The sequence below is a fragment of the Zingiber officinale genome, chromosome 4B, assembly GCF_018446385.1.
Source record: "Zingiber officinale cultivar Zhangliang chromosome 4B, Zo_v1.1, whole genome shotgun sequence".
Classification (NCBI taxonomy): domain Eukaryota; kingdom Viridiplantae; phylum Streptophyta; class Magnoliopsida; order Zingiberales; family Zingiberaceae; genus Zingiber; species Zingiber officinale.
In genome coordinates this window covers 125232071-125302767 of record NC_055993.1, presented here as the reverse complement: position 1 = coordinate 125302767, position 70697 = coordinate 125232071, and the positions used below count along the sequence as shown (strand labels likewise).

At 40.7% G+C, this 70697-nt stretch overlaps 6 protein-coding genes and 2 pseudogenes across 14 annotated transcripts in view; 2 read left to right on the top strand and 6 right to left on the bottom strand.

The window, feature by feature from the left end:
* Positions 1 to 5556, top strand: part of LOC121976482 — a 7964-nt pseudogene extending 2408 nt beyond the window's left edge.
* A 2474-nt stretch (positions 5557 to 8030) lies between these two features.
* LOC121976481 (beta-fructofuranosidase 1-like) lies at positions 8031 to 10617 on the bottom strand. The gene is made up of 6 exons (XM_042528655.1): positions 10191 to 10617; positions 10067 to 10075; positions 9103 to 9968; positions 8659 to 9038; positions 8497 to 8584; positions 8031 to 8400 (listed from the first exon to the last, which is right to left on the bottom strand). Exons 1-6 carry the CDS (start codon positions 10501 to 10503, stop codon positions 8164 to 8166), a joined length of 1893 nt encoding a protein of 630 aa, XP_042384589.1. The 5' UTR covers positions 10504 to 10617; the 3' UTR covers positions 8031 to 8163.
* Positions 10618 to 36485: 25868 nt separating this feature from the next.
* LOC121978644 lies at positions 36486 to 41671 on the bottom strand (annotated as a pseudogene).
* Positions 41672 to 42449: 778 nt separating this feature from the next.
* On the bottom strand, positions 42450 to 47767 carry LOC121976480 (probable pectate lyase 8). Its single transcript, XM_042528654.1, has 7 exons — positions 47539 to 47767; positions 47258 to 47347; positions 46701 to 46766; positions 43650 to 44292; positions 43471 to 43574; positions 43241 to 43379; positions 42450 to 43157 (listed from the first exon to the last, which is right to left on the bottom strand). Exons 1-7 carry the CDS (start codon positions 47643 to 47645, stop codon positions 42936 to 42938), a joined length of 1371 nt encoding a protein of 456 aa, XP_042384588.1. The 5' UTR covers positions 47646 to 47767; the 3' UTR covers positions 42450 to 42935.
* Positions 47768 to 49604: 1837 nt separating this feature from the next.
* Positions 49605 to 54597, bottom strand: LOC121976479. Of its 9 annotated transcripts, none has more exons than XR_006110640.1 (4): positions 54297 to 54597; positions 51364 to 53277; positions 50340 to 50761; positions 49605 to 49662 (listed from the first exon to the last, which is right to left on the bottom strand). XR_006110640.1 is itself a non-coding variant. In XM_042528652.1 (4 exons), the coding sequence occupies exon 2, from the start codon at positions 53120 to 53122 to the stop codon at positions 51380 to 51382; it is 1743 nt and encodes a 580-aa protein (XP_042384586.1). In that variant the 5' UTR covers positions 53123 to 53277; positions 54297 to 54597; the 3' UTR covers positions 49605 to 49662; positions 49844 to 49851; positions 51364 to 51379. The 9 variants fall into 9 exon arrangements, 4 of the variants coding, with proteins under 4 accessions (XP_042384586.1, XP_042384584.1, XP_042384583.1 ...); XR_006110642.1 differs by having other exon boundaries at positions 50340 to 50587; XR_006110643.1 differs by lacking the exon at positions 50340 to 50761 and adding an exon at positions 49785 to 49930.
* A 516-nt stretch (positions 54598 to 55113) lies between these two features.
* LOC121976477 lies at positions 55114 to 58110 on the top strand. Its single transcript, XM_042528648.1, has 9 exons — positions 55114 to 55279; positions 55374 to 55454; positions 55599 to 55688; positions 55801 to 55967; positions 56641 to 56710; positions 57260 to 57339; positions 57431 to 57493; positions 57685 to 57761; positions 57838 to 58110. The coding sequence occupies exons 1-9, from the start codon at positions 55199 to 55201 to the stop codon at positions 57936 to 57938; spliced, it is 810 nt and encodes a 269-aa protein (XP_042384582.1). The 5' UTR covers positions 55114 to 55198; the 3' UTR covers positions 57939 to 58110.
* Positions 58111 to 58323: 213 nt separating this feature from the next.
* On the bottom strand, positions 58324 to 59709 carry LOC121976476 (1-aminocyclopropane-1-carboxylate oxidase homolog 1-like). The gene is made up of 2 exons (XM_042528647.1): positions 58800 to 59709; positions 58324 to 58722 (listed from the first exon to the last, which is right to left on the bottom strand). Exons 1-2 carry the CDS (start codon positions 59664 to 59666, stop codon positions 58474 to 58476), a joined length of 1116 nt encoding a protein of 371 aa, XP_042384581.1. The 5' UTR covers positions 59667 to 59709; the 3' UTR covers positions 58324 to 58473.
* A 10809-nt stretch (positions 59710 to 70518) lies between these two features.
* Positions 70519 to 70697, bottom strand: part of LOC121976475 (1-aminocyclopropane-1-carboxylate oxidase homolog 1-like) — a 1450-nt gene continuing 1271 nt past the window's right edge. The window contains exon 2 of the mRNA XM_042528646.1: positions 70519 to 70697. This exon is cut by the window's right edge and continues 310 nt beyond it. The gene's annotated coding sequence lies outside the window, so the exon portion shown is untranslated.

Genomic DNA, 70697 nt, shown 5'->3' with positions numbered 1-70697 from the left:
ATTCGATACATGTTGTGCTCAAGGGAAATGAATGATGATTATTGTTCATGAATAAAGATAAAGTTTTCTAATTTGCTAAAAATGTGTCATTGCATAAACCTAAGTAGATTTTCCTGGATTCAACTCTTTTGAGTAATTCAGTTTATTCTTCTATATTCTATTTTTGAAAAACAATGGATTGAAATTTTACAGGAGGAAGAATTCTCTAATTTACTTTTTTATCTGCTACAACTCCGAAGTTTGGCTGTAGGTTTTTATTGCTGCATACTAATTTAATTTTACTGATGCAGGCTGAGATTGAAAAGGTCAAGAAAAGAAGGGAAAGCACAACATGAAGAAATGGTTTGGCCAAATTCTCAATTTTCTATGAATATACTTATCTGAATCTTTGTAAATGTTTTCCTTATGATAGTTCAGTTAAGTCTTCTCATACTTTCTTTGTAAAATCCTGCAGACGATGTTGGGAAGAAAGAGAGACCGAGCTGAGTTTCTAGATTGGGAGAAGAAAGAAGAAGAGGTGACTATATTTTCAACTTGCCACATTTTTTCTACTCTTGATTTTGTAGTCTTTCATGATATTCTTTTTTATCTTCTATTAATTTTGTTCTACTGTGTTGTTTCACTTTCATCAAAGCAAAGTTAGATCCGAGATTAGATTGTAGAAGGGCGTGCAAAACCCATTGACATACTTACAAAGACCCTTAGCGGTTCAGAAAAATTTGATTTTGGTCTAAATGAATCGTACGTTGTATTTAAGGTATTTAGCTCTCAATTCTCAACCCCTTCTTGATAAAGCTCTAACTTAAAATTCGCTAATGCTAATATTTACATTTAGATTAGGTTTCTTGAGTACTCACTAACATTGAGAATTGTTGATTGTCATAACAGTTACCTCTTAATGTGTGTGTGTGTTTTTTTTTTTACTTTTGAATTGATTATTCATGGATGTTAAACATTGTAACTGCAGGGGCTTACCCTGAAGGAATTGGAAGAATTTTGTGATGACATTAAAATGCATTTGGATTTGGATAAAACACCACCAATTCAAATCAGATATTGGGAGGTGAAGTCCTTGCTTTTAGATCTTTCGTGGTGCTTACAACTTGAATTTTTGTACATTCCATTGTACTGCCTTCTCTCCCTTTCTCTCACATGGAGAAGAAAGTTTATTCTTGATTTGCCTTTTAAAATTAGTCATTTCCATAATTTCATATATTTTTTATAGGCATTATTGGCTATACATTTTAAAATTAGCTGATTTAGGAAGCAAAATATTATTTAAATAAATTTGGATGAATGAAAGATGAGGGATGTCTAATGTAATGCAAATATTATCAAATAAACTCGCCTATGATCAATTTATGTTATAAAAAGGGAATTATGTTTTGTGAACAATTTTAAGATTTCAGATTGTGTAGTTGGTCCATTGTGAACTTTTCCCTTTTTTTCCTAGTGTAGTTGATTCCTAATGTAGTTGATATCTTGTGGGTTCTTGATACTGAACAGGCGTTGATGGTAGTTTGCAACTGGGAACTTGTAGAAGCTCAGAAAAGAGATGCAATTGATTGAGCTAGAGTACGTGGTGAGCAAGCACCTCTGCTAGTTCTTGTAGAAGAAAGGGGTTTACACTCGAGTTTCGAGGCTGATGTGAAGGATCTATTAAAAGGGAAACAGTCCAAGGAGTTGGAGTTGATGCAACAAAGAATTAAGTCACAGATGCGCTCAGGCACTGCCAAGGTTGTCAAGTATTGGAAGGCTATTCTGAAACACCTCCAAAAATACAAGGCAAAGGTATGCTACCTATCTAGTACAATAATTACATGCTTTGAATGATCGGAATCATCGACTCTATATATATGGCCTCCTTTGTTCTTCTAGAGTTGAATCAACTTCATAATTTGACGTTAACCTTTATGCCTCTGCTATTTCCCTTCATGTTGGTCTTTTAATATACTTATCCTGAATCTATGTCTCCTGCTAGTTACTATTGCAGCTGAACTGAAATCTTTGCTAGCTCTTTGTACCCATGTTGGACTTTGGCACTATTACTTCGACGCCAACCAAGGTTTAAAATCTCGACCCGTATCAAGGTTTCAGTCCTATACCGGAATGATACGGTTTTAGTATCGTGCTGTGCCGATAGGGTTTCAATATATATATATATATATATATATATATATATATATATATGGTGGTAAAAGGCGAATACGCTCGCCCCCAACGCCCCCGCCAACCCGTCCTAAGGCCAACACGAAGGAGGTAAATCACGGACGACTACTAGTCTTTGGAATAATGACTAGCACATAAGGGAGACATTTACTTCGGCTTTGCCGAGATTCAAACCCCAGACCTCATGGTGGTAACACCTGATGTGCTAGCCACTAGATCATCCTGAGGGGACACAATATATATATATATATATAGGCTTGGTTGTTGTTGTATTAATTGTATGTAACTTGTCAGTATACATTTCTCAAAACTTCTAAAATAAAAAATAGCTAATATAAAGTATTTTGTAGACGCAAATATCAGACATTCATATCAACAAATATGTGTTACGATCAGGAACTAAGAATTCTAAATGTAGAGAGCTGAATATGTTAATATTTATAGTTCCAAATCTTACTTATAAGATACAAAAAATTATTATCTATAATAATTATATAAATTAACATAAAATCATAATTTATATTTAATAATTATATAAATTATTTATTTATTAATTTATATAATATATAATTATAGTTCATAAATATTCTAAAGTGTATATATATAGCTTATATTGAATTATAAAATCAAATTTATTTAAAAAATTTATATATTTATTAAAAAATAACAATTATTTTTTTAGAATTATTTATAAAATTTTAAAATAATTTTAAATATTTTTATAAAATTTTAAAATTATTTTAAATATTTTTATAAAATTTTAATCTATTTTTAATTTATAAAAATAATTTAAAGTTTATTTTAAAAATTATTTTTAATTATATAGCTATATATTATATAAATTATCTATTTTTATTTTAGTTTTTTTATATTTTTAATAAAAATATGCATTATAATTATATTAATTAATTAACGATTTATTTAATTAATTATTAATTTTTATAATATATAACTATAATAATTAATTAGAAATAGATATTATATATATAATATAATGATTTTAATTAAAACATTTTATAAAACCTTTTTCCTCATTCTCGCTATTCCGTCGCCTTCGCCTTGCCGCCGCCTTTGCCTCGCCGCCTAGCCATTGCTGCAAGGCTCGCTCAATTACTCCACGGCGGTTGCGGGGTTCACGCGATGAGTCCTCCGTCACTGCGGTGCTCGCGCAACGAGTATACCACGACTGAGGGGCTCGCGCGACGAGTTCGCCGCATCTGTAGAGCTCACGCGACGCCTCCTTTGCGGCCGCAGGGCTTGGGTGACGCCTCTGAGGTCGACCATGGGCTTCGAAACCTTTTGAACGCCGGTGTCGGGCGGAACGGTAAGTTTCGTCCGTTCCACCCGTTCCGCTTGGCACGGGACGAAATTTATATCCTTACGCCAACACTTCATGTGGACACTTGCACATCTATTGGTTATGCGCAAAAAATACTCATTTCCCTGTCTATGTAACTTAGCTTATTGGTATAGGTGTCATTCATACTTCCCCATAGGTTGACGCAGTTGATACCTAAGTGTGTTTGCTCTAATAGGTCTTGAGATCAATTTTTAGCCGGTGCAAAATGCCTCGTTGGGTGTCTGATCTCCCCCATGCAAAGGCCCACTGCGCTAAGACAAAATATCCCCCGTAATTTACCTGCATGTATCTTATCATGGAACCAACGATACTGAATCGCTTGGAGTGAACGATATCATCCTTTTGCTCTAATATTTGGCCTTATTTTTTTAAAGTAGGGATAGGTGTCCTCGAATAGCAAAGGATAATTGGGACCATGACAGATGTGCCTTTGTCTCATTACTTTTCATTTCAATGGTAAAGAATGTGGCAAACACACATTTAAATAAAACATATGTCTTCCATTATGCATCTGGTTATATTATTTAAAATTAAAATTTTAGGATTTATGCAATCTAAACCTATACTGTGCATTTTAAAGTTTTTCTCTCGATCTATTGTTTCTATTAAGATGAAATTAGCTCTTTTAATTCTTGGCATTATAGCTCAAACGCTATATGCAGGCTACTCTTAGAGAAATCCATGCCTCACTTCTCCAAAAGCATCTACAAGAACATGAAGATGCAAAAGCAGAAGAGGAAGAGTTGCAGGATCCAGAGGGTAAATAACTTGGGAATTTAATTAACTTAGTTATCTGAACTTGTTTGAGTCCTATACTTATGCTGTAAGTTATTATTATTATTATTTTCTAGATTACAAGCATTATTCTCGTGAGAATGTAATCGAGGAAGCTGATGAACCCGAAGAAGCAGGTTCATTCTCACCTTGACTCTTGCAAGGTGATGAAGACAATGATGCAACTGATCTTGAAGAAGACTGGGCTAAACTGGTAATGTGCCTCTCCTGCTGTTGGGCAACTTGTACTGTACATGCCATGGAACAAGCCTAGAATTCTTCTCAACTTTTTGTTTTTATTCTTGATATTCCATGTTCAATCGTATTGAGTTGGGCACTCCCGGCTTTTTGATTAATTCGTGTTTGGTTTGGCTGATTTGGAAGGACGAATTGCACATATCAACCAGTCAATTGGGATCAGTGATGGATTTTTGCTTATTCTGACAACCAATTTATTTGACTCTCTCCTTGTTGCATTACTTTCTGAATTGGGAGGCTTTTCAGAGTATGCTTAATTTAGTATCTCATCTCTTGCAGGAGCGGAAACGCAAAGTTGTAGCAATGGAGCAGCGAATGAGGACTCAGGAAGCAATACTGCAGAGATGTCGAGCACACCCGAAGACATTGTGGAACTTGAAGTCACGAGAGCGATGGGACCTATGGAAGAAGGTGATGCAGTTTTCGGTGCTGACTCTGAAGTAACTCTGGATTCATTGGTATTAGTTTACTCTCTTTTCTTCGTGTGAAACTACATGTTCTATTGTGCTGTGACTTTTATTTCATCAATAACCACTTTATGTGAAATACATTTTGTTTTAGAAGCGTCATCTATGGATCATTTTGAAGAACATTGCTTATGGATTGAAAAAAAAGGGATCTAACAAGTGAAAGTTTTAAAGGACTTATTTTTTGCTATTGGGTTTTTATTTTTTTTCAGGTGTATTGGCGGCATGACAAATACCTGTCGCGAAAACCGAAGTATTCGAATTGTGTTTTTAATGGATCTGAGCGGAACAAATACAATCCAACTCATTATGATCACGACGATCCTCCTAATATTGTCAAGAGATACAAGTTCCACATATTTTACCCTGATCTTGTTGATAAGTCGAGAAGGATAACAACAGTGATGAAACTTGCATTATGATTCCATGCTGGGCCACCCTACGAGGATATTGTGAGTAGCAATTTATCAAGCTTCTAACAATATGTTAATGAAAATATCAAATGCCAACATTGAGTGCCAACACTGATCCCTCTCTAATGAAGAATTCCAAATTTAGTCTTATTCTAAAATATCCAATCCAAGCCTCTTTGCTCTTTCCACCTATTGTATTGAAATATCCTTGTGTAGTCATATCGGATCATTTTGCCAAGTAGCTTGATATAGGAATAATTTACCTCCTCCGTGTTGGTCCTGGGACGGATTGACAGGGGCGCTGGGGACAAGCGTATTCGTCTTTTTGCCATCTTGATACAGGAATGATATGTTACTCAACTCTCGTTGTGCGACTGTACGTGACTCTTTGTAGCAGTACTCCATCATTTTTTTCTACTGTAATAGCGTCATGTTAGAATTAAAAAAAAACCCTAAATCCTTCGTCTCCCTCACCCTCTTAAAAATCTAAACATTTTTGAATAACTCCCTCATTTTCCTCAATGCATTCTCACCTCCTAGAGTCGTTGATCAACGTCTTTGCCAATCAACTCCCTTGGTGTTGCATAGCCTCGACGAGCCTGTTTGTTGTCGTTCATTTGCAGTGTGTTCCCCTATATATATGCTCTAAACATCTTCTTACTCCATCTAAATGCTACAGTTTTAGAGTTTATACAGTGTTGTAGCAGTTACAAAACCGTAGCTACTACAATGCTCTTAGACTAGAATATTGTAGCAGCTACGGAATCGTAGCTGCTACAAAGCGGTAGTCACATTGTAGAAGTTATGATACCCTAGCTGTTACTATATCTATTTGCAATGTTGTTAGAAAAAATTATTTTGGAAAGAATTATTAGATCCGATTTTAAATTTTTAAATTGCAATGTTTAAGCAATATCTATAATTTATTGTTGGATATTAGAACCTAAATGGACCAATATCGGTTTTGTGGAAAAATCGGAATGCCATCAATAGATAGAAGTCATAATTGACTTCAAAATTGAAATCTACGTTTCGCGTAGATAAATTTAGACTATTAATTTGCTCAAAATCGATTAAAGGTGAATGAGAAATTAATTGTTTAAAGTCGGCCCAAATAAACATTAATTACTCATTAATAATATATAAGGAAATGCATGGGAGAATAGTCCCACATCGGAAATTTTCGATGTGCATTCTTTGCTTATTAATGATGCTGTGTTAATGGAGTTAATTCAGAAAAAGACCAGGTGCTCTCTTCTCAGGTCCGCCACGTACGCATCGTCGCGAGGAGCATTGAGGAGCTTAAATTTATGCTCCAAATGACATTGCAGTGCTTACGTGGCACTCGGGTGACGTGTCAGACTCGTATCTGACATGGCAATGCCTATGTGGCATCCACGTGGCCAAGAAGAGATGACTGGACTGTTGATTGGGGCAAACGGATGGCTACTGTTGATCAAAGAGGTGTGATGGATCGCCGGTGATGCGATCTGGAGCGTTGGATCGCGAAGAGTCATGATCTGACCACTTGGGATGAGACTTGATTTGAAGCATTAGATCGAATGGATCAGTAGATTCAGATCCGATGGCTGATGACAATAGGCGAGATTTGAGGGTCACAACTCTTCAGATCTGATGGATGAGATTAAAGTGGGATATGTGAAAGGTTATAACTCTTCAGAATGGACGATCCAGATCGATCCAGCCCAAAGAACACATCCACTCACCCAAAAGGCATTCAACCTCTTCATTTGGTATAAATAGAACCCTCCAGATGCTGGAAAATTCATTCGAATCATCGAATTCATCTATTCTACTCTCTCTTGAGCATTCATCTCATCTTGTGCATAAAGAGTCCAAATAGCCTACGAGAAGGTTCGCTGGTGTCGGAATTCGGAGTGCTACGATTCCGAGACGTTCGTCGTTGTATCTTGGGAACGAATTGCTACTATCTGTTAGCACCGTAGCGGAGCAATATCATTTACGGAGATAGTGTCGAACACTAGCCTCGACGATCAATATCAATTTGCGCACTCCGAGAGATACCGGGTCCAACATTTATAACAATTGAAATTGTTATAATTAACCAATACACTTTTACATAGGTTAATTTTAACGCAAAATGTTCTATCATACTTTTGATTCACTTTTAGTGAATGAGATTAATAGATTGAAAATTGGTCAATTTCTTGCATCTGTGGCCGTTTTTCTAATCTTTGAATTTATTGGTACCGCCTAGAATCAATTTTGGCCAAGTTTAGCATGAATAACATTTATAGTTTTTCCTCCTTTTGAATTTATTGGAACCACCTCCAATCAAACTTTGCCAAGTTTAGTATGAATATCATTTATAAGCTATTCAGCGAAATATTTTGATGCTCAAAAAGAGTTTTTATCGTATGGTGGGTGAGGCGGTTTGATTTAACCATTTCAAATAAGAATATCTGAACTAGGAAATTTTTAATTATAAAGGACGGGTCTAGGTATTTGCCCTAACTACAATTCAACTATTAAATGGTTGCTAATATGCTTGTATTGTTCGACAGGTTTTTCACATTGAAAGGTAGAAAATATGAAATGACATATTGGTAGTTAAGTATCTCAAATTATCTTCACAATACCATTAATTACATTTTACATCCCTTAATAGAAATTTAAGAATGAATAAATACACCTTGCTTGACCAAATTATGTAATTATCTTTTGTTCACTCTCTTTAATTCTAGGTGAAGATGGAGCGGAGCTTGGTGGCCGTCGAGTGATCTCCGTCGTTGAACGGCCTGATGGAGGCGGAGTCCATCTGCCAGACCTTGACTGACTTGCAGGTGACGTCCCCGGCGGTGGCATTGTTGAAGAGGAAGATCTGCGTCTGCCCGTAGATGGCCCTCGTCGGGTACACCCTCGATGTGATGCACCTCCGCCCTCCTTGCGCAAAGCTCTCCACGATCGAATGATCCACCTGTCAAAATTTATCATCCATCCTCTTAATTACTTGAAACAATTTTTGATAAAGTTTTCCACTGTAATTAGTTTAGTTAGCTAGATCTCTCAGTACCATTATCCTTAGCGATAAGGTTTCACCATCAAGCACCGGAACCAAGCTTCCGTACACTCTCTTCGCCAGATCACCGGCCAACGACGACCTAAACGAAGGTAATTTACACCCATGAAATCCATTTAAATTCATTAACAGTTTAATTATATATATAGTTCATGCCTGAGCTCATCTTGGCAGAAATGGGTGGTGATGCCGCCGTCGGTTCTCCTCCCAACGTAGAAATACACCGCGGTCTGCTCCAGACGGTCCCGGTCGGCCAGCACGAGCAAACCGAACGGGCCGAGCGCGCCCCGGCCGGCGGCTCCACCGCTCGTGCTGCAGTTGTATCCGACATCGGCCAGTGCAGATTTGTTCACCGTGAACTCCGCGACGATGTCCAAAGTGGCTGCTCCGACGTCCAAGGGCACGACGGAGCCGGCGGCGAGGGTGACGTTGGCGAACTCTTTTCCGGCGATCCTCAGCCTCTCGACCTCCTCCACCGGCCACTGGAGGAGGTTGCTGCCGGTCTTCTGGTCGAACACTACGGTTCTTGGAATGGCCTGCGGATTCAAGCAAATTGAGGAATCGTCCATAAAATCGACCAGAAGGGGACAAAATTGGCACCTGGAGGGACGCCCAGCCCTTGGCCACGTCGGCCCGCTCGCTGTCGGTCTCACCGACCCAACCCCACAGGACTCGCCGCCGCTTCGCCGGGTCGAAGAATGTCTTCGACGCGTAGAACTTGCCGTAGTCGTACCGCAGCCCGATACCGACGTCGGCCGCCGGCTCATCTGGCTCCCATGAGTTTCGCGACGCGTCGTACCTCCCGATCGCGTAGTAGTCGTGCTTGTCGTCGTCCAGGCTGGCCTTGAGCACGTGCTTCACGTCGGGACCTGCCGGCGCCGACGTGTCCAGCCCCGTCGCCGATTCCGTCGCCACCGGGTAGAAGTCCACGCACTCCCACATCCCCGTGCCCGCCACCTCGTGCAGCGCGCCGGGGAGCAGCTCGTACTTTAAGAAGTCAACCGTCCGGTAGACCAGCACGATCCCCGCGTGCCGCCGCGTGTCATTCTTGGATCCAATGGCGACGTGCCACGCGTCTCCCACGAACCAGGCGGTGGTGGGGTCCCGGAAGTCCTTCGCCTGGACCTCCGGCGGCGGGACGAGAACCGGGTTCTCCCCATGCTTGGCCCACGACAGCAAGAGCGGGTCGGTGGGGTCCGCCGGGAAAGCGAGGTTCTGGACTTGGACCGACTCGGCGGTCGAGCCGGTGTAGAGCACGGCGAGGCGGCCGTCGGGGAGGAGTGTGGCGGACCCGGTCCACACGCCATTGGCGTCGTACCAGCGATCGGGAACCATGGTGACGGGCAAGTAGAGCCAGTGGACGAGGTCGTGGGAGACAGCGTGCCCCCACGTTATGTTCCCCCACACGGCGGAGTCGGGGTTGTACTGGTAGAACAGGTGATACCATCCCTCGTAGTAAACAGGCGCTGTAAGATTTTACTTTAATTTCAAAATCACGATCGAGGAATTACTATTTAAACCGGACGAATCTAGCATTTTCAAACACTACACTGTTCTAACTCACCGTTAGGATCTGAGTCGAGCATTTCATATCGCACGCAGCACATGCACAACGATTCACCGTCAGCGAAAAAAGAAAACAGAGGAAAGAAAGAAAGAAAGAAAGAAAGAGAGGGAGAGAGGGAGACCATTCATCCAATTCTTCTCTGGTTGGAAATGGAAGGAGGTGCGTTGCCAGAGGAACATGTTGTTGGTCCACGGATACGACGACTCGGAGAACAGCCTCGAGCCGGTGGACTTCTCCGAGACGCCGGCAGCGGGGCCACGGGAGACCGGGAGGTTTTGAGCTTTCCCCGGCTCGACGCCATTGGTGTTTCGGGAGGAGAGGAGGCAGAGGAGGAGCACGGCGGAGGCTCCGGCGACGGAGAGACACCGGAGGAGCTTCTTCTTGGAGGAGGGAGAGGGGCGGTGGAGGAGAGGAGGATAAGAGGAGTAGTCCATGGCGGTGGTGGATCGATTGAGTGTGGTTGAATAATGAATGCTGCTGTTGTATGGGGTGAATTATAAAGTAGGAAAGGAGGAGGAAGGGAAACTGAGAAGGGACGGAAGAAAGGGACCGATACTAAATATGATGATGGTGCATTAATAGGTGGTAATTAAAAAAAAACGAGGGAGGAAGAGAGAAACAAAAAAACGAAGATTGATTGTCTGATTGATACCTGCCATGTGGGCCCTCCCTCAGGAGTAACACTTCTCTATATATATCTTGATAGTTCAGATGTAATTAGACTTTGGTTTTAATTAATCTCAACTAAACTTGAATGTGGTCATGCCCGGCAATCAACTTTTCAAATCTTTAATCTCTTTAGATGAAAATGTATTACAATACGCTATAGTTAAGATTTGAAATCATGTCCCAATTGGGGCAAAAAAGACGAATATATTCGCTCCTAGCGCTCTTGTCAATTCGTCCTAGAGTTAACACGAAGAAGGTAAATCACGGGCGGCTACTAGCATTTGGAATAGTGACTAGCACATAAGGGAGGTATTTATCTCGGCTTTGTCGAGATTCGAACTCCAGACCTCATTATGGTAACACCTCATGCACTAGCCACTAGACCCATCCGAGGGGACTTGAAATCATGTCCAAGGACTTTATCTTTGTGTAAAGATGATGATGGTAGAAGTTGTTTTGAATTATGGTTGATGTGGGATATATCTAGAAGGCTTAGAGGAAATTAGGGAAAGGAGGAGGGGCAATTTAATCTTTTCACATATGGAGGGTTTTGGGGTTTTATGGGGGTGCTGGTTGCTTTCGCTGCCAGGAGGAAGATGCAATGGGTGGCCGCCTTTGTTGCCTTCGACGTCGACCAAGTTCGATGGCGGCAGCCCCTTGCCCTCATGTCGCTGCCTCACGCACGCCGACGCCATCTCATGCGTCGGCGTTGTCTTCTCCGTAACATACACACGCGGTCGCCACTCCCCTCCTTCTCCTCCTCACGCTGCCTTCCTCACACAACCCACCATTCAGCGCCACCTCTGTCCTTCCTCTTCTCTCTCTCAGTCTCTCTCTCTCTCTCTATCTCTCTCACACAGCCGCCTCCCGCCATCGCCGGCATAGACGCACGCCGCCAGAGCCCTCATTTTCTCCCTCACTCACGCTGCCATGCGCCGACAAACCTCTCTCCCTCTCCTCTCGCCGACAGTCTCAGCGAGCAGCCCACGCGTCGGCAACACTCTCTCCCTCTCCATATCGACGCCCCAGCACTGCCTCTCTTTGCTCTACAGTCCTGGCTAGCAGCCGTCAGCCACAGATGTCGCTGCCAGATCTGATCAGCCAGCAACCCTATCGTCAGATTTGACTTGTTGGCGCCCTTACCTCTAGATTCAATGTGGATCAATGTTTGCGTAGTCCGTGTTCCGACGATCTAGCAGTCCACTCGGTCATTCTGATCTAGTCCATCTCGGCCCACGTGCTGTTGTCATATTTCGGCTTTTGTGCCATTATTGTACCTTAGCCTATGTGTTGCTATTATCTCCTGGCCTGTGTGTCGATGTCATAGCTCGACCTGTGTACCGAGGTCGCATCGAGTTTCGTGCCACCGCGTCTAGCTCCTCGTCGTTAGATTCAGCTCTCTAGCATGCTCATAGTCATCTGCTCTTCTGGGTCACAACAACTTGAGCAACGTCCCACTTGAGGGCGCCCCCTCGGGTCAGGGTACATTCTCTATACTCACTCTACATTCATTTCATTATTATGTGTCTTAATCTGTTACTTATATATTTGTTGGATCTACCTCGAGCATCGGGGTACTAGGGACCGGGGCAACCTAGTCACTGGCTACAGGTAGCGTTGACCAGAGAATTTTTGACGACTTGGTCAACATAGAAGTGATCTCACGATATCCCCTCTCCTGGACATCGTAATTCGGTCAACATTTCATCCACCTCACCCGGTGGTCCGTCTAACTCAGATTCTGGACAGGATCAATTTGTCGCCGTCTGTGGGAATCTTCTCCTCCTGTTCTGGAACGTGAAGATGGATAACATCGGGAGGTTCTCTGCTATTATCACAGTCCCGGAGGATCCTGATGAACATACTATCTTCTCCTCTCGTTCCACGGGTATTCGGGAGTCGAGGGATTGAATTGGAGCTTTAGCTGACCGACAAGTTAGTTTTTCCATTATATTTTTTCCTTGACTCCATGGGTATTCGGGAGTCAAGAGACTGAGAAAAACCCTCAGCTGGTTGGCACGACTCCTCGATCAGGTACATTATGGGTTCTATTCCTTTTTTATAGTTATAGGATCTACTATAGTTCTTGATAAAAGAGTAAGATCCTAGTCCCTTGATAAAAAACTAGGATCCTAGATCTTTGATTGGACACTAGGGGCACAACTCCCTGATTAGACATTAGGGGCACAACTCTCCGATCAGACAATAGGGACACAACCTCCCGATCAGTGACTTGCAGTACAACTTCTCGATCAAGATTTAGAAGTCTTGCTCTTTGATTACAGGCTAGAGGTCTTAATTTCTGATCAGGGATTAGGGGCCCAACTCCCCGGTCAGGTGTGTTATAGGCTCTACACCCTTCATTATAAGGCTCTGCATCCTTTTACTACTACAGGCTCTACACTCTTCACTATAGGGCTCTGCATCCTTTTACTGCTACAGACTCTGCACCCTTCACCATGGGGCTCTACATCCTTTTACTGCTACAAGCTCTGCACCCTTCACAATGGGGATCTGCATCCTCTTACTATTATATACTCTACATCCTCCACTTGTTTTGCATCCTCTTACATCTACACGCTTTGCTCCCTTCACTCACGGTGCTCTGCTTCCTTCTATTGCTATGGACTCTGCTCCCTTATATTACCATGGGTTTCACTCCCTTTAATGATCAAGGTTCAGATTGTTATCTTCTCCCCTCACTCCATAGGCATTCGGGAGTTGAGGGACCGAGACAAATCCTTAGTCGGTAGACAACACTCCGCGATCAAATATGATAAAGGCTCTCCTCCCTCATATTGCTACGGGCTCCGCTTCTATAGAATTCAAGGCTTCACCTCCCCCATTTAGGGTCGAGCTATCACCACTGGTCTCGGACTAGAGTGTCACCACCGGTCTCGGAGAGTATCGCTAACGATTTCTCGGTCAGGCCTCCAGATCACTTCCTGGTCAGGCCTCCAGAGTCTCACCCCAGTGTGAGTTATAAGCGAGCATGTTCTCGTGCCCAACAACCTCCCGGTCGGGCTCCAGACTCACGTCCCAGTGCGAGTTATAAGTGAACATGCTTCACGCCCCAGACTCACGTCCCAGTGCGAATTATAAACGAGCATGCTCTCGCGACCAACGACCTCCCAGTCGACCTCCAGACTCTCGCCCCAGCGCGAGTTATAAATGTGCATGCTCTCACGCTTCTAGACTCTCGCCCCAGCGCGAGTTATAAGTGAGCATGCTCTCACGCCTCCAGACTCGCCCTACCACGAGTTATAAGTGAGCATATTCTTATGCCTCCAGACTCTCATCCCAGTGCGAGTTATAAGCGAGCATGCTCTCACGACCAACGACCTCCCAGTCGGGCTCCAGACTCTTGCCCGAGTGCGAGTTATAAGCGAGCATGCTCTGTCCGACCAACGACTTCCCAGTCGGGCTTCAGACTCTCGTCCTAGTGCGAGTTATAAGTGAGCATGTTCTCATAACCAACGGCCTCTCGGTCATGCTCTCACGATCAATTACTAGTTGGACGGGTTACTCCCTAATCAGGGACTCGCCTTACTCGCCACTCTGCTCGGTTCTCACTGCTCTCGCCTTACACGCCGCTTTGCCCGACACTCACCATTCGCATTTTCGTTCACCGTTGTTGCTCGGTCGGCACTCACTACTCACTCGCCGCTTTGTCTGACACTCATCACACTTGTTTCGCTTGTCGCTCTGCCCGACATTCTCTCTCTATTACCCGATCGACATTTTTTCGGTTGCTCGGTCACGGTTACTGCCGCTCGGTCGATATTTTCTTAGTCGCACCCTCGACATAGCTTACTCATCGTCGTTCAACCCGCTCGGTATTCTCTCTCTATTGCCCGATCGATATTTTTCGGTTGCCCGATCACGGTTACTGCCGCTTGGTCGACATTTTCTAAGTCTCACGCTTGACACTGATCGCCCATCCTCTTTCGACCCGCTCGACATTCTCCCTATTGCCCCCAAACTCTCGCCCCAATATGAATTATAAGCGAGCACGCTCTCATAACCAACGACCTCTCGGTCAGCCTCCAGACTCTCGTCCCAGCGCGAGTTATAAGTGTGCATGCTCTCACGCTTCCAGACTCTCGCCCCAACGCAAGTTATAAGTGAGCATGCTCTTACGCTTCCAGACTCTCGCTCCAGTGCGAGTTATAAGTGAGCATGCTCTCACGCCCCCAGACTCTCGCCCCAGTGCGAGTTATAAGCGAGCATGCTCTCGCGACTAACGACCTCCCGGCCGTGCTCCAGACTCTCGCCCCAGTGCGAGTTATAAGCGAGCATGCTCTCGCGACTAACGACCTCCCGGCCGTGCTCCAGACTCTCGCCCCAGTGCAAGTTATAAGCGAGCATGCTCTCGCGACCAACGACCTCCCGGTCGTGCTCCAGACTCTCGCCCCAGTGCAAGTTATAAGCGAGCATGCTCTTGCGACCAACGACCTCCCGGTCATGCTCTCACGATCAATTACTAGTTGGACGGGTTACTCCCTAGTTAGGGACTCGCCTTACTCGCTGCTTTGCTTGGTTTTCATTGCTCTCACTTTACATGCCGCTTTACCTGACACTCACCATTCGCGTTTTCGCTCACCGTTGTTGCTCGGTCGGCACTCACTGCTCACTCGCCGCTTTGCCCGACACTCATCACACTTGCTTCGCCCGTCGCTTTGCCCGACATTCTCTCTCTATTGCCCGATCGACATTTTTTCGGTCGCCCGATCACGGTTACTGTCGCTCAGTCAACATTTTCCCGGTCGCGCCCTCGACATCGCTTGCTCATCGTTGTTCAACTCGCTCGACATTCTCTCTCTATTGCCCGATCGACATTTTTCGGTTGCCCAGTCACAATTACTATCGCTTGGTGGACATTTTCTCGGTCGCGCGCTTGACACCGATCGCCCATCCTCTTTCAACTTGCTCGACATTCTCCCTATTACATGGTCAGTAATTTTCGATCGCCCTATCGTGGTTTCTTGTTGCTTGGTCGACATTTTCTCGGTCGTGATTTCCTGTTGCTTGATTGGCATTTTCTTGGTCGCGCCCTCGACATTGCTTGCTCGTCGTCGTTCCACACGCTCGGCATTCTCCTTATTGCCTGGTTGGCATTTTTCTGGTCACCCAGTCGCGATTTCCTATCGCTCGATCGACATTTTCTTGGTCACGCCTGTTAGGATCCTTCGTACGGCTAGAGAGGGGGGTGTGAATAGCCGACCCCAATCTTTCGCGTTTCTTCCTACGATTAGGTTAGTTGCAGCGGAAATACAAGGAAGAAACTAAGAAGAAGAAAGCAAACCTCAAACGCAAGGATGTAACGAGGTTCGGAGATGAACTCCTACTCCTCGGCGTGTCCGTGAGGTGGACGAGCCCTATCAATCCGTCGGTGGATGAGCCCCCGGAAAACCGGCTAATACAATATACTCCTTGTGGGTGGAGAAACCTTGCCACAAACGTTTGCAACAGCAGACTAGAATACAAGGAATACAAGTAGAAAGACAAGAACAATGTATAAACACTAACTCGCCTTCTCGTCGACTGCCTGTGAAGCAACAACTTCTCGGACAACAGCAGCAGCTGACCGACGAAGCTCACGTAAGCTGAGAGCTCAACAAAGCTCGATCGCAAGCAGAAGAAGAAGGAAGAAGTAGAAGAAGTTTCCCTGTAGAAGCTCTCACCCCTTTATACCAAGAAACAGCGAAGAAACTAGCCGTTGCGTCGCAACGTTAGAACCTCGATCGGCCGGACCGATCAGTAACATCCTGATCGGTCCGGCACAATCGGGAAGAAGCCTATGCTTGTTTCGTTCCTCGATCGGTCCATGGACCGATCAGAACTCCGATCGGTCATTGAAGATCAGACTCTGATCGGTCTACGGACCGATCAGAACCTCCCGATCGGCCCTACGGACCGATCAGCTTCTTTCTCCGCCGCCATCGATCTCCTTCGATCGGTCTCCGCATCGATCGATAACCATCGAGCATATCGATCGTCACCGATCGGTCACCGACCGATCGATGAGCTATATCATTGGATCGGTCTGCACCGATCCAAACTTTTCAGCCCTAAACCTAAGGCTTCCACACCAACATCCGGTCAACCTTGACTGTTGGTACATCATGCCTAGCATCCGGCCACCCTTGACCGCTAGCACTCCCCGCTAAGTGTCCGGTCAATCCCTTTGACCCACTTAGACTTTTCCACACCGATGTCCGATCATCCCCGATCCATCTGGATTTTCCTCTTCGTGTCAAGTATCCGATCACTCTCTTGACCTACTTGGACTTTCCAACACCAAGTCCGATCATCCCTGATCCATCTGGATTTTCCCTTGCCCGGCTTCACTCACCGGACTTTCCACCGGCTTCACTCACCAGATTTCCACGCCTACATCCCACTAGGACTTTCCACACTGCCTAACATCCCAGTGACTTTCCCACTGCCTAACATCACTCACCAGGACTTTCCAATTGCCTAACATCCCAGTTAGGACTTTCCCTCGTGCCAAGCTCCCTGCTTGGACTTCTCCGTGCCAAGTCTCCATACTTGGACTTTTCTCGTGCCAAGTCTCCACACTTGGCCTTTTCGCTTGCCAAGCTCCCCCCTTCGACTTCTCCGTTCCTAGTCTCCATCCTTGGACTTTTCGCGTGCCAAGCTCCCTGCTTGGACTTTTCCGTGCCAAGTCTCTTTCGTGCCAAGCTCCCTGCTTGGACTTTTCCCGAATCAGGTCAACCAGGTCAACCTTGACCTAAGGTTGCACCTACAATCTCCCAAACACCTATTCTTGTCAAACATCAAGAATAGAACTCTCTCACGAGTGTCAAACATCAACATGCAACTCAACTAGGTCAACCTCGACCTAAGGTTGCACCGACAATCTTCCCAAGTCAAACATCAAAATACAACTCGAGTCAAGTCACCTCGAGTCGGGTCAACCAGGTCAACCTTGACCTAAGGTTGCACCAACAATCTCCCCCTTTTTGATGTTTGACAAAACCCATAATCAAGTTAGGTTAACCCGATAACCTAACTTAGGTTTTCCAACCATCTTCCAATGTCCAATGTTCTTTCCTTGAACTTTCTCTGAACATTCTCCCCTTAGGTTAACCCGATAACCTAATTTGGATTCTCCAATAATTCTCCCCCTTTTTGACATACATCAAAAAGAATTCCAATGTTCTTCCTTGAACATTCCTTGACATTCTTTCCCTAGCTTAGGTTAACCCGATAACCTAACTTGGGTTCTCCAATAATTCTCAAATGAACACTCTCCCCTTTTTGACACACATCAAAAAGAAAAAGGAGGGTATCAAGGTCAAGAGTTTCTTCCTAATGAAAGTCTCATACCTTTCATTGAAACTCTTAATTTCCCCCTTGATACTAAACTCAACAATCAACTTAGTGATAATCCCATATCACTAATCCTCAAAAGTCTTAAGGAGTAAAAACTCCCCCTAAAAGTCAACTCCCCCTCGACCATTGCACCAACAATGTCTTGGAGAGTTTCAAACCTTTAGAAATCCCCAAAACCCAACTTCCAGCTGAAATTTCAGACCAACAGCTGAAAAATCAGAAATTCGGCACGCCCTGATCGGTCCCCAGACCGATCAGAAGCCCCCTGGATCGGTCCCCAGACCGATCCACGCTTCACCGATCGCACTGGATCGTCACTGATCGGTCACCAGACCGATCAGGCCTTCCCTGGATCGGTCCGGTGACCGATCCAGCCTCTGAAATCAGAGATTTCTGATTTTCTCCCGGAAGAAGTTCAGAAACTCATAGAAAATTACAGAAAATTCCAAAAATTACGAAACTTTGAGGATACATTCCTCATGTCATACACTATCAAGGAAAAATAGTTTTCTATGAAAATAGTTTCCATTTTTCAATCTTGATACAAAGTTCAAAAACTTTGAAATAGTTCAAGTTTAAGTCATCTTTGTATCATCTTGCTCAATGAAGAATGCTATCACTAGGAAAGCTTCATCAGGGTTTTTCAAATCAATTTTAAAATGTTTTTAAAACCATTTGAATTTAGGGCCATAATCTTAGGGCTAGATGTACATGACTTGTACACAAGCTTTCCCTATGATCCTTAATTTCTTGAATTAGGGTCATCTAGGTACAATAATTATGCACCTTGATCCTAACTCATGATCCTAATATCTCACACACATCTAAGGTGCATCAAACCACATTCAAGTCAATTTGATGTGAGATATGGGTTTAGGTATCTTAGACTAAGGTCTCATGCATTTTCTAAACACAAATTTGATCTCAATATCAAAATGTGTTTTTCATCCTTAAATCAATTCAATTGATTATTAATGCAAGAGATGATGACATGGCATAAATGATATCATAAATGGAAAACATGTGCCAATGTCATGATGTCATGGCATAAAGTATGAAACTTAACTAGAGCATGACATATAATAACCTAAGCATTATCATGACATTTCAAATGATCATAAATTAAATATGATGTCATGACATGGCATATGGCAAACAATCATGGTAAGTTAGCACAAATAAAATACCTAAATTCCCTATCTAAGTATCCTTAGCCTTAGCTAACTTAGAATCTAACCCTAGATTGCCCATATATCCCTTAGAGAAAACCAAAATCCCAATTATGGTATTTCTCTAGGTTTTCTTAAATTGTGCCAAATAAGATTGAAATCGATATTTTTCAAATATGGCACAATTTACTCTTTAAGGAGTAAATAATAATTCTTTTTCATTTTCAAAGGTTATCAAAACCTTGAAAATGCTCCTTGAGTGTCAATTTCCTCAAAGTTGGGTTAACTACCCTTCTAATTGAGTTGACACTCTCTAACCCATCTATGGGGTAGAGAAGATGCTCCTAGGAACCCAATACCTATTAGAGCTCATTGGGTTCACTAAATATTCACTAGGGATAACTTCCCTAGCAACCCTCCTAATGACCCTCTTAGGCTTTAAAGCCTTGGTCATTTGGGTCTCATCAAGGTCAACTATAGGGGTGACTTCCCTTGTGACCTTGGTGGTGGTCTTCCTAGTCCTAGATTTTGTTCCATAATCGAATGGAACATTATGGTAAGTGGGCTTGACCAATTGGGACTTAGGTTTGTGACCCAAACCTTTCTTGTCCTTGGGCTTTGAAATTTGACCCTTAAACCCTAGAGATGACTTCTCCAAGTTCTTAAGAGCCTTTTCCAAAGTATCAAGTCTTGACCTCAAGACTTGATTCTCCTTCTCTAATACCTCAATTTTTGATTTGTCATTTTTCTTTGAGGCATTCCTAGGCATGTGTCTAGTTGATTTGGTATTCCTACCTAGGTTCTCCTTAACCTTAGATGAGGTAATTCTAGGGTTGGCATTCCTAGTAGTATCCCTATCTAGGTTGACATGTTTGGCACCTAAGCATGTGTATCGATTTCTAATGTTATCATGCTTATCATTATTGACTAGTGCAATAAAATTTCTAGCATGCATCTTACTAGTATTGCACGAATGAGACTTAAATGATACCTTAGGGTTTGCCTTAGCTCCCCCTATAGAAGTGCTCGGTCTCTTGCCCTTGTGAGGTTGCATTCCCCTCGGACAATGACTCCGATAATGTCCCCTTCGCTTGCATTGGAAGCACACCACGTGCTCCTTGCCCTTGCGTGTCGGGACTTCGGCTACCTTGACCTTTGGCGCCGGTGGAATCTTCCTTACCCTCTTTGGACACTTACTCTTGTAGTGCCCAAATTCCCTACACTCAAAACACATTATATGCAATTTACTTGAACTTAAAGTGTTTGAGTTACCTAGGGTTGAGGATAAATGGATGCTCTCTTCTTCATCCCTCCCGGAGGTAGAAGCTTCTTCTTCGTGCTCCGATCTTGAAGAAGAAGAACTCACTTCCTCTTCTTCTTTAGATGTTGAGTAACCCTCAACTTCCAATTTGCTCTCTTCATGATGTGAGCTACTTGGCTCACTAGGCTCCTCTTCATGGCTTGAAGTGGAGCTCTCTTCATGGTACTTGGCCAAGTTATCCCATAATTCCTTGGCATTGTTGTAACCTATCTTACACAAGATGTTAGTAGGCAATGAAAATTCAATTATTTTCGTTACCTCTTTGTTGATTTCGGATTTGTGAATTTGTTCTCTTGTCCACTCCTTCTTCTCAAGTGGTTTTCCTTCCTTATCCACCGGAGGAGTAAATCCTTCTTGTACACAAAACCAATTCATTATGTTAGTCATAAGAAAATACTTCATCCTTACCTTCCAATACGCGAAGTCGCCGCATTCGTAGAAGGGTGGAATGGTGACATCTTCTCCATAGAGATCCATCTCTAGCCCGTGCTCCCCCGGGTGTTGATCCGTCGAAGAGCGACCTCGCTCTGATACCACTTGTTAGGATCCTTCGTACGGCTAGAGAGGGGGTGTGAATAGCCGACCCCAATCTTTCGCGTTTCTTCCTACGATTAGGTTAGTTGCAGCGGAAATACAAGGAAGAAACTAAGAAGAAGAAAGCAAACCTCAAACGCAAGGATGTAACGAGGTTCGGAGATGAACTCCTACTCCTCGGCGTGTCCGTGAGGTGGACGAGCCCTATCAATCCGTCGGTGGATGAGCCCCCGGAAAACCGGCTAATACAATATACTCCTTGTGGGTGGAGAAACCTCGCCACAAACGTTTGCAACAGCAGACTAGAATACAAGGAATACAAGTAGAAAGACAAGAACAATGTATAAACACTAACTCGCCTTCTCGTCGACTGCCTGTGAAGCAACAACTTCTCGGACAACAGCAGCAGCTGACCCGAAGCTTAGACGAGAGCTCAACAAAGCTCGATCGCAATGAAGCAAGCTAGAAGGTGAAGAAGTAGAAGAAGTTTCCCTGTAGAAGCTCTCACCGCGAAGAAGAAACAGTGAAGAAACTAGCGTTGCGTCGCAACGGCGATCGATCGGTGGACCGATCAGTAACATCACAGTAGCCAATGGGAAGAAGCCTATGCTTCTGTTCCGTCCCTGTCTCGATCGGTCCATGGACCGATCAGAACTCCGGATCGGTGCAGAGAAGAGAACCCCGATCGGTCTACGGACCGATCAGGAACTCCGATCGGTCTACGGACCGATCAGCTTCTTTCTCCGCGCCATCGATCTCCTTCGATCGGTCTCCGCATCGATCGATAACCATCGCAGCATATCGATCGGTCACCGATCGGTCACCGACCGATCGATGAGCCATATCATTGGATCGGTCACCCGATCCAAACTTTTCAACCCTAAACCTAAGGCTTCCACACCAACATCCGGTCAACCTTGACTGTTGGTACATCATGCCTAGCATCCGGCCACCCTTGACCTGCTAGCACTCCCCAAGTGTCGGTCAATCCCTTTGACCCACTTAGACTTTTCCACACCGATGTCCGATCATCCCCGATCCATCTGGATTTTCCTCTTCGTGTCAAGTATCCGATCACTCTTGACCTACTTGACTTTCCAACACCGTAAGTCCGATCATCCCCGATCCATCTGGATTTTTCCTTGCCCGGCTTCACTCACCAGACTTTCCACCGGCTTCACTCACCAGGATTTCACACCGCCTAACATCCCAGTTAGGACTTTCTCACCGCCTCGCTTCACTCACCAGACTTTCCAACCGCCTAACATCCCGGTTAGGGCTTTCCCATTGCCTAACATCCCAGTTAGGACTTTTCCTCGTGCCAAGCTCCCTGCTTGGATTTGCCAAGTCTCCATACTTGACTTTTCCGAGCCAAGTCTCCATACTTGGACTTTTCGCGTGCCCCTGCTTGGACTTTTCCAATGCCAAGTCTCCATACTTGACTTTTCGCGTGCAAGCTCCCTGCTTGGACTTTTTGCCAAGTCTCCATGCTTGGACTTTTCGTGCCAAGCTCCCTGCTTGGACTTTTCCCGAATCAGGTCAACCAGGTCAACCTTGACCTAAGGTTGCACCTACAATCTCCCAAACACCTATTCTTGTCAAACATCAAGAATAGAACTCTCTCACGAGTGTCAAACATCAACATGCAACTCAACTAGGTCAACCTCGACCTAAGGTTGCACCGACAATCTTCCCAAGTCAAACATCAAAATACAACTCGAGTCAAGTCACCTCGAGTCGGGTCAACCAGGTCAACCTTGACCTAAGGTTGCACCAACAACGCCCTCGACATCGGTTGCCTGTCGTCGTTCCACCCGATCGACATTCTCCTTTTTGCCTGGTTGGCTTTTTTCCGGTCACCCGATCTTGATTTCCTGTCGCTTGATCGGTATTTTTCTCGATCACACTCATTGCTTTGCTCGCTTGTCGTTGTTTCACTCGTCCAACATTCTCTCTATTGCCCGGTTGCGATTTACTATCACTCGATCGACATTTTTCTTGGTCGCGCTCCCAGCTTTGCTCATCTATTATTCTCTCTATTGCCCGATTGCGATTTACTATTGCTCGATTGGTATTTTTCTCGATCACGCTCATGGCTTTACTCACTTGTCATCACTTCACTCGTTAGCATTTTCTCTATTGCCCGGTTGTGATTTACTGTCATTCGGTCTGCATTTTTCTCGATCGCAGTCACGCCTCTACTCGTCCATCATTCTCTCGATTACCTGGTCGCGATTCACTGTCGTTCGGTCAGTATTTTTCTCGGTCGCACTCATGGCTCTGCTCATCCATCATTCTCTCAATTGTCTGGCCATGATTTACTGTCGCTCGATCAACATCAGCTCGGTTGCTCGCTCGTACCGCTTAGCCACTCACTCAACATTCTTATAATCACTCGGTTTGCATTTGCTCAGTCGCCTGCTCAGGCTTGTCCGACCGTCTTCGCGATATCACTTGGTCTCCCGAACGACATTCAATTGATCGCTTACTCGGCATATGATCGGTACCATTTTTCGTCGCTCACTCGGTATTACTTCAGTCACTTACTCGGCACTATCATAGTTACTCGTCTGACACTATATGACAAGCCCAACAATCTGACTATGCATTTAGGAGGGATTTTGTTTTTCGTTTGGCTGAGTCTAGTCAGTCGGAGTTGCGCCTTCTTCGACTAGTTTTGAAGGGGAGACTTATGATGTGGATATATCTAGAGGGTTTAGAGGAAATTAGGGAAAGGAGGAGGGGCAATGTGGTCTTTTCACATGTGGAGCCACGTTGAGGGTGGGGTGTTGGTTGCTTCTGCCGCTAGGAGGAAGATGCACGGGGTGGCCGCCTTCGTTGCCTCTGACGTCGGCCATGTCCGATGCCGGTAGCCCCTTGCCCTCACTGTAACGCCCCGGCTCGGGCGGGCCCCACCCGACCGAACTGGGAGCGCCACCAAGAATTGCCCATCAGGTTGACGACTAGCTCCACAGACTACCGGAGGCCCTTTCAGCGTGCTTTGTCCTCACTCGCACGCACCCTGGAAAATTTCCCAAGAGGTCACCCATCTTCAGATTTCTCCAAACCAAGCACGCTTAACTTTGGAGTTCTTAAGTTTGGGCTTCCGAAAATGAAGGTGCACCTTGGTGATATGGATAGTACATTTGACCTTTTAAGCCATATTTAACCAGAATCTCAGAACCGGAGTATTACAATCACCCCCATTTAAAGACACAACGTTCTCGTTGTGTGACCATGAATCACACTACAGACAAATCCCAGAATCTCCCTCGCTAAGTGGTGCCCTAGGTGCTCCTACTACAGGCACACTCACGGTCACAAGATCGCTCTGATACCATCTGTAACGCCCAGCTCGGACAGGCCCCACCCGACCGAACCGGGAACGCCACCAAGAATTGCTCATCGGGTTGACGACTAGCTCCACAGACCACCGGAGGTCCTTTCAGCGTGCTTTGTCCTCACTCGCACGCACCCTGGAAAACTTCCCAGGAGGTCACCTATCCTTAGATTTTTCCAAGCCAAGCACGCTTAACTTTGGGCTTCCGAAAAGGAAGGTGCACCTTGGTGATATGGATAGTACTATATAACCTTTTAAGCTATACTTAACCAGAATCTCAGAACTGGGGTATTACGCTCACGCTGCCGCCTCACGCATGCCGATGCCATCTCATGAGTCGGCGTCGTCTTTTCCGCAGCACACACACGCGACCGCCACTCCCCACCTTCTCCTCCTTACGCCGCCTTCCTCACGCAACCCACCATTCGTCGCCACCTCTGCCCTTCATCTTCTCTCTCTCTCTATCTCTCTCGCACAGCCGCCTCCCGCCATCGTCGGCTTAGAAGCACACCGCCAGATCCCTCATTTTCTCCCTCACTCACACTGCCACGCGCCGACAACCCTCTCTCCCTCTCCTCTTGTCGACAGTCTCAGCAAGCAACCCACGCGTCGGCAACCCTCTCTCCCACTCCATATCGATGCCCGACGCCGCCTCTCTTCGCTCCATAGTCCTGGCTAGCAGCCGTCAGCCATAGATGTCGCTGTCGGCGCCACTGTCGGTGCCCTCGCTGCCGGATCTGATCAGCTAGCAGCCCTGTCGTCAGATTTGACTTGCTGGTGCCCTTGCCTCTAGATTCGACGCGGACCAATGTTTGCGTAGTCTGTGTTCTGACAATCTAGCATTCCACTCGATCATTCCGATCTAGTCCGTCTCGGCCTGCGTGTCGTTGTCATATTTCAACCTTTGCGCCATTATTATACCTGGGCCTACGTGCCGCTATTATCTCTCGGTCTGTGTGCCAATGTCATAGCTCGGCCTACGTGCCAAGGTCACATTGAGTTTCGTGCCATCGCGTTCGGCTCCTCGTCGTTAGATCCAGCACTCCAGCCTGTTCATAGTCATCTGCTCTTCTGGGTCACAGCAACTCGAGCAGCGTCCCACCTGAGGGCGTTCCCCTGGGTCAAAGTTCGTTCTCCGTACTCACTATTCATTCATTTCATTATTATGCGTCTTAATCTGTTACTTATATATTCGTTGGATCTGCCTCGAGTATCGGGGTGCTAGGGACCGGGGCAACCTGGTCACTGGTTGCAGGTAGGGTTGACTAGAGAATTCATGATGACTTGGTCAACATAAAGTCATCTCAGCATACCTCTTTTCGAGACATCATGATTCAGTCAATATTTCATCCACCTCACCTGACGATCCGTCTGATTTAAATTCCGACAGGATCAATAGTGTATTATTTATTTATAGGAGTCTTATAAGTGAAAATATATCGAAGTTTAGCAATGCATTCTCTCTAACTTCTTCGAACAGGTAAGATGTTTCAAACCCCTTTTGATCATCATAAATCTTTGTGTAGAGGATCGAGACCGAGACCGAGATCGAGATCGAACATAGGAATTATTGCTTTTTGATATTTAGTCCTCAATCATTTTTGTTCTTTCCACGCTATTAATATATGGAATAATGAACAAACAAGATTCAAACCATAATTGTGCTCTATTATTATGATTCATGCGAATAAGAAAGTTAAATAAAATATTCATGATTGTTTGCCTCACGTATCAAATAATTGAGCTAAATTAATCCTCTTGAGTACGACCTAAAACTCTTAATTTTAATTATTCTGAAATTTATCATTTTATTTTGATTTTTTCCAATAATGTAGTTTTTTATATATATGACATAACAATAAACACATGATGACTAAATTAAATATACATAATTTAGACTAGAAAAAAAAAGTAGATGTGATTTATTTTACTTCATATTTAGACTAGAACACGCCACACGTCAAATATAATGCATATATATCGTATAGGCCACGTTGGCTTCGTTGTGGCCAATCAAACAGAATATAATAATTGAGATTGCCTGACAAAATTAGGAAAGTATTTTATTTTTTTTCGCCATTATTGAGGTTTTGTCAGAATTCACTCAATTATTTATGATGATTATTGAAAAAGTTTTTTTTTAAAATAATTAATGCATCAACTTATTCGTGTGTGGTCTAGACATCTATCCAGGTGGAGGCTTCTCTGTCACTTGAAAATTGTATTAGAACACATAACAGGATCACATCCTTCTGCAAATATATTAAGTGGACTTATCCAGCTACTTTTGCATGAACTAAACCCATTATTTTTTAGGCATGCATCCAACTCTGTGGGAAAAATTAAATTAATCTAAAAAATAGAAAGAAAAGCACCAATTGTTGTTGACTTTCTCGATGATCAAAAGTTATGGATGTGTTTCATCTAAGCACAAGAAAAATTCTTCTAAAGAAAACAGTATTTATGGGATAATACACTCATGTCTGCAATCTAACAATCTCATGCTGAAGCTAGAATATGTAACAATTAGTCTCGGGCTATGGTACAGTAGTAGAATATTCAGATTATCATTTAGGTATTTATGGTTCGAGCCCCAGCTATGATGAATTTATAAAAACTTTTCTTCCAAATGAGGCATGCAACTAAAGAATGTCGGGCTCCTGGGCTGCCCGCTGTAAGCACTTCCTGATTTACCCTGGTGATCAGTGGGAAACTTCTGTGGGGTTGGGCTGATCATCCCAGGCTCGACGTTACCCAGTTTGATTAATCATTTTTTTACAATATGTAACAATTAGTCCCGGGGTCATGGTGCCGCGGTAGGACATTCATATTGCCACCCAGGCACCTGCGGTTCGAACCCTAGCTACGGCGTATTTACAGAAATTTTTCCTCCAAATGAGGGGTGTAATCAAAGGATGTTGGGCTTTTGGGATGATCGTCGCGTGCGCTTCCCGATTTACCCTGGTGGTCGGTGGAAAACATTCATGGGACCGGGTTGGTCACCCCCAGGGATAGTCAATGAGGCTAACTGGAATTATCATTTTTTTAGAATATGTAACAATTATTCCCTCGGAGCAGTGTAGTGGTTGAGATATGATATTGTCAAATGAGGTTTTAGAGTCAAAATTTGGTGCATCCGAGCATGTGCTCTCGCATACCTTGGCCACTTGTACTAATGGTTAATAGCCATATGTGATTTACCTTTTCTATGTTAGCCTAGGGATGGATTGGCGAGGGCACTAGAAACGAGCGAATTATCTTTTTTGCCATATAGAATATGTGACAATCTTGGGCTATGGTACAATGGTAAGAGATAGGACGGACTCCCTAGATAACGAGCGTTCAAGTCTTACCTAGGGTAAATTACATTTTGGGAGTTAGAAAAACTTGTGACGTTTGATGGTCTATAAGGATCTGTCTGCGCTTTTCGATTTATCCTAGTGACTATGGTACGATGGTAAGAGAGAGGATGGACTCCCCAGACAATGAGGGTTCGAATTGAGAATAAAGCAAAGAATGTGACGTCGAGCAGAATATATATTATTCTGGGGTGTGATATTTTAGAGGAATTAACGAGAAAACAAGATAGAAATAATGAAATAAGAAGTAGCACAAGCTAAGTTTTTTTTTTAAAAAAAACCTTCTTGAAAAAATAAGAGTGGGAATAGAAGAATAAAAGAGATGTAGCCGTAACGTGGCTTAAGCGAAACTAATTGATTCAATATCAAAATAACTTATCCTAAACATCATCTAAACATAGGTTTATATAGCTCTCAAAACTCTCAAAAAAAAAATCTAAACAAAAAAATAACCAACTAGACTTATTCTCTAAGATTTAGGATAAATTAAATAACAAGACTTGGTTCCTAAGATTTAGGACAAAATTAAATATAATTAAAAAATTAACAAATAACTACTTTAAAAAATCTAATTTGAATATCCTCCTGCATCAGAATGCAAATAGTGTAAAAGGCAACAAAGTAAAGGAAAGAAAGAGGGTAGCCGCAAAAAGGGGGCTAGCAAATGGTATTGCGAAAACTTAGGTTTACAAAGGAAAATGAAATATAAATAGAGAATAAAAAAATAATAAAAGACTAATCTATCCTTATATAATAATAATTTATCATATACTAACATCCTCCTCAAACTCACTGCACCAACAGAAAGATTGAGAGTTTGTTAGCCAGAAATTGAAATCGTACAATAAATTGTGCCTTAGTGAGCAAGTCTGCAATTTGCATGGAAGATGAGACAAATGACAAAGTGATGGTGTCATTCTGATAGTGATCACGAGTGAAATGACAATCAATCTCGAAATTCTTAGTCTGCTCATGAAAGATAGAATTACGAGTAATTTGAATGACACTGGAGTTGTCACAATGTATAGGGGTAGGGTTCAAGAGAAAAACACCCATATCAGCAAGTAGCTAACGTAACCAAATAATTTCAGCAGTAGTAGAGGTCATAGCATGATATTCTGTTTCGGTAGAAGAATGAAAGACAACATCTTACTTTACTCTTCCAAGAGATAAGAGAATCTCCCAAGAAAATACAATATCCTATAATAGACTTACGATCTGTAGAATCACCACCCCAAGCTGCATCTGAATAGACTTGCAACTTTAAGGTAGAAGTAGAAGGATAAAAAAAATTATGAAACTTAGTACCTCCAAGATATCAAACGATGCAAAGCACAACTCCCCAATGTACTGAAGTGGGAGAAGTAACAAACTGGCTGACAATATGTACAACATAAGCAATGTCAGGTCTAGTAATGGTGAGATATACTAGACTGCCAACCAGAGTGAGATATAAAGATAGATCTGGTAAGGGAACACCATCAGTAGAAGAGTACCGAGCATTAACCTCAAGCGGAGTATCAACAGTGTGAGTGTCAAATAGATGAGCTTGCTCTAGAATGCCACCAATATATTTGAATTGCGAGAGAAGATAGTCACGAGGAGAATACGCTACTTCAAGTTCTAAAAGATAACGCATAGGACCCAAATCTTTCATATCGAACTCACGAGCCAAATGCAATTTCAACTCTTTTATTTCACTTAAATCATCCCTTGTAATAATCATATCATCAACATAAAGAGAGAGTTATGTGCGACCTGACGAAGTACAACGAACAAAAAGAGTAGAGTCATGCTGGCAAGGAAGAAAGCCAAGAGATCCAATCACAATAGAGAATTTGTCAAACCAAGCTCGAGGAGCTTGCTTAAGGCCATAAAGAGTCTTCTTAATTCTGCAAACTTCACCAAGGTTATGAGTGACACCTAGTGGAGGCACCATGTAGACTTCTTCCTAGAGATTTCCATTTAAAAAATCATTTTTAACATTTATCTGGAAAATAGACCACTGACGATGAACTGATGCAACTACAATGAGAGTATGGATAGTAACAAGCTTGGAAATTGGAGCAAAGGTTTCCTCATAATCCATACCATACTGTTGGGAAAATCCTTTAGCAACCAAACGAGCTTTATACCGCTCAATTGACCCATCAGATTTAGTTTTGATCTTATACACTCATTGAGAATCAATTGCACGCTTCCCTAAAGGAAGAGGATCAAGATCCCAAGTACCTGTTTGATACAAAGCAGAAAGTTCTTCCGCCATAGCCTGTTGCCAAAGAGGATCAAGAACAGTCTTTCTATAAGAGGAGGGCTCAGACAATTGGTGAATAGAAGCCAAAAAAGAAGAAAAAGGACCATGATAAGTAGAATACATAAAATTAGGTAATTGAGTAGACTTACGAGATCGCTAAGGGTAACAAAAAGGAGGATCTGCAATCACAGGAGCATCATGGGAAGCAATAGGCACAGAGGGATTATCGGGGAGCTAAAGACCAAAATGTGTATGAGTGCCAATTTTTCAAGTAGCTGTAGGTCCCTTTGGAGGCCGGCAAGAGGGGAGGGGTGAATTGCCCTACAAAATAAAATCAAAAACCCTTCTCGGATATTCAACTAACTTAAAAGAACTTGTAATTAAAAAGGCAGAGACTAATTAAAACAGAAAGTAGACACAGAGGAATTACTTGGTTTGCAATCAGAGGATTGCTAATCCAAGGCAAAGAAGGCGCACTAATTGATTCTCCTCTGGGTGGAGTAGCCTCTTACAGCGTTGAAAGCACAGAAAGAAATAATACAAATGAAAGCACTGGATTACAAGTAGTTGTTTTGAATGTACGGATCAGTACTTTATTTATAGTACTGGTCCGGGCGCCTGGAAGGGGTTCCGGGCGCCCCCGGGGGGATAAATTTTATCCCCCTAACGGTCAACTCACGATCAGCTTCGATCTGGTTAAATATGAACCCCCGGGCGCCCGGAATGGTTCCGGGCGCTCGGAGGTCCGAGCGCCTGGAATTGATCCGGGCGCCCGGACCTGTCAAGTCAACAAAGTTGACTCTGGTCTAGGCTCTCTGCTCCGGTTCAGCTTGTCTCAGTTCGGCTCGTCTTGGTCCGGGTCTGTTCGCTCCGGCTCCGCTAGCTTGGGTGATCTCAGCCTTCCGGAATAGGGCTCACCCGAACTCATGTTCCGGCCTTCTCCTCAAGCAGCCTTCCTTCCCGGTTTCTCATCCCTCGAGCGCCGTGCACGCTCTTCTCGTCCACCGGTGTACTCTTCCGCGGACACCTCGTCCCTCGGACGCACCGAGCCCGTCGGCTCTCTCCCGGTGCCGTCCTTCTTGCTAGCCGCGTCTTCCGCTCGACTTCCTGTGTTCCTAAGCTCCTGCACACTTAGACACAAGGGTTAAACAAACGCAGGACCTAACTTAACTTGTTTGATCACATCAAAACACCTTGGGGTTCCAACAATCTCCCCCTTTTTTATGTGAGCAACCCAAGTTAAGTTAGGGTAACCATATGCAATAAAAACAATTTATATTAAAATAAGTCCAAATATTTTTCAATTGAAAAATTATAGTACCTCCCCCTAGACTTTTAACATACTTCTCTCCCTTTGATCACATAAAAATTGGGGTTATAAACAAGTCTAAGGTAAATTCAAACAAGAACTTTTATTTAGTAAAGACACTCTTCAGAATTTTTTGTTTGAAAAAAAAATATTTGTCAGATAAGAACAGTCATAAGTGTTAAAAAAATTTAAGTTTAAAACTTATCTCAGCATTCCCAAAAAAAAATTTTATAAATTTTTTTTTTTAAAAAAAAATTCTAAGTGAATATTCATAAGAAACAATTCTAAGTCAATTTTTTTTAAAAAAATGATATGGCAATTTTTAAAATAAATCTAAGTTAACTTTTAAAAAAAAAATTCTAAGTCAATTTTCATGAAAACTTCTAACATAATAAAAAAATTTCTAAGTTATGTTAGAAAGTTTTTTTTTTTAAATATTTTCTAACACAAATTGAATAACTCTTTTAAAGCATTAAGTAATTTAAATTAATGCTTTTTTAGTTAGTCAATTAAACTTTTCATTTCGATAGTTGGCTTCCAAGTCGTGGCGAGGCACTAGGCCTTCTTGGTTATTGGAGCAACAACCACTTTTTTAGACAAAGCCTCATAAAGAAATTAGTTGTTTAATTTCCTTGCTGAAAATGCTAAGTCTGACTTTAATTTTAAGTTAAACAGGTTTTTGGAATCCAGTAAAGGTTCCTACTTATAGGATTAACCAAGTATTTCCTAGGTATATAGATTTTTGATATATTTCTAATTTGACTTTGATGAAATCTATAATACCAATTTAAATTTCTAAAAGTAGGAATATTTGAACCATTAGATTTTTTCAATCTTTCTATTTCTTCTTTTAGTTTTTCATTTTCAATTTTCAATTTTTCAAAATCCTCTATAAGACATGATTTTGCCAAAATTCTCTTTGTTTCTAAAATTTCATTTTCTAATTTGACATTTTTATTTTCTAATTTATACATGGATTTAGTCATAGCTTTGATACCAGAGTAAAGCTGATCAGGGGGTAAGAGGCATACCTCACTTACCATGTCGGACTTGAAGCCTGAATCTCCCCCTGCTTCACTGCTTTCATCCGAGGTCGCTCCCCCTTCATCGATGCTAGGTTCTGATATACTTTGTCTATCGTAGCTTGCCATTAGTGCTATTCCGGCATATTCTTGAGCTTCTGATTCGGATGAAGAAGTGTCGTCCCAAGTTGCTTTTAGGTTGTGTTTCTTGGGAGACTTCCTTTTGGCCTTTTTGAGTTCTGGGCAGTCTTCTCTTAGGTGTCCCTCCTTCTGACACTGGTAGCACCGCACCTTTCTTCCACCTTTTTGATTCCTTTTATTCTGCATTTTAAATTTATTAGATCTAAAAAACTTTTTAAAATTTCTTACCATGTATGCTTCTTGATCGTCTTCGGAGTCTGACTCGAGTTCATCCTTCTGGGTTGCGTTCAGCGCCATAGTCTGAGTTGTATCCTTTGTCGTTCCTGCATACCTGGTTTCATGCAATTTAAGAGTAGAAAACAACTCTTCTAAAGTGCTTACCTCCAGGTCTTTTGAGATGTAGTAGGCGTCGACGATTGATGTCCATTCCGGAGTTCTTGGAAACGCGTTGAGCGCGTAGCGTATAGTGTCCCGGTTTGTTACCGTTTCACCGAGGTTCTCGAGACCAGTAACTAGTTCTTTTACCTTTGCGTGTAAACCAGCTACTTTCTCACCTTTCTCCAGACGGATGTTCATCAGTTTGTTGCGGAGGATGTCCCTTCTAGCGAGCTTTGCTTCGGACGTGCCTTCGTGGAGTTCCAAGAACTTCTCCCAAAGTTCTTTAGCAGATAAATAGTTTCCGATGCGGTTGACCTCTTGAGGCGGTAACACGCTCAGCAGGTGATGTTCCGCACGGCTGTTTGCTACCGACTCATTCTGCTCCTTCTTTGTCCAATCGCTCTCTTCTTTTTCTTTTCCATCTTTATCTATTGGAGCTACAAAACCATATTTCATAATAAACCGAATTTCAAAATCTGTTTTTAGGAATACCTCCATACGACGCTTCCAGTCTGCGAAGTTCCCCTCGAATTTTGGTGGAACGATGCTTGGTCCGGCCATCTTGTTGCTTCGATCGGCGGTTAGTCCTCCTGAAGCGTCCTCGCTCTGATACCACTTGTAGGTCCCTTTGGAGGCCGGCAAGAGGGGAGGGGTGAATTGCCCTACAAAATAAAACCAAAAACCCTTCTCGGATATTCAACTAACTTAAAAGAACTTGTAATTAAAAAGGCAGAGACTAATTAAAACAGAAAGTAGACACAGAGGAATTACTTGGTTTGCAATCAGAGGATTGCTAATCCAAGGCAAAGAAGGCGCACTAATTGATTCTCCTCTGGGCGGAGTAGCCTCTTACAGCGTTGAAAGCACAGAAAGAAATAACACAAATGAAAGCACTGGATTACAAGTAGTTGTTTTGAATGTACGGATCAGTACTTTATTTATAGTACTGGTCCAGGCGCCTTGAAGGGGTTCCGGGCGCCCCCGGGGGGATAAATTTTATCCCCCCAACGGTCAACTCGCGATCAGCTTCGATCTGGTCAAATATGAACCCCCGGGCGCTCGGAATGGTTCCGGGCGCCCGGAGGTCCGGGCGTCTGGAATTGATCCGGGCGCCCGGACCTGTCAAGTCAACAAAGTTGACTCTGGTCCAGGCTCTCTGCTCCGGTTCAGCTCGTCTCAGTTCGGCTCGTTTGGTCCGGGTCTGTTCGCTCCGGCTCCGCTAGCTTGGGTGATCTCAGCCTTCCGGAATAGGGCTCACCCAAACCCATGTTCCGGCCTTTCTCCTCGAGCAGCCTTCCTTCCCGGTTTCTCGTCCCTCGAGCGCCGCTCACGCTCTTCTCGTCCACCGGTGTACTCTTCCGCGGACACCTCGTCCCTCGGACGCACCGAGCCCGTCGGTTCTCTCCCCGTGCCGTCCTTCTCGCTAGCCGCGTCTTCCGCTCGACTTCCTGTGTTCCTAAGCTCCTGCACACTTAGACACAAGGGTTAAACAAACGCAGGACCTAACTTAGCTTGTTTGATCACATCAAAACACCTTGGGGTTCCAACAGTAGCATCATTAGAAGAAGAGGTGCTAGGGTGGTCTAATTATGAGGAAACATGATATGACATATCATCAGAGTCAATGCAAAAAGGATCAATACGATTGAGATCAGATTTTCGAAGATTATGAGAGGGAATGAAATAGAATGGGATGTGTTCAAGAAAAATAACATGACATGAGACATAGAGTTTTTGACTAACTGGATCATAACATCTATATCCCTTTTGACCCTCTCCATAGCCAAGAAAAATACAAAGAGCTTACCAAGAATAAGCTTACTACGTTTAACATGAGGATGAAGGACAAAACATGTGGATCAAAAAACTCTTAAGACAGAATAATCAGGAACATAATCATATAATTTTTTCAAAAGGAGACAAATTAGATGTAATAGAAGATGGAATTCTATTGATAGAATGGACTACAGTAAGAATAGCTTTACCCCAGAACTCGCTAGGAACATATGCATATAATAGGAGAGAACATGTAGTTTTAACAATATATCTATAGTTTCTTTCAGCAACACCGTTTTGTTCAGGAGTGTCAATATAAGAGCTTTAACGAAGTATAGCATCTGAGGCAAGTAGTTTAGAAAAAAAAATTGAATGTATATTAGCTGGTGGTTGACTCTATTTGTACATCTAATTTATCTCTGTCTAATGTATATCATATTCCTAATCTTACTTTGAATCTTGTCTTGGTCAGTCAATTATGTGACTCTGGTTTCTTAGTTTCTTTTACTTCATCTTCTTGTTATATTGCACGATCCGTGATCCCAGAAGCAGATTGGGATAGGTCGTAGGCAGAGGAGACTAAATGTATTAGAATAGCTGCAAGTTCACGGATATTTCATATTTGTCATCCTTTTGGTTAAACTCTACTTCTTCTGATTTGTATTTGTGACATTCTCATCTTGGACATGTTTCTTTTTCTCATTTGGAATACTTAGCTTCTAAAGGAAAATTGTAAACTCATGATATTTCAGATTGTTGTGGCTGTAAATTAGCAAAATTCTCAGCTTTACCTTTTTATAGAAGTATCTCTATTTTTCTTGCACCATTTGAGTTAGTTCATTCTGATGTATGGGGTCCATCTCCTGTTCATACACCTGAAGGATCTCGCTACTACGTTTCTTTTATTGATGATTGTACTTGTTACACTTGGGTTTATTTTATGAAGCATCGTTCTGATTTCCTTGGTATCTATCAAATATTTTCTTCCATGGTAAAATCTCAACATAATGTTGTTATTAAATACTTTTAATGTGATTTGGGTGGTGAATATATAGATATAAAAGAATTGGCATTAGACGACATATGATGTGAAACTCCAAAATCAAGGATCCAAATAGGGGAATATATACCTGAGGTACTACTAGAGGGAAAATCTATGTAAGAAGAGACAGACATGGCATGTGGCTGAGATGCAAGGAACTTCTGAAACTGTTCAGTAAGAACAACGCCACCATAGCCACCTCTACCATAGCTGCCTCTATAATCACCACCACGAATTTCACCCGTTCGATCAGTAGCACAATTAAGTTTAATCATCCGACCATGAACATCCTTTCCATCCATGCCACTAATGGTAGCAGAGGTTTCTTCGCTAAGTAAATGTCACAAATCCAAACGCCCTAGACCTTCCAATTTCCCTGTCCATGATAACTCGAACTTCAACCACTTCATCAAAATTAGTAAATACTTCTTTCAGACTTTGATCATCTGTGCCATATGAAAGTCCTCTAACAAAAACTTTTGAGGATGACATCCACCTTGCTGCTTGAAATAGTGGACCGGAAGTTATGTAAAAATAAAAGAAGAAAATAATAATCTATTCTACTTCTCTCATTAATAAGACGTAATATATATACAAGTGTACATATCTTCCTCTCCTATAATTCAGTAATTTTCATATAATAGTTATCATTTTTACAGCAAGAATCATTAAATATCATTTACTTCCCTAACATATTTAGAGCAATAATCATGGGATATGATTTTCTTTCCTAACACTCCCCCTCAAGTTGGAGAGTGAATGTCAAGAACTCCCAACTTGCACTTCATTGTAGAAAAAACTTTCATTCCCAATGGTTTAGTCAACACATCTGGAAGTTATTCTTTTGAAGGGATATATTCAGTAGTAACTGAACTATCTTGAATCTTATCACGGATAAAGTGACAATCTATTTCTATATGTCGGGTTCTTTCATGAAATACTGGGTTGGCGGCAATATGAAGTGCTGCTTGGTTGTCATAGTACAATAATGCTGGTATTGAGTGCAATATTTATAGATCTTTAAACAATGATTGTAGCCAAGATAACTCACAACATGTACCAGTCATAGCTCTATATTCAGCCCCTGCTGAGGATAGAGAAACTGTTTTTTTGTCTCTTTGTTCGCCAGGAAATTAGAGAAGATCCAAAAAAAATACAATATCCTGTAGTTGATTTTCTAGATATTGGGCAACCTCCCCAATCTGAATCACAAAAAGCGTGCAAAGATAAAATATTTTGGGAAGGAAAAAATAAACCTTGATCCGGGTTGTTCTTTAGATACCGCAATACACGCATGGCAGCTTCCATATGAGGTTTACGTGGAGCATGTATGAATCTGCTTAATATGTGCACTGCGTAGGTGATATCCGGACGAGTAACGATCAAATAAATCAGGCGTCCGACAAGCCGCTTATATAAAGAAGGATCTTTTAACAATTCTCCTTCATCCAATAATTTTGAATTTTGCTCCATGGGAAAATCCATAGGTTTGGCTCCAAAATATCCTCCATCTTTTAGAATTTCCAAAGTGTATTTTCTCTGTGAAATGAAAATACCTTTCTTTGAATGAGAGACTTCTATACCCAAAAAAAATAATTTAAGTCACCCAAATCTTTAATCCGAAAATGATTATGTAAAAATTGTTTAAGAACAGTTATAACAATTGGATCATTGCTGGTTATGAGGATATCATCAACATATATCAATAAGACAGTAAATGATTTGCCTTTCTTACATGTAAACAAAGAGTAATCTGCTTTGGATTGAACAAAACCATCATCTTGAATAGCTGTAGAAAATTTCGCAAACCATTGATGAGAGACTTGTTTTAATCCATATATGGACTTGTTTAGGCGACACACAAGGTTCTCCCCCTGTCGCTGAAAACCAGGAGGAAGAGACATATAAATTTCCTCTGAAAGATCTTAATGAAGAAAAGCATTATGGACATCAAGTTGAGAAAGAGACCAATTTTGAGCAGCTGCCAAAGCTAATAAATAGTGTACTGTAACCATTTTAGCAGTAGGTGAAAAAATGTCATAATAATCAACACCTTCAAGTTGCGTGTAACTTTTTGCTATGAGCCTTGCTTTATAGCGTTCAAGGGAACCATCTAATTTACGCTTGATTTTGTATACCCAACGACAACCGATAGCTTATTTTCCAGGAGGAAGGGGTGTGAGAGACCATGTATTGTTGGCCTCTAAAGCAGCCAATTCTGATTGCATTGCTATTTGCCAATGAGATTGGGAGGCAGCTTGGTCATAACATGTAGGCTCAACATCTTTGGTAATAGTAGCAATAAACCTTGTTGTGGTGAGTAACGACTATAAGAGATAAAATTACTGAGAGGATAATGTGTACCTTTACTTGGAAAAGATGACGAGGATGACAATGATTCAGGTGAACTTACTTGATTACAAAAATAGTCACGCAAGGCTGCAGGGGGAACATGAGATCGTTGAGAACGACGTAAGGGGGCTATTGGTGAAGTAGTAGAATCAACAGGGATGTATTCTGTAGGTGTTGGTTGAACGGAAGAGGAATCTGAGATTGCAACAGGTATGATAGAATTTGATTGTGGCTCAACGGATATGAACTCATAGGGAAAAATATCTTCATGAAAAATAACATCACGACTAGTGAAGACTTGATGAGTTTTAATGTCATATAATTTGTAAGATTTCTGACCAACAGGATACCCAAGAAAAACACATTTTGTGGCACGAGAAGCAAACTTATGTGGAACATGAACATTAGTGGCATAAGCTAGACAACCAAAAACTCTAAGATGGGAATAAGTAGCAACTTTTCCATAGAGTTTCTCAAATGGAGTTTGGTGAGAAAGTATAGGCGTGGGTAGCCTATTAATTATATGAACAGCAGTAGAGACACATTCTGCCAAAAAATGTTAAGGGAGATGAGCTTGAAAACGAAAGGCTCTAACTGATGTAAAGATATGTCTATGTTTGCGCTGGACCACCCCATTTTGTTAAGGTGTGTAAACGCAAGTATGTTGGTAAGTAGTGCCTTGTTGTTTGAAAAAATCTCGCATAGAAAAGAACTCTCCTCCATTGTCAACCCTAATATTTGCTATAGGAGTATTGAATTGGGTTTTCACAAAAAAGAAAAAATTGATTAGGAGATTTTTCGTCTCATTTTTATGATGCATAAAAAAAACCCAAGTAAAGCGAGAAAAATCATCCACAATAGTTAAAAAATATTTAGCACCAGAAAAAGAAGGAACTTTGAAGGGGCCCCAAATATCACAATGGATTAATTCAAATGGTTTAACGGAAGAAATAGAACTAGTTAAAAAAAGGAAGCCTTGTTTGTTTTGCAGACGCACAAACATCACAATTATTATGTGGTTCCAAAGGGAAATGTAACAAGGTTTTAGACATAAAGTCTAATCTAGAAGAGGATAAGTGTCCTAGACGTCGATGTCACAAGGTAGTAGTGTTTTGAGAAGAGGAAGCTTTGATGGTATGGATAGATTGGACAGGATGGTGTGACTTATTTTCTGATATTGCAATCAAGTAATATAGTCCATCTCGTTGTTTACCCAAACGAATCATCCTCCCCGTCATCAAATCCTGCAAAATACACCAATAAGGAAAGAATGCTACTGAGCAATTTAAATCTCTTGTAACCCGACTCACCGACATCAAATCCACCTAACAAGATGGCACGCCAAGAACATTCTTTAAATAAATAATAGGACTTAAAGGTAAATTTCCAGTAGAGATAATTAGAGCCCGGTCTCCATTTGGCATAACAACTGGTAGTAAAGAAGTGTTCTCCTTACTGTTGACAAGCAAAGCTGGAGAAGAAGTAATGTGATTTGTTGCACCACTATCGATTATCAGTTCAAGTGAGGACAAACCTGAAGAAGTTGTGACATTATTTGCCTTGGGAGTAGCTGTTTGAGATGTTCCATTGTTCTGTATAATGGATAAAAGTTGTTGTAGTTGTAATTCAGTCAATCCAGCCATAATTGGTTGAAGTTGTTACATCGCTGGAGTCTATTTGATATTATGAATTGAAGATTGATTGCTATCATTGTGCTTGAAATGATTATTTTTGACCGTTGAATGTTTGGGATGTCCAGGTGGATGACCATGTAGTTTCCAACATGTCTCTCTCGTATGATGATCTCTATCACAATAAGAACAATGTAGCGGCTTGCGGTTATTGAAATTAGGGCGAAAGGAGGGACTAGATTTGTGCTGAACAGCAAGGGCTACTAGTTCACTTTCTTGAACAGCCATGGCAGAAGCTTCTATTGTCTCCCATCTTGCAACTAAATTTCATTGCTTTTCTTCTTGAATAATGGAAGAATAAGCTTGTGAAACATCAGGTAATGGGTTCATGAGGAGTTGACCACGAATAGCATTATAAGACTCATTCAATCCTATGAGGAATTGCATCAACTTACGTCTTTTATTGTTTACACCACAAGTGCAAGCAGCATCATTATAGGATCCTAACTCATCCCATAATTTTTTTAACTTTGTATAATAAGACGCAACTGTCATCTGTTCTTGAGCAAGACAAGCAATCTCTTTCTTGATCTGGAAAATTCGTGGTGCGTTGCTTTGAAAAAAGTGATTTTGAAGATCTTCCCAAACTTCATGAGCAGTGTCATAAAAATGATGCTATTTGCAATATCAGGTATCAAAGAATTAAAAATCCAGGATAATACCATATCATTGCATTTTTTCCATGCCGCGTAGTCCTCTGGTTTGTTTTGGGCAGATGGTGCCTTGAGGGTTCCATCAACAAAGTAAAATTTGGATTTTGCATTTAAAGAGATGGTCATTGCTCTGCGCCAAGTTGAATAGTTGTCACCATCAAGAGATTTAGAAATAAGAATCATTCCGGGATGATCTGAATGATGTAGAGAATAAGAATTGTTAGAATCCATGTAAAAATAGAGCAGATCGTCACTGCTCTGATACCATGTAAAAATAGAAGAAGAAAATAATAATATGCTCTACTTTTCTCATTAACAAGACGTAATATATATACAAGTGTACATATCTTCCTCTCCTATAATTCAGTAATTCTCATATGATAATTACCATATTTACAGCAAGAATCATTAAATATCATTTACTTCCCTAACATATTTAGAGCACTAATCATGGGATACGATTTTCTTTCCTAACAAGTTACAGATTTCTTCAAGAGATTACCAATTCTATTTACAAAAGTCATCCTTGCGTCGAGGATTCATATAGGTCGACATCTCCGCGCAACCAAAACTCAATAGTCATGTTTTTTAATTGTCAAGTGGACTTAAAGAACTTAAAATCTGACCTCCACCGTTCAAAATGTAGCCCTGGATGTGAGGAACATTTTCTCAAAGTTTCAAGGTGATCCAACGGTTGTAACTCAAGAAAATACAATTCTTCTACAGCCGTCTCAAAGAATTCCGAAAATAAAACTATTCCACGATTCATTCAAATAGGAGATGAGGAGATGGATTGGCTCTGATGCCATGAGAACAAAGCAAAGAATGCAAATATAGTGTAAAAGACAACAAAGTGAAGGAGAGAAAGAGATAGCCGCAAAAAGGAGGTTAGAAAATTGTATTGCAAAAACTTAGGTTTATAAAAGAAAAGGAAATATAAATTGATAATAAAATAATTATAAAAGATTAATCTATCTTTATATAATAATAATTTATCATATACTAACATGAATCTCAACTACAACAAATTATACCTAGGAGTTCGAAAAACTTGTGACGTTTGATGGTCTATCAAGATCCGTCAATGCTTTTCAATTTACCTTGGTGATCAATAGAAACTTCGGGAGTTAATATGTAACAATCAGGTTTCACATAATTATCCTTAAGAGTACAAACTAATTTATCAGTGAATTCTTTCTTAAACTTTCTCAGCTCCTCCAGTTGCTTCTGCATACAAACAGACTTTTCATCCTTCAAATAATTGCCAATGTCTCTGTTTGTTTAGATATGGACTCCTCTAGTGCTGCTTTATTTGTTCGATTTGTAGCTTTAAGGAGTCACGTTCTAATTTGCCGCTTGCTTAGATTTCTCAGAAATTTCGTTCATTAAACTCGATGCATAGGTTGTTTCATAGAGTACAAGTAGAAGCTGTGGGATGCAAGTTATAATCTCAAGGTGTCACTATGACGAAGTGCATTATTGACGGGTATTATGGGTTCCCAATTTGTCCCATGTCTTAAGGTCAACGGGTTCATCAAAGTATGAGCATATAGATTCTTTTTCTCCAATGTAATATGTATTATGTAATATGTCAAACTTAATCGTAGCATCCAGAAACAATCTTGAAAGCTCAAAGATGGACCACATTCAGTACCAAATGCTCTGGCAGGGATCACAGAGAGGTTACAAGTAGGTTTGAGTTAATTCTATTTCTATGTTGGATTCGCTTTATTCGAGTCAGTTGGCTGACCTAGTTTGGTCACTCACTATGCTCTTAGCTCAGGCCTATCCACCTCTCTAGTTGCTCGACTCACTTTGAGTAGTTTGGCCCTGACTTAGCTGCCCTGATCAACCTGTTTGTATAATTCAACACAACCAACCATTTCACCAGCCTCAATTATTTGAACTATCTTTACTTTGGCCCTTCTACTTGGAATTTAGGATCTCCTTTGTCTATGTAGCTAGCAGTGATGAAAGAGAAAGGAGGAAAAAAACAGAGTACCAAGAAAAATATAACAACTAAATATTATCATTCAAAATATTTCATTCAGTGGCTATGACACTGCATGTCTTTTACAAGCAACCTAAGAGAACAACGTAAACTTTAATGTCACACAACCTGGAAACTAGAGAACAAAAAAACCAACATTCAAATATTCAAGAAATGGAAGAAGCTTCCAGAGCTAGAGACTCAACTAAAGCCAGACGAAGAATCAACGGAAAGAAAGGAGTAAAGGAATTATAATCAGCAACGCTTCCACCCACTCCACAAGCGTTGGCTTACGCTGGAAATAGGGGAGGTCGAGATTAGGGTAAAAGCGACCGGTGTGGAATGACTGTGAGACAAGAGAAAACTATGCGACACAGTCGAATGCAAATGGACTTAATTACTTTTTTTTTTCCCTTTTTTTTGTTTTGTTTTTCTTAAAAACTTTTACGTTGTGGAAGGGTAGTTGGAGTGTGTAAGGTAGTTACGATATGCTGATGAATCAAATATTCAGCAGTGGAAACGCCGAAGGCAGCGCAGAGCACCTGCACCGGAGGTGATGGAGCCGACCATGGAGGAAGACTTGGCCCCCAGACTGGAGGCCTTGGCATAACTAGCCGAGGCACCTGCACCGGAAGGGGTGAAGTAGGCGCCGTTTAATAGGAGGTCGCCCTCTGATCTCCAGTTCCAATTCTTCCACACATTTGTACCGGTTTCCACTCTCTTAGTCACCTATTGTTGTTGGAAAGTAAATGATCAACAAAATAGAGATAATGAAATCAATTATCAGTTGTGTACATGTGATTTAATGTTACCTCCTTGGCGAATGGGTTTGCCGGAGCAAGGTATCTGTTGCCTTGGCTGTTGATGGTGGGATCGGCACTTCCTCCGATGGCATACATCTCCCAGTGAGTGTAGTCATTGTTCACTACGTGAAAATAGCCATGCCTGCATCTGTTTTTGGAAACCCATTTTTTTGGAAATTAGGCAAGCTTGAAAATTAATCAGATGATAGCTACCTAGATAAAGAAATTCAATTAATTACCTGGGCATTCTTTGGATGAGGCCTTCTCCGAAGTGATTGAAGGCAATGGTTACTTGCATGGCCTTGTCCCTGACATAAGAATCGCTGTGGCCCAATAGCATCACCTGCACCAACCAGATTTGTGTAATTAAGATGAAATAGACATTTGTGGCGTCCGAAAAGAAAAGGTCGTTCTGTACCTCGTTATGGTGGGTTAAATGGTTGTTGGAGATGGTGATAGCGGTGGATCCCATGATGGCGTCAATGAGGCCGTCGGCGCAGTTGGAGAGGGAGTTGTGGTCGACCCAGATGTGGCTGGCACCGAAGATGGAGACGCCGTCACCGTCGGCCATGGTGCGCCATCCGTAGTGAGAAGGGGAGCTGCGGACCATGGCGTTGCCGGTGGGCTTGCAGTCGTGGATATGGAGGCCGTGGATGATAATATTGGTGACGAACTGAATGGTGATGCAAGCGCCATTGGCGATGTGGACGTTGGTGCCACGGCCGTCGATAGTCTTGAAACTGTTCATGATGAGCTCCTGAGAGAGGGTGATGACCATGTCGCGCTTGAAGACGATCCAGAGCGGCTCGTCCTGGATGACGGCGTGGCGGAGGGTGCCTGGGCGGGGGTTGATGGGGTCGTCGTCCCTGGGGTCGGTCACCACGTAGAAGCGGCCATTGCGGCCGCCGATGGCGTTACGGCCAAAGCCAATGCCGCAGTCAGCGAGGCGCTTGCGGTGGAAGTGCCACTCCGGGTCGCAACGCCAGCAGTCGTCGATGGGGTTCCCTGTCCCGCATGACAAGTAGCCCAGCTCCCGACGAGCCGTGCTGTCGTTGATCATCCTGCACCGTCAATTTAATTACAACCAGTTACTGCCAATGAAAGCCTTCGATTGACCACGGCACAAACTTTAAACAAATATTAGAATATTTGTTAGGGCGAACATGTTAAGATTCGACACCATGCTCTGACAATGGTCTAATCAACCAAAACATTAACCAGTAAAGTGAGTGATCCCACTCAACCATCGAAAGAAGGAGAACATTACACTTTTAATGCATTTTGTTAATCAAAGCAGCACCAAGAAGAGTAAAAACGTGAGATTGAAAAAAAATCTAGATCGCCCATAATATCATGTGAAATTAATAATGTTACTAGAGCAATTTCTAATAAATTTTACAAGTGATTGGGATTCAAAAAGAGGCAAATCACATAGCTAAATCCCTTCTTCGGAACCCTTAGGCTGTGTTTGGTAGGAGTGATAGGATTAGGATTATGTTTTTAAAAAATTATTAATATGTTGTTTGATAGGATTGATTAGGGGTAGGATTAGGGTTGACTAAGAGTAGGATTCACAATCCCTAGGCATGAGGAGTGAATAATAATCCTACCCCAATCCTATCCTAATAATTCAATTCTAATCCTATATCCCTATCAAACAGAGCCAGCCTTCTAAGAGTGATTGAATGATCTTACTTCATTCAATTTCGTCCATAATTTATCAAGAAAAAAAATGATATATAAGAATTTAATTTGTACTTGTAGAAATGCATATGAAAGTACAATAGTTATGTTCATAAAATTATATTGTAAGCGGAAGGGAGGACATTTAATGAGACAAGATAAAGGACCAGTGGAAGATCACCGAAATGGTGTAAATCGGAAGTGGAGTTGGCACATGATGAATTAATTGAGTATTGGGATCACCGACCGAATGCGAAGGGGAGTAGAGATGACATTTATTAATGGGGACACGGGTGTCTGACGACGAATTGAATGCATATTAGGTATCATCGCTCAGCGCAGAGCAAATGAGCAACTAAAGCAAGCGCACAAATGTAAACACTAGGGGTATAGCATGTGGTCACATGGGGACATGTGTCAACCGAATGGAATCCAAAGTCCAAGTAGGGCCATTGTGCTTTATTTGATAATTTTTTTATGAAACCAACCGAATTAATTGTTCAGATGTTAGATGTGTGTGTGATCAGAAAAAATAATCCACGCCATCCAGGACAATTTTTTTTTAATTTTTCAATAAAAAAGAATGAGGAAGAAAATTGAAAAAGGAAATTGGGATCCCTGGAAGTTGTTTATCTAAGAAAAAGAGGGAAGGAACCAAAATTCTAAAACCACACTGTCTTGTTCGCTTGAGTTACAGAGCCCCCATGGCTAGTGAGCCCTCCCTGCCCACTTAATCATGCTGGACTTCACTTACTCAAACCTTAATTGCACGTGACTCATCTAGACCTCGTCAATTAAAAAAAAAAACGTCACATTAATTACTCCCCTACAACGCCCGGGAGATTCAACGGAAGCTCAAATGACAAACACATGATGGGCCCATACGCTCATCATCTGTGCCATCTAGACCTTGTTAATAAAAAAAAAATTTAATTAGGTTAACGTCGAGTCTAGGTGATCTAGACCTTGCTCAATCTCACAAAGATGGAGGATAAATATAACCTTTCACTTAGAATTGCATTGAGGAAGCCTATTCAAATTAGGTAGAAGTGATTGAACTCCCGATACAATCAACAAAAGAAGTATTTTTCCTCCCAAAACTTTAGCGAAAACATACTTGTTATCTCTTTCCCCTCTCCTTTTCATGAGATTAAAGAGTCTTAGTATCCAAAACTGATCAAGAATATTTATACAACAAACTTATGTGATTGAAAAGCTTAGAATTGATTATAAAAAATTACTACTTTTACTACTGGAAGTCTAGAAAGCAATGCTTTCAATTGGACTGGACCGGCATGTTCAACAGGCGACGGTCCAAAAACCACCCAACACAAAAAAATAAAATAGAAATGATTTTGATCAAATTCAACAGGAAAAATTTGAGAAACCCGCTGGCTAATGCCATTCCTGTCTTCATAACATAACAAACAGAAGCTAAGGGCACACGTCTTATCCACCAAAACAAACAGGATAAGAACAATTTCTGTGTTACTCTAAACAAATGACTATATTTTATTATTCTGTAATCGAATAATTTATTATTATTAATAATCAGATCTCGTCTTGTCTTCCTAGTAAATTAAGAATGTTAGTAAATTAGCTGTTGAACTAAATAGAAATGCTAGTCATATAATCCATTCACGGACGAAGACAAATTGCATGAGACATGACTGCAATTAGTTTCACAATGAACAAAATGCCAACTAATTCCGGCTTTGTAGATAAAATCAGGAAGAATATAGCAAATTAAATCTGGAAGAAAAAAGCCGTAAAAAGGATGACTGACCTGTGCACCTCTGCTGCGACCAATTCCGGATCGTCGACCGCGCCCATTACCACATCTCGCCCAACACTGTCAACAGTGAAAGCAAAAGAAAAATCAGGTATTGGGAATGACAAGGTTGCCACTTAAACTAGAGTTAAATTACTAAACTGAGGATGTAATCGCCGCTTTTACTGAGAACAACGAAACTCGAGGCGGCCGGTTACCTTTTTTTAAAAATAAAAAAATGAAAAAAAAAAATCGATGCAAAGGAAGCGGAAATTAAGTGGGAGAGAAGGCGTGTTGCTGCTTTCTCCCTGATTTGACCGCCATTTCCCGGGAAGTTGTGGCATCCGATGTTTCGATAAGTTAATTCCTACAACTTCCCACTGTCTTCTATCTCAACTTGAAAGCGAAAGAGTAGAGCCTAGCTATCAGCACCGACCTAATGTTTTGCTCAGCTCCATATTAAGCAGAGGCAGATCTGACGGCTTAAGTATTTCCTCAGGCAAAACCAAAAGCCAGATCCATTTACTAGAGCTGTAGAGGGATGAGCAGAAGGGTTTAGACACTCTGCATACCTCTCCACTGTTTTGGAAGACTGGTTAGCTACTACGATTTCTCGCAAGTTCCTCCTCGTGAAGGCAGCCTCCGTCGCCGCCATCCCTCCCCTACAAATCGAATGTTACGCATTAGAGCTACGCTTTACCTCGAAGAAACTCGATTGCAACGAAAAAGAACTAAGAATCGACAAACACTCATAGGAGCTGACTTCCCTGTTTCAAGCACATTACCTCGATCCGATCTCAAAACCCATTAAAAACCTAAATCCGACCAAATCTCGCATAAAAAGGCAATGTACCTCGAGGCAGCGATCTGATCGACTCCAAACCACGCGACGAGAACTAAAAAACCGAGAGCCAGCAAGCGAGGCCACCTCAGTGATTCCATCACCGTCGCCACCTTCATTCTTGCTTCCTTCCTCTCTCCGTCTCCTCTGGTTTGCTCTCGGATCTACACTTCGAAGAGGGAAAGCGTCTCGAGGCAAGCGGAGTAGAGAGGGAAGGCAAAAAGAGCAGGGTTCGGCGAGGACACTTGGAAGCTAAAGAGGAAGCGCCATTTTTATAGGGCGTTGTGCAACTTTCGTTAACCCCGGTTTAACCGCGGTTAAATGTTTGTTATTCGCTGCACGACTCACGACGTAACCGTCAGTAACGGAGCCGTTAGCGACGGAGAGGACACCGACGACGATTGAATGGCGCAAGCACGTGCGAGCGCTCACCGACGGACCTGGCTAATTTCTTTCCTTCACACTTGAGATTTCATAAATTACATTTTACTCCGAATCATGTCATTTAACCTTGCGAGCTAGATTTCATTAATTTTGTATTTTTAACTTAGCACTAGCTATCTATTCTGTCTGTCCGACTAATCTGAATTAGTCGTATGAAAATTTTCTATCAGTCATCGTTAAAGAAAATTTCAAAGTATTCGCAACATAGTCTAATGGCTAAATATCTTAGATTTATATGAGGAAATTACCTTGTGAACTTGTTAACGAATCATATGAAAATTTTCATTAATGATTATATAAGTATATTTAAAAAATAATTAAACTCTTACAATTTTTTAATGATTTTTAAAATTAAAATCAAAGGAAATAATTTTTCTCCCTTCTACTTGCTTGAGTCTCGCCGTTAATGCCGGAATCAAGGAAGGTACGCCTGCCTACTAATCAAGGAGGACTGCAAAGTCTACCAGGCTTGAAAACCACTGAATGAAATCAATAAAAACAATCATTTTTTTCTTCACGTTCCATTAATTATATAAACTTTAATTAGTTAAAAATTATCGATCGCGTTTGGTTACGCTACATTGTCATTCGGTATGGATACGTTTGGTTTGTTTTGTTGCCACCTAATTACTTACTATTTTTGCCAAGTAAAACATACAGCAAGTTTGGTTAATTTACTTTATGAATTTTGTTTTTATTTATTAAATTTTTTCTTCACCTTGCAACTTTATGGCTGTTTGGTCGCCAAGCATAAGCAACCAACAATTTGGGGGGTTGAAAAATATTAAAAAGTAATTAGGGCAAACTAATCTTCACCTGTTAATGACAATAATGATACTCAAAATCAGGCGGATAACAAGTGAGCTAGCTAAAGCAATGGTTTAGCAATCCTAAAACAGAATAAGTGGACTGTTTCTTTAGGCGCCGAGTTCATAATTTTTGACAATTTTTTTTTAAAAAATCTTTCCTTCTTATCTAGATCTTCTCTATGGCGAAAGGTTTCAAAGTAATCGTATTTTGAAGAAGCCTCATGGACCTTAAGTTCCCCTTCACCAAATGGAAGTAGATAAGCACAGTTTACAGCTAAGATATCTCTCATTGATCCATCACGTGCTCGGTCCAATATCTTTGAGAATATCTCGTCTGATACATTCCCTTTAAAATCTAGTAGGAACTCGATGGACTTGTATGGATATAGATAGGGTTGGTAATATTAAACATAATGTTACAGTGAGACGCAAGATGGCTATGAAACAATGCTAACGATGACGAGAGCATGAGATTTCCTCGTTGACGCACATTTGGATTCCATGTGATCCTTCTTCCAATCGACATTACGGTACACAAAATTCTATTTCTGTTGAGGATGGATGTGCGTTAGGTGTCTTTGTATCTCAATTAGCATGCGACATGAGGAAGACATTCAGTGTTTCAAGGTTTCGTCAACAGTGAGGTGAGTCGAGGTGCTAGGAGACACCGAGATTTCATCTGCATCATGAGAAGCTTCCTCTTCTTGTTCTCGTCCTCATCGACTTGCAGCTGTTTTGTTCTGACGGAGACCAAAATCTTGGATCGAACAGAGTATAAATGTTGGGACATACACTGGTAGAAGTCAAGATAGAATATGAACTTACCATAGTTTGCTCATGTCAAGCAGCCACCTTGAGTCACACCTTGGATCCGCCGATTCATCTATTAATAACAAAGAAATATAAAAAGCAGAAAAAATTATAAATCTTTAAGAACATTGAAAAGTATGAAAATTTCAAAAGGGAAAAGAATATCAAACATTAAGTTATTCTGCATGAAGGTACCTGTTTACTTTACTATGTTATTATAGTGAGAAATGAAGCCAATGGGTCAGATAAAGTACCTTTGTGCCTGTGCATAGACAAATTGATTGCTAACGAGCACATTACAAGCAAAAGGTACAACAAGAAGGCATTCATCTTGATGTAGGCTGTTGAACTCCAAACAACATGACAATGTTGAATAAAGTTTAATCATGAGTGATGATGATAGAACTGAACTTGTTGGTTTTAGCACAAGCAACAAAAATCTTGTGATTGCGAGAGAAGGAAAAAGTTTTGAGGGATAAAAAGAAATAGAGAAATTATTTTCATATTCACAAACAAACCTCATCTGTGTAACAGGGATTAGAAATACATGTTGCTTCATCGTTACAAAAAGGATGCAATTTCATTATTGATTTCCCAAATTCATCCCTGGAGTAGTAGACCTTTCTAATTAAAACTGACTGTGGATCATAAAAAAATTTCAACTTTGTCAGCATGCATGATTGAATTTATTTTATGTCTCCCTTATGTGTTAGTCATTATTCCAAAGGCTAGTAGTCACTCATGATTTACCTCCTCCGTGTTGGTATTGGAACGGATTGGCAGGGGCGCTGGGACGAGCGTATTCGCCTTTTGCCATCATGATTGAGTTTATTTAACACACCTTGAGAAACTTAATTATCTTTCATCCTTCATTCAAAAAGTTTTTGATCTTGACAAAGAGATTAAATCCGATTAGCTTGGTGAAGAAAACAACAACTTGATCTCCAGTCTGGAGTCTGGATGTAGACTAACTCAACCTTTTACCTTCTTGATATGCTCTTGAATGCAATGAAAGCACAAATCAATATCCTTATTTGTTATGAAATGTTGAATTGAAGATTCGCTATCGACTTATATTTTTGTTGTTTCTTGAATCACATTCAAATTCTGAAGCAACCTCAATCAAATATCTTACGCGACATGCTGTTTGGCTAAGGAGGTTGCTTGAGAATCTGAAAAGTATTAAAGAAACAACTTATCTGTTGACAACAAATTTGCTATTAAAATTGCAAGGAACCCATTATTTCACAGAAAAAAGTAGAACCATTGACCCATTGACTTGATGTTTCATTCCATTGGAGAGCATGTGAAGAAAACAAATGTTGAACTAGTCTACATCAAAATTAAGATCAAGTAATAACATATTCAGCAAGTCATTCAAATTTAATTTCTTCACCAAACTCATGACAATTAATGGAATGTATTGTTGTATAAACTTACTCTGCATGACAACATAATAATTTTTTTTTTATCATCTACCAAGTCAATTTTCATTCAAATTGTCTATCACTCAAAGGCCATTAAGTAGAAAAATCAAGACAAAATTGTTCTTTCATGTAATCCCTATAAACAGATGAGGTTTGTTTATGAAATAAAAACAACCCCTTTTACTTATCTACCTCTCAAAGTTTCTCTTTCCCCATATTTGCAAAATTTGACAACTTGCCATAGAACCAACAGAATGAAAATACTAATCTACACATGTCACATGCATCAACAAAATTAATCTTTAACTACTAATCTGATGGGTTATTCACAAGGGTATATAACATACCAATAAGCCAATATCCTCATGTCTTGTGGGTAATATCAGCTTTGCATGTTCGCTTATAGTGTCCTGTTTGGTTGCAACGACTACAATGCACTGTATGCTTTTCATGGTTGGTTTCCTCCACATTAAGCCGCTTCTTTTCAGGGCGTCCTGGAGGACGACGAACCTTTGGTGGGCAAACAATTTGAGTTTCGCTATCCACTGAGCTCTCAGATGCTTTATACCACTCACTTCTATCAGGAATTGGACATACTGGATGAGAATATGTCTCCCGATACCTGGCAACTGTGAAATATCTGTCTGTATATTCATAAATGTCTTTGTTACATGAGAGAAGTGCTGCAATAGCATGAGAGCATGGTATGCCATACAACTGCCACTCATGACAAGAACAACAATGGATGCCTATGTTAACAATATTTGAGCAATTGGCTGAGAGAACCTCAAATTCAAACTCATCGGAACGCAGAGCTTGGTATCCAACAGAATGCTTAATCGCATCTGATATACGCCTTTCAGCTGAAGGGACAAGTCTTGAAGCCCACTTCAAACCTTTTTCACAGCGTTCATTAAATTCCTTGATCATTGCGCCATGTATACTTTCTATAACTTGAAGAATAGGAAGTTCCCGTGTCTCAAGTATCCACCTATTGAACTCTTCAATATTTGAAGAAAGATGGCCATAGCGTGATCCTTCAAAAGAAGCCACTGCCCAGTAAGTAGGAGGAATCTGTTGAATCCTTTTTGCTGCTTCTGCACAGATTTCCTCAATTTCTGCCATCCTATCCTGAAAGCTAGATGCGCTGACAGAATAAGCAGCCTTCCAAAGAAGATGGACAAGCCTCGAGTTCTTGAATTCCTTGTTTACACTTTCAGTAAAGTAGCGCATACATATTCCCTGGCATGCAGTTGGAAAGTTTCTTCTCACAGCTTCAAGAATAACAGTTTGTCCATTAGATAAAACTGTAAGCTGAGATCTGCTTTCACAGCTTATCTCTAGCGACTTATAGAACTCAGACAAGAACCAATTCCAACTCTCCTCGGTCTCGACATCCACAATACCAAAAGCAATTGGAAATACTCCACCATCGGGATCAAATGAAGTAACAGAAAGTAATGTGCCGAGATACTTGCTTCTCAGCTCAGTACTACCAAGACAAATTATAGGTAAGCAACCATTCAAAAAGCCATAAATTAAAGCACTGAATGAAACAAAAATTTTATGGAACTGATGGTCTACTCCTATAGTGTACACTTGAGCAACACTTCCAGGGTTTCTAAGCTTTATCTGCTCGCAATATGCTGGGAGAAGACTGTAGCCCTCTTCAGACGAACCATATATAGCAGTCAGACCTCTTTCTTTTGCTCTCCATGCTTGCTTGTATGGTATAGTTATCCCATATTGCCTTTGAATATCTTGCAATATATCTTTTGGTCTATAATTCACATTGCTTCGCAGCCGCTCCTCGATGAGATTCACAATCCAATCTATAGATGCTTGATGATGACCTTGTTGTGCATCTTTATTACAGGTATGTGTCCCTTCAATGCTTCTTACAGTGAAGGTTGGAGCATTTGGAAGCTTTACTGCACGAATTCGCCAAGGACAACTGTCCTTGGCACATTTGGCGAAGTAGCGAATTAGATCACTCTTTATAATCTTAAGTTCAAAATGTTGTGAAATAGCAGCTTCTTTTATTGCCCTCCTAAAAGTCTTGACATCAGCGAATTGCTGCCCAACAACAAAACTAAAATCTTCCATCCAAAAAGTATAGATACAGTATTCAGAATAAGCTAGCAACTTCCTCCTAGCTTATGCTTTAGCATCTCTATCTTCATGAAGCACATTCTTCCACAATATAGTCAGTCATACCAAAATTTCAACAAGAATCACCTAAAAAGCATAATTAGTATCTCCTGCAAGAATGAAAGATCAAAAGAAGATAATGTCATAATGGCATTATCAATACATGTAGATGTGAATCGTGATTTAATAATGCAGAATAATGTCAAGTCATTTTTGATCAGTGGAGGGTTAACAAGAAACACCAACTTACACTAATTGAGCACTGGTAATGAGGGAAATTTACATAGAAGAAAGAAAGAAAAAGAAATTCAAGTTCCTATTTACTTTGTACATGGAGAAAAATAAATGGAAGTCCAGTAATAATTCAAGTGCTGCACATTTGATTTTGTAATTTGATTTTTTTTTTCTAGTTGTGGAAATAGCAGCACACTTCAATCATACAAGAAAAAAAATATTCTGCAAATTATCAAACATCTTAAACAGAAGCTATGTTTATCGATCATGGTTGTAAATAACCATAACCTAGTTAACATGCATTTTATTCATGTTTCCACTTAATGAGTTATAACAAGGTCACGTCAATTAGCTGAGAAGTGATTAGTAAATTGAAGAGGATGCCAAAAGTTTTTCCTTCGTTCACATAAACAGAGAATTCCCTCTTCTACTATGCAACCGTTCACAAAATAATCTGGTCCCTTCAAGAAGAATGTACCACAAAAACTTCCTAGGTCGCAGAAGCACCTTCATCAAATGAAGAGTTATATCAAATTGGGCTTCTTGATAGAAGACCGCTAAGTTGCTCAAAATACAAAGATAGGAAGAAGGGATTACTCAAGAAGAATCGAGCGTTTCAAAAACATTAATATCCTATTCGTCCATGGAAAGAAGTAATCATTTGAATCAAATTCTCGAATGCACACAGGTTCTATCTTCTAAAACAATTTAAACAGTGCATTGAAGTCATCTGTTATTCTATACATCCACAAGTTTTCACCTTTGGAAATTCCTCCTCCAGCATTCAATCCTTGGTATCACAAAAAAAATGGTTTCTCGCTGTTCGTGCGTGATCGAACAACTTTCAGGTTCGACATAGTAGAAACATGAGCTCGAATAGAAATGACGGTCATACCTGGTGAGTTAGAAATGCGCAGAGAAGGGAGGAGCTGGCATCATGGAACTGGATTCCGAAAGTCTTCAACAGGGGCGAAGATAGGGAGGACACATGTGAAGGGGATTCGGGAGCGAATCACGCAGCAGAAGAGGAAGGGAACCAGATATGACGCGAAGACTAGAGAGGGCACGATAGAGGAACCTATAAGCGAGATCTATGTAGAGCTTCGAGAGGCGCCGCCGCCACTGCCATGATCGACCAAGTGAACGAAGACTCAGACGAAGAGGAGATCGGTGTGGCCAGCGTAGGGCTCATGGGAACTCCCAGTTTATCTATTTTAAGATTTTTTTTATACATATAATTTGGTTCTGTATGAATTAATTACTTTCTACTCAAGACCCCCTCAGATTAACACCCTATATTCATTGATATTATTCTTTGATGTTATAAAAAAGTGAGATGATATGAAAAGAGTGAAATGACTGATTTTTGCCTAGGGCAGCTTGTTATAGTTAGATCTTTCAATGATGATTAAATATTTAGATTTTATGGTATATTAAGAATGATTTTCTCTTTAATGAGTAATGTATCGGAGAATTTAATTGTCAGGATGACTTTCATATGTATTTTCTTTATTTATTCAGATGACTAATAAAAAATTTTCGTAGATCAAATCTGTCATTATAGAAATAGTCGAGTCAAAATATACGATGCCAACTAAAAAAACAATTGTTTGGAGAAGTTTGGTGATTTTGAAAATTTCAAAGGTAACGTCCAAAATGAGAGTAGCCTCGAGGGTTAAAGAGAAAATTATCTTTCTGGAGCTTAATCGAACCCAACACGAGGAGACCGATAAATTCGACCGCTATTGAAGCGCAACGACGTCATCCGATCGGTTGGACGAGAACAGCGCACCCAAGATGGGCGGGGATCTCTACGCCTTGGACTTCGACGGCGTTCTCTGCGACAGCTGCGGCGAGAGCTCCGCCTCCGCCCTCAAGGCATCCCGCCTTCCTTATTCCCGTCTGCTTCAATCCGTCAATCCATGGGCTCTTAGTCCTCACCCCTTTTTGTCTCTCTGTGATTTCAACTTAGGCTGCTAAGATTAGATGGCCTTGGGTCTTCAAGCAGGTCGACTCCTCCATGGAATCGTGGATCATCGACCAAATGCACATCGTGAGTTCCTAACCGATATCTTGTTCCTCTTTTTCTGTGCGAATTCACCAAATTTTCAAGTCGGAGCTAAGTTATTTTGAGCAATAAAAGATATTCCTTCTGCTAAAATGAGGAAATATGAAGTGGCAAATTTCCTTTTTGCAGCTCCGCCCGGTGGTCGAAACAGGTTACGAGAATCTATTGCTTGTTAGGTTATTGGTGGAGCTTAAGGCACCTTCCGCGAGGAAATCATCGGTGATGCCTTAAGTTGCAGACAAGTCAAAATTTTGTGTCTATTGTTGAGTGTATGATTTAAGTATACTGGTAGAAATAGTTATGTTGATCTTTGCTCTCGCTTACTTTAAAGGTTGCAGATGGATTAACCGTTGAGGCTATATTGGAGAACTGGATGAAATTGAAGCCTGTCATTATGGAGGAGTGGGGAGAAGAGAGAGATTCTTTGGTTGACCTCTTTGGAAGAGTGAGGGATGAGTGGATGGAGAATGATCTCTCTGGTTGGATTGGTGCTAACAGGTATTTTGCTTACTTTCCAGAAATTGCAGCTTAGTATTTCTGTGTTTCTAGTTCCTAAGATCATTTAAATGCGGGCTTTTCTAGTTAGAAGAGATTATATAATGATGTAGTTGATAATTCCTTCAGGACAGCACCTAACTTACTGATGTAAGTTATCTGATCATTATGTTTTGAGGAAAAAGTGATATTTAGAATCTAAAGGATCATACATAAGCTTGAATTAGCATCATTATATGAAACAATATGCAGTAATAAAAAAAATAGTTCCATGTGGACAGTGTATGAACCATATAAAAGCTGCTAAACAGGCTGGCTAAGTTCCAACATCATTGTAGATACATTTCTCCTATATGTTTGAGATTTGTTTATAATATTAGATCAGATGAGAATTAGAAAGCTTCAAAGAAAATAAAGATAGGTAAAAAAAACAATGTCTTCTGAACACGTAATATTCATAAATTCTGTGTATTGGAATCAATACTGTTTGTTCACAAAAACAATGTCTTTTGAATGTGTAACTAGGGGAAAAAACAACAGGATTCAAGATGTCTTGTTTGAAAATCCTACTTTATGATGCTTATGCATCACTTTATATTCTTGATTGGCAAGCAATTTATTCAACTCAACAAGCAGAACTCACAAAATGTATGCTCATCATGATTTGGTCTTGAAGATTCTACCCAGGTGTAGCGGATGCTTTGAGATTTGCAAGCTCCCAACTCTATATTGTCACAACAAAACAGGTATTGGTTTCCTATGTACTTTGTTCAGCCTTCAACTTATACAATTGGAGCTAGTAGAAACAATTTCTCACTAAGTTTTGATAGCTCATCCTATTCTTGTACCATATGTTTGTGATGAAGCATGACTTGTTCTGAATATTCTTATGCTTCACAGCAAAGAAGCCTAAGCCCTGAAAAAGATCATATGAATGGGTAATGAGATGATTAGATAGTGGAAAAAGGACAAATTCATGTAGACTTGTCCTTGGGATTTGCCTCACGCATACAAATTTGTTTCCATGATTCATTGACACTGTAAAATCCATTACTGTTTCTGTCCGCTTGGCTAACCTGTCACATACCAATCTGTCTGACCGTATTCTTATATTGCTTATTAAGTAGCTTCACACAGTAGAAGTCGCAGGATAATTCATAAAGATACTATAAAGTGCTTTAAGTGTTCACAACTCAAACTTAAGGATCCATTGGTGCTTGTAATTCTCAATTCTGTTTTTTGCTTGTTTGTAATTAAGTGTCGCAGTGACATCATTCTCTCTGTTATATCCTTAGGCCAGATTTGCTGATGCATTATTGCGTGAATTGGCTGGAATAACTATACCTGCTGAGCGAATTTATGGTCTCGGGACTGGGTGTGCACATAATCTACGCAACATGTTCCTCACTGTATTCATACATGAAATGTGCATGGTTTGTGAAATGGTTTATTTTCCTTTTCTTTAGGCCAAAAGTAAAAGTCCTACAGCAGCTCCAAGCCATGCCACAGCATGAAGGTCTTTCTCTTCAGTAAGTTTCCTCTGTGAGTAATTTTTCTACTCTGTTAAATCATGCATCTGCTCGCCAAGCAATCCTATACTCTTGGAGCATTGGTTATTAGCAGCAAAATATGATACAAAAACCTTTGCTTTATTATTATTTTTTTTTTAAAAAAACAATTGGCTTATTTGTAAGTTTCTCCTCCTGTTACCCCTGCTCAGCTTTGTCGAGGATCGAGTTGCAACTCTGAAAAATGTCATCAAAGAGCCTGCATTAGATGGATGGAACTTATACCTTGGTGACCTAAATATCTTCGCTTAGTGGATTTATCATATTTTTCAAACTTTTCCTGAGAATAGACTTTCAATAAACAGGCAGATGGGGTTATAATACAGAGAGAGAAAGGGAGGAAGCAGAGAGCATTCCCAGAATTCAGCTGCTGGATCTCTCAGATTTCAGCAAGAAGCTTAAATAACGTACGTTTGCTTTCGTCCTCAACAGATTGATGACAATACAAGTCTCTGCATGTCGAGCTTCCTTCAATTGATATTTATGATGAAATCAATTTTTAGATTGCCAATAGTTACTTATGGAAACTGTTACTTGCAAAATTCCAATAAATTCAAATGAATATTCATTTGCAGTAATTTGGTTATAGCAAATCGATAGGGTACAATCAACATCTGCATTTTTTTATTCTTTTCTTTTAGAAAAAAACCCAACTAAATAAATAAAACAAGAACAATTGCTTGAGCACGGCATTTGGAAATATCATGCCTGAGAAGTTCCTTGACATTTGAAAATCTTCAGCAAGTGTTTTTTTTTTAATTTTCTTGGTTAAGAAGGTTAAAATCTTCTCGAGTACAACAAGTTGTTCTTTCTGAGTAGATTTGAATCGTAACTTAATATTAAAAAACTCAACTATTAAAGTATTTATTCTGTCTTAAATTCAAACTGATTCTTGCTCCCTTTGAAAGAGAAGTTTTTATTACTGGCATCAACTTCTTCCTTCAAAGAGTGAATTGCTTGAGTGGAGAGTCCCTTCCGAATCCCCTACCAGAAAAACACTTGATATAATCAGCGTAAAGTACTCGTCGATACTTTGGCACCTCGGCATCCAGCAGTATCTCCTCGATCGGGCCATATAGAGTCTTCTCGTCGGTGTTCGGAGCAAAGAACATCGCCACCGACAAGCGAGGCCCTTGCCCGCTCGCCAACACGCGATGCTCCACGCTGATGAACTTGTCGTTGCTAATGAGCTACCAGAGAAGGAACGTATTTAGATACATCAACAGAGTTCTTCATGAAGAGAGACAACGTCGAAGACTTTGTTTACCTGCAGGAGATCGCCGACGTTGACCACGATCGCTCCGGGAACAGGCGGAACGTCCACCCAGTAGCCCTTGTGACGCACCTGCAAGCCGCCGAACGCATTCTCCACCAACAGCGTCAGGCAGATCGGATCGGAGTGCCTGGAGGTGCACATGGTGAGCTCCGGCTGTGGGCACGCCGGGTAGTAGTGCGCGGTCATCGAGCGCGTGCTCGACAGGTTGAGCCTCTTCAGGTAGTCTCGTCTCAGTCCGAGCGCTTCCGACAGCAGCTCGAAGACCAGTTCAGCCAAGCGGACCATGTGCTCGTCGTAAGCCAGCGTCGCTTCTCTGCAGACGCTGGGGATTTCTTGGGGATTCAGGGAGGCGCCGAAGCAGCAGTAGAGCGTGTCCCTCCAGTTGGCAGCTCTAGTCACGAAGAGGTCGTTGTTGCTGAGATACTTCACGTTCATCCTCGCTTCGCGGTTGTAGATCTTCGCCTTCTCCGACGGTTCGAGCTCGTGGAACCTCCTGTTCCCCTGCAGCGCGGCTTCGACGATATCCGGCGGGACGCCGTGGTTCACTAGTTGGAAGAATCCCCAGGAGCTCGACGCCTCGCGGACTCGACCCACCACCTCCTCCCTCCGGTGGGCGAGGCCGGAGAGGTCGATGATGGGGACTTGGAGGCCGGCGGGGGCGGCGGCGTCCTTGGGACTGGGGAGGTCGTCGGGGGAGTGGATGAAGATCCGCGGGAGCTCGGTGGTGCCGCTGTCGACGAGGCCTTTGACGCCGGCTTTGGTGGCGTCGAAAGCGAGTAGCTCTTCCAGGCGGCCATCGGAAACGGGGTGTGGTCCGTTGCCGGGGACGGCGGCGGTGGTGGTTGCTGCTGCTGCCATCTAGTTAGCTTATGAACGTTTTCGCAATTTTATGAAGCTCGATTTGCTCTTTTTATGGAAAACTTTGGCGCTCTGTTTTAATTTATTATATCAACCACGTGATATTTTTTATTCGTTTTTTTTAGACCCATGAATAATTGTTTTTCCACGGCACTCATGCTATTCATTTTCGTTCAATTTCTCGATGAATTTCAAGTGAGATATAATAGTTAAAACGATCAAGATCATTTTTTAGTTTCGTTCAATGTGTAGATGAATTTAAAGTGCGCTCTTACGCCTCACCCCTTTTTGTCTATCTGTGATTTCAACGTAGGCTGCTAAGATTAGCCTTGGGTCTTCAAGCAGGTCGACTCCTCCGTGCGGATCATCGACCAAATGTTCATCGTGACTTCCTAACCGATATCTTTTGTTCCTCTTTTGTCCACGGGAGCTCACTAAATTTACAAATCGAGCTGTCAGTTCCTAGAACGTCTATATTTAAGTGTCTAAAATAATTAGAGTTTGAAATCATTGGTTCACAATTTATTACTTTATGACTGTTCAAAATTATTATTATTATTATTTTAAAATATAATTAAATATTAAAAATTTATAGATAAAAGCCATCGGCCGGATCCACCTCCAACAATCAAAACTGACACCTGAATATGAAACTAGCCTATGATCATATCACATCCAACATGGATGTTTTGACGCGATCAAGAATGATTTTTTTTTTATTTCCTTCTCTTATCTACATGCAATTTTCTTCTTTCTCCTACATGTAAGTCTTTCTCCTGCATATAAGGTGGTGTTGGTCTTTAAAGATCAGAACCAACCAGTACCAACGTTAGTGCTGGTCCTAAAGACTAGTTAAAGGCCAACACCAGTGCTAATTTGAAACCAACACCCGCCTTGGTTGGTGCTAACTAACACCACTATTGGTGCTGATCAAAGATCAGCACCAACAATGATGTTGTTTTGCGCAAACTAACACCGTGTTAGTGCTAGTTTGCACAAACCAGCACCAATATTGGTGCTGCTTTGCACATGTTGGTGCTGGTTTCCGTAAACCAATACAAATGTGCGCAAATTCGTCTGTAAACCAACACCAACAGTTAGTGCTAATTTACACAAATCAATACCAACATGCACAAATTAACACAACGTTTATATTGCTTTGCACAAACCAACACCAACATGCGTAAATCAACACCACATTGGTGTTGCTTTGTGCAAACCAGCACCAAGCACCAGCATTGACCAGCACAAACGAAGTTTAAAACTAGCACCAATAGTGGTGCTGGTTTGAGCAAACCAGCACTAAGGTGGTACTGATTTCCGCACATTGATGTTGGGTTGTGTAAAGCAATACGAATATGGTGTTGATATGTGCACATTGGTTTTGATTTGCACAAACTAATATCAACATGTGCAAAGCAGCATCAACATTGATGCTGATTTGCGCAAACCATCACCAACAGTGGTGTTGGTCTTTAAAGACCAATACCAATATGATATTGGCTGATGCTGATTTCAAACTAGTGGTAGTGCTGGTCTTTAAAAATTAACACCAACACTAGTTAAATAGTTTTTATAAATTTAATATTAAATGAATAAAATAAGATTGTAATCAAGAGAGTTAAATAAGATTAATAAATTTAATTAGTTTAAAGTAGAATAGTCCTATATTAACTCAAGATAAATATATTATAAAATTGATTTTAATAGAAAGTAGAATAGTCCCACGTTCGATAATTATCTGAGACACATTAATTTAAAAATTAACTAAAAAGATAGATCATACCATTAATATTACTAAAATATTATAAATATTATTAAATAAAAAAATCTAAAAAAATAATGAGCCGATGGTTAGCCTTCTTACTCGTCCAGACTCGTATAAGGTTTTGTTCACTATCTTACTGGGAATCCTATTAGAAGGGTAATACTAGAGTCTTAAGTGTGTCATCCCGTACAAATTCTGATAAAAGAAATGAATATTATCATATTTTTTATCATGTCATTTATAGTTTGGTCCCATCGCTCGGTTATATCATTATGACGAGAAGTATATAATATGATGTACTACTAAAGTAGTTTGGGTTGGGTTTATCGGATTGACTCGTCTTATTAAACAATTTAAATAGATGGAGTTAAATCGACGAAAATGTAAAAAAAGCCTAAATCTTGGTTTTCTTTCTATATTTTTTTTAACGAACAATCATCATTTTGTGATAATAGATAAATCTATTGCAAAACTGACGAAAATCAACTATAGCCATCAACCTAATGCTATGAAATCAACTAAACCGCCTACAGCCGGATAGCAATTGATGGAAAACAAGAATCTAAAGCATGCATTCAAGTCCATACGAATACAAATAGTAGATTTGTTACGTATCTGATTTTATCAAATTTTATAGCGAAATAAACAAAAATGACAACACAAATTAAACAGAACCTAATTGCAGCGGAAGTGCCACCGCATCGTCGTATCTGAAATATAGAGATCCAGCAGAAATTTAATGGACGAATCTTCCGTAGGGTGCTAGGGTCATGGCGTGGTATTCCTCTCACTAATGGGAAGCGTGAAGATCAATCTAATCTTACGGTGAGTCCATTATCATCCCATCATCAATAACAGATTCGGATTAACAGTTTTGCACGTATGAATTCACATTCAATAACCAAAACTCATGAATACCTTAATTAAATTATCTTATAAAGTTCGTTATGTGTGATATTATCGGATATGCTATTTAATCAACATGTAAACCCATCAATTGAGAAATTAAATCCAACTGTTTGGTTGACCTCTTTGCAAGAATGATCTCCCTCGTTGGATTGGTGCTAACAGGTATTTTGTTTACTTTCCAGAAATTGCAGCTTAGTATTTCTGTCTTTCTAGTTTTTAAGATTACTCAAATGCGAGATTTTATAATTAGAAGAGATTATAAGTGATGTAGCTAGGGGAAAAACAACAGGATTTAAGATGTTTTGTTTGAAAATCCTACTGTATGATGCAGATATATACATCACTTTGTATGCTTGATTGGCAAGCAGTTAATTTAACTCAACAAGAAAAACTCACAAAATGTATGCTGATCATAATTTTGGTCTTGAAGATTCTACCCAGGTGTAGCATATTCTTTGAGATTTTCAAGCTCCAACTTTATATTGTCACAACAAAACATATGTATTGGTTTCCTATGTACTTTGTTCAGCCTTCACTGATACAATTGCTGCTAGTGTAACCGGTTAATTTTGAAAGTGACCGATTCAATCCCATAAAAGTTTTTCATCAACTATCAAAATAAAACTAGAGAAATACAGATGAGTCCTAATATATGATTTAATATCACGAGTGATTGAAATAGCACGGACGTATAAAGTGTCATGTATATTTTGAACCTGTGTCCGTCTTAGTTCTTAATTACCCGAGTCCTGAGGGAAAAAAATCATATGAAAGGGTAATGCAATAATTAGATAGTGCAAAAACAGAAGGGAAAAATTTCACGTAGATTTGTGGATTCATCTCTCACGCATGCAAATCTGTTTCCAAAATGTTGAATCAGATAACTTCAAATTTGGGAACATCAATCTGATTCCATGAAAATTTTTTATCGATCATCAGGATAAAATTAAAAAGTGCTCATGACAAACAACTTAAAAGCACAACATCCCATGAGATGATCAATTCGACCGTCAGGATAAATTAGAAAGTTTCGTGGCAAATGTTTCAGAAGCACACCATCCCATTCATAATTATGTAAACCTTTATAAATATATTATAGTTAGGAATGAAATCACAGATCCTTGGAGATACTGGAGGATAACTTTCGTTGCACATTGACACTATGTAAAATTAATCCTCTCTTTTTCTGTCTGCCAATTTATTGGCATGTGTCAATCCCTGTCTGCCATTGTATTCTGTCTGCATTAACTGGTCATGGTTTATGAAATGGTTTATTTTCTTTTTTCTTTAGGCCAAAAGTAAAAGCCCAACGGCAGCTCCAAGCCATGCCCCAGCACGATGGTCTTTCTCTTCAGTTAGTTTCTTGTCAGTAATTTATCTATCCGTTGAATCATGCATCTGCTCGCCCATGTCCTTTCAGACGGTGCGATAGTTGAAATATAAGATGTAATTATATAAGATTTTGGAGTTAAAATTTGTTACTTTTAAATATGTCCTTCCTCGTATATTGACTATTTACATTAATGGTTAGTAGTCATTCATAATTTACCTCTTTTGTGTTAGATTAAGGACGGATTATCGGAGACACTAAGGATGAGCGAATTAGCTTTTGATCACATGTATCTACTCGCTCAGTAATACCGTTTGATTTAAGTTATCAGGGATTAATTTAAATGATAATGTATAAATTATAATCTTGATTATATGATTATAATTATATAATTAAAATGAAAATGAATAAAATATAATCTAATATTATTTACTTCAATCTATATACTATAAAAAAAAATTAGAAATTTGTTTTATTAATTCGAGTCATATTTCGAATTACATTCCTCATTTACTGACGTGACGAACATATTTTATTATTAACAATAACCTTCCATCAAACATACCCTTGGAATATTTATTATTAATTGATCCCGTCTAGAAACGGTAAGAGACGGATTGCTAGTGGGATCACCAGGAGGAATGTGGGGCTGTCGGGAGAGGTCAGTGAGCTATCCTCGAGGTTGACTAAGTCGCTGTGAGCTAGATTGAATCGTCTGGAGAGCCTGCTAAGGAGTAAGAGAGCGAGGGAGGGGGTTAAAATGGAGGTCGGATTGCCTCGGCCTTCCATTTCGACACTTAAGTCAGTCTCCAACAATGCCAAAAAATGGAGAAGATGAATAGTGCAGAAGAATAATGAAATATAAGTGTACGAAATAATGAGTGTCTATCATACCTTGGCTCGTGAGGTGGGGCTTTTTATAGGACGAATGAGTGATGTGTCACATTCGTGGCTATCAGAGGAGATGGTGCACTTCTGACATGATATCATTGTTAGTACAGGAAATATCAAATAATAGCAATCAATTTTTAGGGTTTCAATATTTGACAATATAACAATGTATGATCAAATTGACTAAGGGTTGATCCAAATAGAATTTGATGTTTGGAAGTAAGTGAAGTCTAGTCAAGTCAAAGTTGACTAGATAACTAATAAGAAGAAGTCTAGTCAGGACCAGATGACTAACATAGGAAGTAGTAATTGAAGGTTAGGTGCTATAACTCGGCGTTTCTACCCTATAATGTATCCAATTATATATTTTTTGTGTGTTTCATGCGTTTGGATCTTTGTTAGTCTCCATTTCAATTCTTATATATTTTATAGATATTTTAGATATTATTGGATTATATTACATTTTGTAAAAATTAAGGGAGACAATAATTAAGAGGAGGAACACCAGGTTGATCCACTCACTATTTGGTTCAATTTCTAAATGTTTGAGGGAGATTAAGTGAAGAAAGAGCCCAATTTCAAAATTCTTTAGAAAAATCAAAAGTCTAATTTCAAAAACCCAAATTCAATGCTTCAACTGAGAAGAAAACCTAAATCATCTTGGTTCGATCCAGTTCAGGCATGTTCAGTTCGATCCAAAGGCTTGGCCGGTTCAAGTGGAGCTTTAAAGGGCGAATACCGGTTTATTTGAATGCAGTTTGGTCTAGGTTTTATTGTGCCGATTTCTTCCCCTTCTCCCGCATGCCCAACACCCACAATCCTTTCTGATCCGGTGGTAAGGACGGGAGACCCTCGTTGGCGGGAGGTCAACGACACGTGGAGGTCAATGGGCAAGAGGGTCAACCCCAAGGTCGGGCCGAGCGGACAGAGGTCACGACGAGCGGATTGGTGGGCCAACCAAGCATCCGGCCGACCAAACAGCCGGCCATGGGCCTCCCAGGCCGGACGAAAGACAGTCTGACCAGGGGTCGGGTTTCCAATGCTCAAGGTAAAAGAGTCTCTGGGCCGAGCGGACATGCTGCTCGGCCGAGCCACAGGACAATAAGGCGCAATCCCATCCGAGCACAGGAGCAGGGCTGCCCCGCCCGGTACCGGAGCATTCCCGGAGGCCATGAGCGCCGAGCGGCTGGTCCGCTCGGCCCGGGAACAGGCAAGTGGCGCAAAGAGACAACTGGTAACATCATCCTCAAGACACCTGCCGCCGACAAACAGCACGGTCGGCGACCGGAGCGGACAGAGTATCATACGGTGGAAGTTTCCACTGTCACGTCAGAGATATGCTCGGACGATTGCGGAATGGCGTCAGACATGCTTTTCTGACACAACCCTACTAAGGTATGTTTAGGGAAGCGTACATGCATCGAGAAGCGTGCATACATCTCCTCGGGGTCCTATATAAGGACCCACAAACTTCGACGAAGGTATGCAATTCTCATCACTGTAGCCACAGTAGCATCACTTTGCTTCTCTCCTTCTTCACTGCCTGACTTGAGCGTCGGAGGGTCATCGCCGGGAAGCCCCTCCCGGCCTGGCTACTTTGCAGGTTCGCCGGAGATCCACATCACCAGCCAAAGACCGCGGAGAGCACCACGTCCCCAGCGTCCATCTACTCAGCACTCGGATAGGATCACTTTCCTTCCCCGATCGAACTCAAAGAAGGTGACTTCAGCAATTTTCGACGGATTTGCAGCGATGAAGATCATCAGGTAGCATCGGTGTGGTATCTCTAGCGAGGTTCTTCATTCCCCTCTCATCCCAGTTGGGTTCCCTGTCGGACACGGTGAAGAGGCAGCAACATTCTGGCAGGGGCTTTAGTTCTTCGCGTTCATCTACTCAGCACTCGGATAGGATCACTTTCCTTCCCCGATCGAACTCAAAGAAGGTGACTTCAGCAATTTTCGACGGATTTGCAGCGATGAAGATCATCAGGTAGCATCGGTGTGGTATCTCTAGCGAGGTTCTTCATTCCCCTCTCATCCCAGTTGGGTTCCCTGCCGGACACGGTGAAGAGGCAGCAACATTCTGGCAGGGGCTTTAGTTCTTCGCGTTCTTCTTCCTCCCCCGCCCCCCCCCCCCCCCCCCCCCACGTGAGTTTTGTCGAACATGGTGGAGAGGGCGGCGACTCTTCGACAGGGCTTTGAGTTTGGTTCTTCTCCAACATTCATCCATGTTTCTCGACCTCCAGCTAGAGCTCCAAGCTTCTTTGCCGGGAATGGTGAAGAAGCAGTGACTTAGGGTTCCGACAACCCCTTTTTCTAGAGGATTCCAGGAGGAAGTCTACCAAATTTCGGCACCACAGGACCTAGTGTAAGCACTCGTGGTAATTTTGATGTGATCAATCAAGTCAAGTTAGATCCTGTGCATATTTAATGTCTTATGTCTAAGTGTGCAGGAACTTAGGAGCACAGTAAGTCGAGCGAAAGACACAACTAGCGAGAAGGATGACACGGGAGAGAGTTGCGGGCTCGGTGCATCCGAGAGAGGAGGTGTTGCGGAAGAATACACTGGCGGACGAGAAGGAAGCGGACGTCATTTCCGAGGGACAAGAAGCCGAAGAATGAGTTCGGATGAGCCTTATTTTGGATGGCTGAAATCACCCAAACGAATGGAGCTAAAACAGAGGAGAAATTGGACAGTCAACATGGAGTTGACTGCCCAGGCGCCTAGACTAGTTTGGGTGCTCAGACCCTCTAGGGACAGCTCAGGGCGCCTCCTCGAACAACCCTGTTCGAAGGCTGGTCAATACGGTCTGGGTGCTCGGAGCTGTTCCAGGCGCCCGAACCAGATAAGTTTTATCTAGCATGAGCTTGTTGTGAACCATTATGTCGTGGATAAAGTTTTATTCACACCCAGGTGCTCGGACCCATTCCAGACGCTTAGGGCTGCCACATCAACAAAAGATTAAATTTGACTAGCAGGCTATAGATAGAGTCCTGATTTCAGTAGTTCAGAATAATACTTGAAAATGAATTTTGTGCTTCAACTTCTAGTTCTATTCTTTTCTTTTCTACGCTTTCAACGTTGTAAGAGTTTACTCCGCCTTTGGAAGAAGAAGATTTTAGTGAGTTACATTTACCTTGGATTAGCAATCCTCTGATTGCAAACCAAGTAAATATTTCTTGCATCTATTTTTATTTGATGCATTTACTTTTTGTTTATAAACAAGTATTTGCCTAACTTAGTCCAAAGTTTGAGAAAGGAGATTCCTTTAATTTCAGATAATTCACTCCCCCTTTTGCCGATCGCCTAGGGACCTACCTCGAAGCACAGCCGAATGTGAACGAATATGTTTCAAGGAAAGTGCGTTGAACACGGGGCTCAGTATTATAGTCAATGAATTCTCTTCCTGACTCGACGATCGACTCCCGATTTTGCTATGCACCACATCAATTCCACAACTTAGACCAACGAAAGCTTGGCAGAACCAGCCCCGCTGACAGCTTGAGATTATCCGCTCAGGTTATCTCAACAGATAAGTTAGAACTAATTTTGTGTAATTTCAATTCAATAATTTTTCCGAATATCTCTACAACTGATTATCCAACAAAGTATATCGGTGAGCAAGAAAAACTCACGCGATGCTTCCATGGGACAAGAAACCGAAACGGAAGACTGCTTGAGGAAAAGTCAGAGTTGGGTTCAGGTGAGCTCAACTTTGGAAGGCAGGAGGATCACCCAAACGACCATAGATAAAACCAACGACCAGAGAATGTGTCGGACGGTCATCATGAGGTTGACTCATCTGAGTGCCTGGATCATTCGAGCGCCTAAACCACCAGGGTGCCCAACAGGTGCCTAGTCGCAGTGAATCACTCTTTGGGTCCATGTCAGCAACGGTCCGGGTGTCGGGACATGGTCAAGGCTCCCAGATATGAAAAAAATCATCGTCAAGTCATTACGTGGAGATAAAGTTTATCACGCTGGGACTTCTGGAGAAGGTCCAGGTATCTATAGATATCACATCATCAAATGACTATTTTCAATCAGTGAACTATAAATAAAATAGAATCCTAATCTTCTTTCCTTGACCACAACACTTACTGATTGGCAAGCAGTTTATTTAACTCAATAAACAGAACTCACAAAATGTATGCTGATCATAGTTTTGGGTCTTGAAGATTCTACCGTAGCAGATTCTTTTAGATTTTGCAAGCTCCCAACTCTATATTAATTGTCATTACAAAACAGGTATTAGTTTACTATTCTTGTACCGTATGTTCAACTTATACAATTGTTGCAACTAGAAACAATTTCTCACTAAGTTTTCAATAGCTCATCCAATTAACAAAAGATGATTCATCTCAGGTATTTTTTACCGTCCATCTTAAATTATGTGAAGTTAAATAAATTAATAGATAAATCAAAAAACCAACTAATAGATGGAAGGGATTTTTTTTTTTTTTCAAAATCATCTAATTCTTTGGACCATGTGTTGGCGATGAAGCATGACTTCTTCCAACTATTCTTATACAATATGTTTCACAGCAAAAAGTCTAAGACATTTCCGATTCTTAAACACTTCAATAAGTATTTTTTATAATTTTCTGACATCAATATCACATAAAATTGACTATTTTTTTCATAATAAAAAAAATTCATATAACTTTTTGATGGACACTACATTAATAATCACATATCATTATTTATTATTTCTATATAATTTTTAATTAAGATTTTAATTAATTATGATCTTTAATTTAATTTATTTATAATTTATAATTAAAAATTAATTAACATAAATTTTAATTTAATTAAATTTATAATTTTTATTTAATATTTAATAAACTTTCGAATATATAATTTAAACTTATCGAATATATTTGTTTTAAAAACAAAGAGTAAAATTTTAATTATTACTAATAATTTATAAAATAAATCATTATAATTAAATGTTTTATCAAATAATTTATTTTTAATTATTTTGAAAGAATTAATTATTGTCATTTTTAAAACAGGCTCTCAAACTAAAAACCTTAAATAAGCTTTTTTTTTTTTTTGTTAAATTTTATAAAATTTTATAAAATTTTACATGGGAGATGCACTGAATCAGGAAAAAAAAATTCATCTACATGAAAGGGTAATGAGATGATTAGATAGCGGGGAAAAAAGGGACAAATTCATATATATTTGTCCTTGGGATATGCGCCTCACACATGCAAATTTCTTTCCATGATGCATTGAACTAAGAGCACCTCGAAAGCAAATTATGTAAACTTTGTCGAAGGTTTATAAAATTAAAAAACTTAAAAAAAATTCGATAAATCTCAATGGTCAAAATTTGACCTATGAATTTACATATAATAATATTTTATTATTATATGTAATCTTAATTAATACATGTCAATAAAAAAATAAATGTAAAAGGTTTATTTTGAGTTGTCAAATTATGGCTATTTAGTAGTGTCTAAAGTTTGTAGGATTGTGTAGGAGAGATTTGAGATTTTTAATTTAAGAGCAGGTTTAGGTTTGAATTTTTTAATTTTTTTTTTTTTTTTAAAGATGGAGCTAGTAATTAATGTGAATGATTGACTTTTTCAAATCATTAAAAAATAAATTATTTAATGAAATATTTAATTATAATGATTTATTTCATAAATAGTTAGTAATAATTAAAATGACACTTTTTCTTTTGAAAATAAATATATTTGAGCTAAATTTTAAAAAATATATAAATAACTATAATTAAATTAAATTTATAGGTAAATTAAATATTAAATAAAAATTATAAATTAAATTAAATTTAAAAAATAAATTTATTAATTATAAATTATAAATAAATTAAATTAAAGATCATAATTAATTAAAGTATCAAATGAAAATTATATCGAAATTTTAAATGGAAAAATAATAAATAAAGATATATAATTTAAAACGTAGGATAAATAAAAAAATTATATAAAAGTTTTAAGTTGTAGAAAGAATAGTAGATTTTATGTTTATGATGTGATGTATTAAAAATAAAAAAAAATTATTAAGAAGTGTAACTATTAAAAAAGGCCATAAGAAATTTTATACGTGATATATTAGGAATTAAGAAATTTTTTTGAAAGATTCATTGGAGATGTCCTCCACC

What these genes read in the sequence shown, in the direction of transcription:
- LOC121976476 (XM_042528647.1), bottom strand. Translation starts at nt 59,666, where the DNA reads ATGGCAGCAGCAGCAACCACCACCGCCGCCGTCCCCGGCAACGGACCA. An exon ending in ACGTCGGCGATCTCCTGCAG is followed by an intron (nt 58,723 to 58,799) that starts GTAAACAAAGTC and finishes CTTCTCTGGTAG; the next exon opens with CTCATTAGCAACGACAAGTT.
- LOC121976479 (XM_042528650.1), bottom strand. Translation starts at nt 53,122, where the DNA reads ATGGAAGATTTTAGTTTTGTTGTTGGGCAGCAATTCGCTGATGTCAAG.
- LOC121976481 (XM_042528655.1), bottom strand. Translation starts at nt 10,503, where the DNA reads ATGGACTACTCCTCTTATCCTCCTCTCCTCCACCGCCCCTCTCCCTCC. An exon ending in AGGGCTGGGCGTCCCTCCAG is followed by an intron (nt 9,039 to 9,102) that starts GTGCCAATTTTG and finishes TTGAATCCGCAG; the next exon opens with GCCATTCCAAGAACCGTAGT. An exon ending in CCTTATCGCTAAGGATAATG is followed by an intron (nt 8,401 to 8,496) that starts GTACTGAGAGAT and finishes AAATTTTGACAG; the next exon opens with GTGGATCATTCGATCGTGGA.
- LOC121976480 (XM_042528654.1), bottom strand. Translation starts at nt 47,645, where the DNA reads ATGAAGGTGGCGACGGTGATGGAATCACTGAGGTGGCCTCGCTTGCTG. An exon ending in CTCATCCAAAGAATGCCCAG is followed by an intron (nt 43,380 to 43,470) that starts GTAATTAATTGA and finishes TTCCAAAAACAG; the next exon opens with ATGCAGGCATGGCTATTTTC. An exon ending in CAAACCCATTCGCCAAGGAG is followed by an intron (nt 43,158 to 43,240) that starts GTAACATTAAAT and finishes CAACAACAATAG; the next exon opens with GTGACTAAGAGAGTGGAAAC.
- LOC121976477 (XM_042528648.1), top strand. Translation starts at nt 55,199, where the DNA reads ATGGGCGGGGATCTCTACGCCTTGGACTTCGACGGCGTTCTCTGCGAC. An exon ending in GCTCCGCCTCCGCCCTCAAG is followed by an intron (nt 55,280 to 55,373) that starts GCATCCCGCCTT and finishes ATTTCAACTTAG; the next exon opens with GCTGCTAAGATTAGATGGCC. An exon ending in ATTTATGGTCTCGGGACTGG is followed by an intron (nt 57,340 to 57,430) that starts GTGTGCACATAA and finishes CCTTTTCTTTAG; the next exon opens with GCCAAAAGTAAAAGTCCTAC.